General features: G+C 33.8%; 2 protein-coding genes across 2 annotated transcripts in view; one reads left to right on the top strand and one right to left on the bottom strand.

Annotated features, from left to right (window-relative positions):
- The window catches only part of LOC308501924 (GLIPR1-like protein 1), a gene marked incomplete at both ends in the record, with an annotated part of 19,744 nt that extends 6,484 nt beyond the window's left edge, over positions 1-13,260 (bottom strand). Inside the window, 3 exons of the mRNA XM_081058985.1 lie at positions 1,533-1,633; positions 3,606-3,851; positions 13,087-13,260. Coding sequence (XP_080915111.1) covers positions 1,533-1,633; positions 3,606-3,851; positions 13,087-13,260 — 521 coding nt within the window. The remainder of the gene's footprint in view (positions 1-1,532; positions 1,634-3,605; positions 3,852-13,086) is intronic.
- Positions 13,261-19,816: 6,556 nt separating this feature from the next.
- On the top strand, positions 19,817-62,661 carry CAPS2 (calcyphosine 2). Its single transcript, XM_081060230.1, has 17 exons — positions 19,817-19,869; positions 22,623-22,733; positions 25,559-25,608; positions 27,295-27,340; positions 28,865-29,041; positions 31,518-31,637; positions 34,190-34,257; positions 35,594-35,713; positions 42,692-42,766; positions 43,842-43,937; positions 44,027-44,120; positions 47,274-47,392; positions 48,368-48,444; positions 50,021-50,175; positions 52,195-52,314; positions 55,035-55,131; positions 60,533-62,661. The coding sequence occupies exons 2-17, from the start codon at positions 22,653-22,655 to the stop codon at positions 60,706-60,708; spliced, it is 1,671 nt and encodes a 556-aa protein (XP_080916356.1). The 5' UTR covers positions 19,817-19,869; positions 22,623-22,652; the 3' UTR covers positions 60,709-62,661.
- The last annotated feature ends 9,428 nt before the right edge of the window (positions 62,662-72,089 follow it).

The raw sequence follows: 72,089 nt of genomic DNA, 5'->3' as shown, positions 1-72,089 counted from the left end.
AGTATTGTCTGATACTTTACAAAAAAATTTTACTATTAGTTATAATGTTACATACAGGTTTTTCATAGATGCCTTTTATTAGATTTAAGCAGTTTCCTTCTATTTCTAGTTGGCAGAGAGCATTTATTGGAAATGAATTTTGTCTTTTTCTCAATCTATTGAGATGATCATATGATCTTCATTTTTAGGTTGAGTAAGATGGCGAATTACATTTTAGGATGTTAAACCAGCCCTACATTCCTGGAATAAACTTCATTTAGACAAAGTATATTGTGCTTTTACTGTATTGTTGCATTGCTAAATTTTGTTTAGAATTTTTGTACGGATGTTTGTCAGAGATTTTGCTCTGTAGTTATCTTTTCATTTTATTTCTCCTATATAATTTGTGTCTTTTGAGGAATTTCCCCCACTTTTTCTAAGTTGCCTCTTGATTAATTAATTAACCCCATTATCATTTTGTAATGGCCTTGTTTTTTAAATCACTGGTAACATTTTTTTGCTCTGAAGTCTATATTATCTGGTATTAATATAGACACTGCAGCTTTGTTTTGACTGTTAGCATTGTAAACCTTTTCCCATCCTTTTTCTTTTCATCTATTTGTGTCTTTATATTTAAAGCTTGCTTCTTGTAGGCAAGGTATAATTGGTTTTGGATTTCTTATCCAGTCTCATAATCTCTGCCTTTTCCTTTGGGTGTTTGTACTGCTTAGATTGGATGGGATTATTGATATAGGTAGGGATGAGGCTACCATTTTCTTATTTATTTTATTTGTTTCATCTGTCCTTTGTTTCCCTTCTTGTTAAGTTATGCATTTATCATTCTTGTTTCTGCATCTGAGAGGGAGTGGCCAAAAATATAGAAAGAGATAAACACGTTTGTACCTCTCCATAGTAATTTTAGCAAGGCTCAGCTTCTTTTTACCAATCCCCTACATGTATTCTGGCAAAGAATACATGTTTTTCATCTTTTCTACATTTTATTTAAAAGTTTTTGTTTTTTAAAGAGTGGATTATCAGTAGATTTTATTTTCTTTCTTGTATGATTCATTGCAATCAAAGTTCAAGTTTTGTTTTGGAGCCTTTCATTAGGCTTATGTTGTAGTGCTGTTTAGATGTGCAATTCTCAGCAAGGCAATGAAAAATCATGGTAGTTTTTCTTAGTAGATGTGCTTTTTACCATCATTCCCAATTATTTACTCATTCCAGTTATGCTATATAATATACCCATCTATTTTGTTTCCCAGAATTTAGATATTAGTGTGGCAATGTATTTTATATTATCTTTTTTTACTTAACAAACAATCTTCATCATTTCACTCTCAAGTTTAATATTTCATGACAGATATAATTCTGTACACAAGGTTATATTCTCTTACCACTTTCTATTTTCATCTGTTGCTTTTGTTCAGCATTATAGAGGGAGACTTCATTTACCAAAATATAGTTGTCTTTTTAATATAAGATTCTATTTTTGGAAACAATTAATAACATTTATTTCCGTATAAAATATTTTTAATAGCAAAATAACTTACGCAGGTCCGTAGTTACATACAAATATTGCAGTTTCAGCTTCCCCAAGGTGAGAACACATTGTAATTGCACAACCAACTTTATATGAATTGGCCCAAACTACCTGTAAGGAAAGGAATTTTTAAATAAAATATGCCAAACAACTCTATCCAAACAGTGCATTATGGGAATAGGTATAATCTTTGTCATGCTACAAAAAATGAATGTACCCAAGCACGTATTGGTTACTTTTCTGTTAATTTCTAATACTTAGTTTAAATTTTTAAAAACTGTTTTTGAAGACTACTAACTAAATCTTCATAAATCAAAAGAATATAATATATAGCCAAAATATTAATTACTTCTAGATGATGTATGAAATAGATTTTTATTTTCCCAATGGGTATATAACACAAACAGTATTAAAATCAATGAAATGATTTCATTTCACAATAAATGAAAACAATAATTACCTTTTATATTTTTCTCTGAAACATTCTACTTAGTTTATGATCACATTTTAAATTTTGCGGTCTTAACCATATTCTTACCTCTGTAAAATCATGAGACAGATAGGGATAGAGATTAGGTATACATTGAGTTTATTGCAAAAAAACAAAAAAAAAAACCCTAAAACAAACAAACAAAAAAACAGCCTGCCATGAGGATAGTGAACTTTATTTTTGTTTAGTTACAAAGAATAGCAGTTGTTCAAAAGAAAAATATTCCTCTGGAAAACAAGACAGTAGGAGAGAGATAAAAAGGTAAAAACATTAGCATTCCTTTGTGATAATGACAGTATGGAATTTTCCTCCATTTCCCCAATGAACAATGGGAAAAATACTTATTTATTCCATTTGTAAAACAAAATAATCCAAGAAAAATTAATGTAGATTTGACAACACAAATGAATTTTTTGAACTTATTTATTTCACAATTCAATTCACACAATGTATTGACATATTTTATAAAATGATGTATTAGTCACTGTTTCCCAGGGCCCGGGTGTAGCCATAATCAGCAGTTTTGCAAAACATATTTTAATGGCTCTTTGAGACGCAGCAGAGTGTAGTAAAAGCCCAGTGAACTGAGAAAAGATGAGTTTTGCTTTTAACCAGGTATGTAGTTTTAGAGAGTCAGATTGATTCTGAGCTAGTTTCCCACTTAATTAAATGACATGAAGCAAGATCCTTAAAATACCCACTCCTTAGAATATTTTAGGAATTTAATAAACTATAACAAAGAGGAAAAATCAGTTTATCTTAACTACACTAGAACTAACATAGATGCTAGTATTATCAGGGAAAACATTAATTAGTATTACTGTATCCCACATGGTTAAAAAGCTAGATGAAAGATTAAACACTCTAGATATAGTTACTGATGATATAAAAAAGGCAAAAATAAAACTTTTAGAGATATAAACTTTCACATCTAAGATGAAAAATAAACTAAAAGTAAATGTTATTAACAGTAGATTAAACATTACAGAAGAAAAGATTAATGAACTTAAATACACATCAGACTATATAAAGTTAATCACAGAGTGAAAAAAATTCAAGAAAAAAAGAGAAGAAAGCATTAATAAACTGTGGGAGCTCAAATGGCCTTCAGAGTAACTAGACTCTGAGAAGACAGAAGTGAGAGAGAGTGACAAATATTGCAAGAAACATTCGCCAGCATTTTTCCAAATTTGATTTAAATTATGGATCTACAGTTACAAGAAATCCAGTAAACTATAGCACAAAAACATGAAGAAAACTTCAGTACATTTTGAAATTGCTCCAGACTCATATTAGAGAAAACATTTTAGTCAATCATCAAACAAAGACACATTACATACACAGGAATAAAAAGAAAAGGATTATAATAGACTTGTAGTTGGAAATAAGGCAGGTAAGATGACAGTGGAATAATTTTAAAAGTTCAGAAAAAAACAAAACTCCGTAGAATTCTATATCCAATAAAAATATCTTTCAAATGACAGTGAGTTTCCTGGATACTCAAAAGAAGCTTAAAAGAAAATGCTAAAAACCTTGTCTTGTGATTAAAATGTGTATAAATAAGAGCTAATCTATAAAATGTTAAATATTTACCTGTGTATAATGGCCACAAACTGCGGTACATGATAAACTATTATAATCATAATATTCAGTTTCATTATACCAAGCAACAACAGCAAATTTCGGTGTAAATATGCTTAATCCTCCTAACCAGATATTTTCTCCAACATATTCAAAAATCGGATGGCATTCATATGATTTTCCTAAACAGGTGTTGTGTGCGAATTTGCACTTGTTTGCCCATGCTTTAGCAGCCTTTGCTAAACCTTCATCCCAAGTCTGAAAGATAAAAATAATTCAGAGTTAATTGTCCATATTTGTTTGGATTGAAGTTATTCTGATGACAGTGATCAAATTTTATTTAAATTTATTATTTTAATAAAATATAATTTCTATTTCATGTTCACCGTTAGTCTTTTTTTGTTTTTTAGTTCTGCTTCAGAAACATTCTATGACCCACTCTCTTGACAGTTCATCTTTGTATTTCCAGTACCTAGCAGATGGCCTCAACATATAATTGAATATGATTGAAGTAAGTCAGACTTCAGTCTAGTAATTCAGATGGTCATGCAAATATATCATAAGTAAAGGAGGAGTACCCATTTATAATTTAAAAGGGAAAAAAGCCTCTTAGAACACTAGGCATAGCATATCCTTAATTTGATCAAAAGTATCTGCAAAAGCCAAAAAGCATCAATATAAAATGGTGAAATATTAAAAACTTTCACACAAAATTGGGAATGAAACAAGATGTCTCATTAATTTCTATTTTAATGTACTGGACTGTATGTACGTAGTATAATAAAACATGTACACTATAAATATATAAGACAAAAGATATATAAAATGTATAAGGATTGGATTTATCATTATTTACGGATGACATGACTGGGTACACAGAAATTTCATATGAATGTACAAACAAAACTATAAAAAATAAGTGAAATTATCAAAGTTGCTAGATACCAGGAATATATACAAAATTGTGTTTTCATACATACTCCAGAAACAAATAGCATGAAAAATATCAAATATGTTTAAATAAATACAATAAATTACTGATATAAAAAGATCTCTACATTGAAAGGTAAAAGACATCATTAAGAGAAATTTTAAGACTTAAATAAATGGAAGAGTATATAATGCTCATGGACTGGAAGACTCAATATTGTAAAGAATGCTGATCTTGATATTTAATTCACTTTTAATGAAAATTCAAGTAGATTTTTCTTAGTGGAAATTTATTATAAAATTTATATGGCAGTTTAAAGAACCAACAGCAGCTAAGGCAATCTTTAAAAAGTAAAACAAAACTATGGAACTTGCTCTACCAGATATCAAGGCATCATAAAGCTGCATTAAAGACATTATGGTATTAGCACAAGGGGAAACAAATAGCCTAATGGAACAGAACAGAGTCCAGAAACAACTTTTGAGAAAAGTGACAATGTCTTAATGTAGCTGTTATTGAAAAGATGGTTTTTAAAAATATTTTTATTTTAAACTAATTGTAGGTTCACAAGAAGTTACAAAAGTAGTGCACAGAGGTCCTGTATAAACTTCATGTAGTTTCACCATTAGTAATTATTTATGTTATTTATGTTATTTATGTACAATATCAAAATCAAGATATTGACATTGATACAATCAACAGACCTTAAGATTTCAATAGCTGGGCATGCATTTATTGTGTTTGTGTAGTTAGTTGTATGCAATGTTATCGCATGGGTAAATTGAAGAAACCAGCCCCACAATGAAGATACAGAACTCTCCTATCACCGCAGGGATCCCTCATGCTAACCCTTTATGTTCATACTCACTCCACCACACTATGCCTAACCCATGACAGTCACTAATGTGTTCTCTATCTCTATAATTTTGTCATTTCAAGAATGTTATATAAGTAGAATTTCAGAGTATGTAACTATTTTGAAATTGGCTTTCTGTTAACTCAACATAATTCTCTCGAGATCCATCCACACTATTTCATGCATCATTAGTATGTTCCTTTTTATTGTTAAGAAGTATGCTATGGTATGGGTATACCATGGTTTGTTTAGCCTTCAATTATTGATGGAAATTTGGGTATTTACAAGTTTGGGCTATTACAAATAAAGCTGCAATGAATATGTATGATCAGGTTTTTGTGTAGCAATATGTTTTTCTCCTTCTAAGATAAAAGGAAAAGGAAAAAGTGTCCAGGATCCATCCATGTTGTCACAAATGGCACTATTTCATCTTTTCTTATGGCACAGTAGTATTCCATTGTGTATATGTACCACATCTTCTTTATCTAATCATCTGTTGAAGGACACTTTGGTTGTTTCTATGTTTTGGCCACCATAAATAAAGCTGTTGTGAACATCAGATCACATATATCTACTCAGATAAGTGTTTTCAGATTTTGGGGGGTATATACCCAGTAGAGGGCTTGCTGGGTCATATGGGACTTATCAAACTAAAAAGCTGCTGCACAGCAAAAGAAACCATCAAAAAAATAAAGAGGCAACCAACAAATGCAAAACTATTTTCAAGAGTGGCTGTACTATTTTATGTTTCCACCAGCAAAGTATGACAGATATAGTTTCTCCACATTTACTCCAGTATTTGATATTGGCACTATTTTTTATTTTTAGCTTTTGGTGGTGATATCACATTGTTTTTTTTTGTTTGTTTGTTTGTTTTTTCTTTTCCTTTTTCCTTGTGGCTAAGGATGCTGAACATATTTACATGTGCTTATTTTCATGTGTATATTCTAGTGATGAAATATCTGTTCAGTCTTCATATCCTAACTAAATTTTGTTTTTGTTTTTGTTTCTTACAGTTGAGTTTTTAGAGTTCTTTATATATTTTAGACAGTAGTTCTTTCTGAGATAAGTGGTTTTTATATATTTTGCCTAGTCTGTAGGTTGTCTTTTCATTTCTTAACAAGGTATTTTAAATAACATAAATTTTTAATTTTGATGAGGGTCAAGTTATTGACTTTTTCTTTTGTTGCTGTGATTTTGGTGTCATGTTTAATCAAAGTGATCCACTGTATTACAAAGCTTCATTGAGCTGTAGGTCCTGAGAACTTTCTCCACTTTTTCTCTTAAAAGTTTTATATTTTTAGGTTTTTCCATTTAAATATGTGTTTCCTTTTGTGTTAATTTTTGTATAAGGTGTAAAATTTAGATCAAAGTTCACTATCTTTTATCAAATGTGTGTAGAGTTGTCCATAGTATATGTGTGCAGGGTCTTAATGCTATCCGGATTCATTCCTGATATTGGTAATTTGTGCCATTGTATATATATTGATCTTTTTAAAGAATAAGACTTTTATTCCATTGATTTTTTTTTCTATTTGCAACGTCGTTGATTTCTTCTTTTCTTTATTATTTTTTTTTCCATCTGCGTGTATTTTACTTTTTCTCTTCTTTAGGTAGAATTTAGATTCTCCACTTAAGAGCTTTCCTCTTTTTTAATATAACCACTTAGTGCTACACATTTTCCTCTCAGCACTTCCTTTACTGCACTGAATAGGTTTTAATATATTGCGTTTTGTATATATATATATGTATATATATACACACACACATACATATATCAATATATATAATGCATGATATAATTATATATAATGTTATATATATTTAAATTTTCCTTGTGACTTCCTCTTTGACTCATATATTATTTACAAGTGTGTTTAATTTCTAAGTATTTAAAAAGGTTCTTGTTATCTTTTGCTGTAGATAACTGTTTTGATATCATTGTGTTCTGAGAATATAATCTGTATAGTTTCAATTCTCTTTAATTGGTGAGTTTTTATTTTATAGTTCAGGATATGGTCAGTCTTGGTTAATATTCCATAGGCACTTGATAAGAATGTGCCTATTTTCTATTTGTTGAGTGGAGTGTTCTATACGTGCTAATGAGATCTTTGTTGTTTAATATATTAAGTTGTTCTTATTCTTGCTGATTTTCTGTCTGATTGTTGAGAGAAGAGTATTGAAATCTCCAAATGTAGTTGAGAACTTTTCAATTTCTTTTTAGAGTTATATTGGCTTTCGTTCCTGTAAGTTAAACATGTGTTGTTTGGGGAATCTAAAATTTTATTGCAATTTCTTTGTGATGGATTGATCAGTTTATCATTATGTAATGCCATTCTCTAGTATTTTCTTTGCTCTGAAATCTATTTCACCTGATATTAATGAATCCACTTCTGCTTTCTTTTGATTAATGTTTGTGTGATGTGTCTTTCCACATCCTTTTACTTTCAAACTACCTCGTATTTTATTTGAAGTGAATTTCTTGGTTATAGCTTGTTGGTTTGTTTGGGTTTTTTATTTGTTTGAATTGATGCTGCCAATCTCTGTTTTTAAATTGATGTATTTATACTATTTTGATTTTATTAGTTTTTATTTAACCCCTCTAGTTTTCATTCCTGTTTCACTGTCCTGCCTTCCTGTGAGTTACTTGACCATTATTTAGAATTCCACTTTGATTTGTCCATAGAGTTTTTAAGTATATATTTTTATATAGATGTTTTAGTGGTTGCTTTGGTATTACATAATATATGTAACTAATCACAATCTAATGGTGCCAGCATTTTAAAGTTTGTCTGAAATGTAGAAATATTACAGTAGTCTCCCGTATTTGTGGTTTTGCTTTCCATTGTTTCAGTTACCTGTCGTCAAACAATATTAAATGGAGAATTCCAGAAATAAATAATTCATGTTTTAAATTGCATAACATTCTGAGCACTATGATGAAATGTTGTGTCATTCTCCTCTGTCCCATCAAGATGTGAATCATCCTTTTGTCTAGCGTATCCATATTAGGTACACTACCTGCCTATTAGTCATTCAGTACTCATCTTGGTTGATTGTGATGGTATCACAGTGCTTGTGTTCAAGTGACCCTATTTTACTTTATAATGGCACCAAAGTGCAAGAGTAGTGATGCTTGGAATTTGGATATGCCAAAGACAAGCCATAAAATGCTTCTTTTAAGTGAAAATATGAAAGTTCTTAATAAGGAAATAAAAAAAATTGTATGTTGAGGTTGGTAAGATCTGTGGTAAGAACGAATCTATCTTTGAAATTGTGAAGAAATTTGTGATAGTTGTGCTGCCACACTTCAAACTGCAAAAGTTATGGTCATAGTGTGTGATAAGTGCTTAGTCAAGATGGAAAAGGCATTAAATTTGTAGGTGAAAGACATGAACAGAAATCTTGTGTGTGTGTCCACACACACACACACACACACACACGAGTATATATGTATATATCTATATATGTATAGAGTTCAGTATTATGCAGTTTCAAGAATTCACTGAAGGTCTTGGAATGTGTCCCCCATGGATAAGGGGGGACTACTGTACTTCCATGTAGGTCCCTTTACTACTCTCTCCACCAATAATGTGATTATCTTGAATATTTACATACATTAAGAACCATATCAATGTTATAATTTTTGCTTCAACAGTCAAACATAATTTATAATACATAAGCGAGGAATAGTTTATTATATTTACTCATACTTTTACTCTTTGTCTTTTTGTTCCTTCTTTCCTGATGTTGCAGTAGTCCTTGTTTTACCATCTTACTGTTTGAAGATCTTTTCTTAGGTATCCTTTTAGAGTAGGTCTGCTGATAACAAATTGTCTTAATTCCTGAAGCTGCATATGTCTTAATTTTACCTTCATTTCTGAAGAACATTTTCTCTGGGTAGAATTCTTGGATGAATTTTTTTTTTGAAACTGACATTGAAATGGAAAATGTTGTGCCACTTCCTTCCGGCACCCATGAATTTGGATGAGAAATTTGATGACATTGAAATTATTATTGTCCAATAGACAATGTGTTGCTTCTCCCAGCTGTTTTTAAGATTTTTTTCTCTGTCTTAAGTTTTTTGGAGTATGATTATGATGTATCTTGGCATGAATTTCTTTGGGCTCATCATCACTCAGAGATATTATTTATGTCTTAACCCACATTTTGGAAGGTCTCATCCATTATTTCTCAATATATTTTTCTACTCCACTCCATCTTTCTCCATTCCTTCTGGGGCTCTAATGACAAGAATTTTAGATATATTATTATTGTCCCCTCATCCCTAAATTTCTGTTCATTTCCCCCCTTCCATTTATTTTCTCTCTGTTGGTCAGATTTGGTCATTTCCATTGTTCTATTTTCAAGTTCACAGTTTTTTTTCCATATTCATTCTTTATTGTATTCATTCTGCTATTCAAACCATCCCATGAGTTTTAAATTTTTACTATATTTTTCATTGTATAATTTCCATTTGAATCTTCTTTATAGCTTCCATTTCCATGCTGAGACTTTCCATTTCTTTGCTTGTTTTAAGCATTTTTGTAATGACTCTTCGAAGCACTTTTGTGACGCCCACTTTTAAATCCTTGTCAGGTACTTCTAGCATCAGTGTCCCCTGGTGTTAGCATCTGTTGTCTTTTTCTCACTCACGTTGATATTTCCTGGTTCTTGGTATGATGAGTGATTTTTTATTGTATCCTTAACATTTTCAGGTTTATATTATGAGACTCTAGACCTTATTTAATCCCCCTGCTTTCATAGGTCTTCCCTGACACTCACCCAATTGGGGGGAAAGCCCTGTATAACTGGTTGGCGGGTGAAAGTCCAGGCTCCCCACTCACTCTTATTTAACCTCACTGTGAGAAGGATACTGCTTACCACTGGAAGGAGATGGACATCCAGGCTCCCATTTGATTCTGCTGACTCTATCCCACAGGGAGAGGCAATGCCTTGTTCTCACCAGCTGGGGGTGAAAATCTAAGCTCCCTACTTGGCCTGTGTCGACACCACAATAGAGAAGGGCATACCCCATTACTTTGAGATGGGGCTGGAAGTCGTCACATGGCCTTCACTGACACCCTGGGGAATGAGCTGTTGTGAGGACCACCTTTATTACTGCTGGATGGTAGTGAAAGTCCAGGCTCCATGCTCTGACTCCACACTGTCAGGGCAGGCGGGGTACCTTGTTACTGCCTGGTGGGGGCTGGAAGCCTCTTCACTTAGCCTCCTCTGACAGAACACTGGTGGAGAGGAGGTGAGAGTGGTCCTTCATTAGTGTCAGGCCAGGCTGGTAGTCGAGGCTCTTCCCTTGGCCTTTGCTGAAAATGTTGGGAGGGTTGTTGTTTCTTCCTGTGTTTTTTATCCAGACTAGGATGGTGATTGTGAAAAATGGTGTCTGCCTTACTAGGTTGCCACTTTCCTGGTTCTCTGGCAAGAGAAAGCAGGCTTTTCTTGAGGCTTTTATTCTCTGCATTCGTTAACATTTCTGGATTCAGACTTGTTTAGTACCTAGTCCAGGATGTACAAGAGTCAAACAGGAAATCCGGAGAACTCACCTTGTATCATTCTTTGAACCTTGTTGATGCTAGTTGAACTGTCTGCTTCCTTCTCTCCCACTTTAAAAGTCTTTTTATATTTGCTTTAAAAAAAATACTATACAAGGTTTTTCGCTGTACTTAACAGGAAAGATAGGGCAAATGGATTTGCTTCATCTTCTTGGGCATCTGATTCTTTAAGGGTTTAGTCTTTGCATTTCCCATTCCTATCTCCACAACTCCAAAGAAGGCATTCCCAGCGGGTAGATAGACTCCCTATAATTCCTTGCCTCTAGAATTTGGCATAGTAGAAAGCTTAAGAAGCTAAACATAAAAGCTACTACCAGAATCAGAACCTTGAACATACAGCAAGATATCACAGGGCATGGAAGGACAGTGTTCTAGGAAGTTAGGATTTCTAACATGGTTTTCCCAGCCTCCAAGATTTCTGTGCCATGGGACCACCATGGGAGCAGTAGCATGTCCAGACCTGGACGGGCAGCACCTTTGGCATCCCGATCATGACTAGTTTGCAAAGATAATGATGATTATTGACTTGATTCCTAAAGATGCTTCCCCTGTATGTTTGTGTGTGTGTGTGTGTGTTTAATAATGGGGAAAGGAGTGTACCCCAACTGCTAAATATTACATTTTTATCCCCTGTCACTGTGAGAACTAAATATTACACTGAAATTCATTTCATGAAAATAAATACATGAGATTTCAAGGTTTATTTCATACCATAGCCCAGCCTGACCTCTTATAAAACTTATTGCTGGAAATGGGTTGCAGCCATAATAATAACTAAAACTCATACCACCCTGAGACCTCGGTAGGAAGGATTACATGCTCGGGGCACAGACTTTATAGGCTATTGCATACTACACACACACACACACACACACACTCACACACACACAATTTATTATAAAAAAAAGATTCCCCTCATTCTAACCTTAGCATGGGTTCAGTGTAACCCACAATACTGAATATCTGCATCTTTTGTCACATGGTTGTAAAACATGCGACATCTGTAAGTGGTAAATAGGTTTGTGAATATTGTTGCTGTTGACATTGGAGACGGACACTGGTTCAGACTCTAGGAAAGTTTTGAACTGTGGAAGCTCTGAGGCAAGAGAAGAGATCAACTTGTCAAATCTTTCCTTTCAGCAGGACAACAATGTTCTTACATTATATAATACAGTTTATCAATACTACTCAGGATCTGCTTCCTCACTTCTTTTTGTTCGCATTTTGGGGATTAGGGGAACACCATGCAATGATAAGAATTTCCATTACCATTAAGTAGGGATTAAAGTAGATCTGTGGGCTACCCTAGTGAAGCATGATATCTGTTCTTTACTTTGGCCACTGATGGGTATGAACACTACAATGATGAACAATTTCAATTTTATGAAAACATGTAAGAAGACTTAATTAGATTTTCTAAAAATTAAAAAAAAAATATTTAAAGTACAAAACATTGATATTCACCCATTATAAGTTTGCCTTTAATTTTAATTGGCAGCATTGATAATTTTCTAAAAGATTAAAATTTAGTTACTGATAACATGAATGAAAATGAACAAAATTATTCTGATCAAATCCAAATCCATCCTAACAAGTTAGATGAAATCCTTAAGCCACATATTCTTTACTTAATCAAGATTTAATTACTGAGCAAACAATGAGACTGTATGTGGGCTTCCATGTTTATTCTTCTTCTAAGCCACAAATGTTAGTGGCAAACTTGCCTGAACCACGTGTTTAACAGCTGGCAAGCAGTAAGGAAACTTATGTCAGAGGTAGAATGATGGCAATCCATCTGGTTCAGGGGCAAAACATCTGAAAAAACGTGATCTGTATCTTAGGAGGCAGACCATGATTGAACTTGAAGGTCAAAAACAGACATTGGAAAACTGAACATTAACAGTGTTTGTTGGTTGTTATATTTTATATATATATATATATATATAAAGTAACAGCTACAAGTTTTCCTTTCTCATTCTCTCCAGCACCACCCTGTAGGATACAGCCCAGCCCAGGTATGATTTTTAGCTCTTTGCAGAAAGTCTAGACTGAATTCACACTGTGCCCATGAAATTAATCGCCCAGATACCTTAGGGTAAACCTGAGAAATGAGATCCCAGCCAGGTTCTTTCTCACCATGTGTTTCATGTTGGCCGCGTGGGGCTGGACTTTGCCACGCATTTCGTTGTGAGCCTTGACACACTGGTCTATGAAACTCTGGTCTGTGATGGAGGGGATTTTGGGAGATTTACTGGCTACCAGACAGAGACCTAAGGTCCATAAGCAACTTAGTTTCTTCCCGAGAACCATGGCGGCACACAGAGGATGCCCTGACTGCGCAGACCGGTAACGGCTCAGCCAGCCTGCCTTCCCAGGCTCCTGGGGACCACGCTCTCCGCTGGCTCCATCCTCCCGCAGGAGCTCGAGCCCAGCGCGGGATGCGCTCGCTGCAGGCTGGGCCGCGGAGGGCAGGACCACAATAGCTAGTGGCCTGGCAGCAGGAGTAGCCTGCCAGGAAGCCTGGGCTGCAGGAGAAAGCCCTGAGTTGCCCTCTGCTGCAGAGTTTTAACCAGCACGTGATGCTCTCTGCAACCCAACCTGGAATCACTGGGAGGGGGCCTGGATTGTAATGTAGATTGCGACATGCAGGCAGCCCAGCATCATGTAAAAGGACAAACGGGTATTAGATACTGACAATGGACCAGGTCTGTGCAAAACCCTACATAATTAATTTCATAGACTCAGCTTCTGTGTATAGCTTTTTACTTGTTTTATATAAACCCCAGCATCATATTGTTTGTTTCCTCAGAGATTGGGGATAAAGAAATATACCCTATGACATAGTATGATGGTAAATTATTATTTATCAAAAATTTGCTTGTTTTCTTATCTGAAGAGACTAGAAAGATAAAAATAGGCACGAGGAAAATGTAGTCAAGTAGTTTCTCTCCACAAAATCTTCTCTTGTTGATACTAAGGTCTGTTTGGAAGAGATCTACCTTTTTGGTGACTAAGAAACTTCAGATAAAGCCCTGCTTCAGTTGATATGCTGAAGACTAGAACAGGAGGCATGTGATTGGTTATTTTACTTACACTGCAATATATGTCAACTTCATTTGGCTTAATAGTTTAAACCCATTTTATCAGTTCAATTGTTCAATAATAAACCAGCATTTTTTCTGTAACATTAAATGACATTTTTCAGTATTTCTCTGTTTCAAATAAATATTTTATGATTTGAGGTGTTTACAGTGCTATTTCTGCATTGACATATTTACATCTACTGAATATTCTAGTCAATTAAGCTTTTCACTGAAAAAAAAATCTTTGCTACAAGGAGTCAAATTTTCTTTCTTTTTTTTAAATTAAATTTATTGGGGTGACAATTGTTAGTAAATTTACATAGATTTCAGGTGTACAATTCTGTATTACATCATCTATAAATCCCATTGTGTGTTCACCACCCAGAGTCAGTTCTCCTTCCATCACCATATATTTGATCCCCCTTACCCTCATCTCCCTCCCCCACCCCTCTTACCCTCTGGTAATCACTAAACTATTGTCTGTGTCTATGAGTTTTTCTTTCTCATTTGTTTGTATTGGTCTTTTTTTGTTTTTGGTTTATATACCACATATCAGTGAAATTTTCGACTTCCAAATTTTCAATAGGAAGCAGAAAATTAAATTATAAAATGGGGAAAAATTCAAGGATCCTAAGGGAAATTCTTCTGAGCAATAGAGGAAATATTTCTACTTTACTATTTGCTAATGGAGAATTGTACTGCATGGGACTTTAGCATTGCATAAGTAGTCCAAACTGAGCTTCTGATATTCCACACCCCACTGATGATCCTCTGTCAATCTTCCCTATTTCAATTAATGGAAGTTCCATTGTTTAGATTGATTGCTTAGGCCCCAAACTTTGGAAGCTTTAGTCCCTTAGCAAATTCTGTTGGCTTTGCTTTTATGTTTTCAGACCTTGACTACTGATCACATTTGAAATGCCACCTCCTTGATCTCATAGATAATTACAATGGCTTTTTTGTGGGTCTTTCTGTTTACACTCTTAACTTCCTGTAGTCTAATCTCAAGACAGCAGTCAGAGTGATGGTATACTTTAGTATACTTAAATGTTTTGAGTGTCTACTATGTACCAAACATTCTTTTTTGTGCTTAGGATTACAAGCGTAAAAAAAGCAAAACAAAGTAATGTGCCTCTCTGGAATTCTAGTGAAGGGAGATAAATGATAAGCTAAATAAATAAATTGTGTAAATAATCGTACTATAAATGATAACATACATATGAAAAAAATAAATCCAGGCTAAGGAGTCTGGGAACACTGGGGGTGTGTGCGTAGAGGTGGGAGTGGCAGGTTGTAATTTCAAATAGGGTGATGAGTGTGGGTGTCTTTGAGAAGGTGACTTTCAAGTGAATCCTTGATCTGGATGCAAGAAGGAGTATGTGGATATAGGAGGAAGTGTGTTCAAGGAAGGAGATTAAACACAAGGTTGAATTATAATAGCAGGCAAAAATCATATGGACAATAGGAGAGCTTAGTAATTATAGCTGAGCTATTTTAAGGCTTTTCTATTTCTGAGAGGAGAGTAAATGTATTGAGTACCTTTTGACTTTAAGTGATACACACATGTTAAAATTTCAAGAATAACTATTAAAAGAAATAGGAATCCCAAGCCAGTAGAGGGAAAATAACAAACGAAGTATATTTGATCAGCCCAATAGAACCCAAGAAATCAGAAAGAGGTTTTTCTTTTTTTTTCTTTCTTCACATATGTTCTTAAGATTAATATTTCTTGAATTATGACATTAGCTGCAGTATATAAGGTTGAAGATAATACTGCTTTTATTGCTATTCAGTTATAAATATTGTATAATTTCCATTATGACTTTTCCTTTGCCCTATTAAGTATGTTGTTAAATTTCTCAAAATATGTTTTTTTAGTCTCTTGTTTTGGTTATTGATTAAATTTTATTGCATTTATGGTCAGAGAATGTGAACTAGGTGATATAAACCCTTTACTATTAGAACACATATGAAGAAATAAATACAATGAAGAGAATAAATAGTCAAAAAGTATCCACATGTACGTTCCAGACCTGGTATATAACATATGGCATTTCTGATGAGTTAGGCATCCTGGACTTTTTAAAGAATATTCTCAGATAATTACTTATCCCTATGGACAAATGTAAGATTTAATCCCTTCCTTTTTCTTACATCAACATAAATTCCAGATTAAGACTTAAATGTGAAAAAAAAATTTTTTTTAAGAGGAAAACAAGAGAGTTTTTCTAGCACCTTATATCTATTGCCTCTCTGTGTCTTTATTTTCATATTCAAATATTTAAATACTATTTTCCATAGAGAATACAGAATGGTTCTGTCAGATCAGGTTACTCCTCTAATCTTTCAGTGGATGGCTTCACATGACACTCGAAACAAAATCCGAAATCTTCCCAATAGCCTTCAATGCTCTAAACAACAGGGCCCTCTCTGATCTTATCTGCTATTTCTCTCCCCTTCCTTTTCAGACACTCTGGCCCCTTTACTGTTCTTTGAAAAAGCCAAGGTGCTCCAGTATCAGGGCTTTAGCTTTTGTTTCTTTTGGCTACAACTCTTTTTCCTCAAAGCTACCTCTTTCAAGTATTTGCTCTAAGCACATCTCTCAAAATACTTGACAGTGGTATTTTATATGACCCATCCTACAGTTATCACCTCCTACTGGACTTATTCAGTTTTGTATTTTTCCGTAACCCTTGTCCTCATATTTTATGAGGCAATTTATTTATGTCATTATCACCGTTCCCCTCAATCAAATCCGAGACCCATGAGGCAGGGATTCACTATTATTATTATTGTCGTTATAATTTTTACTATGTATATACAGCATCTCATCAGAGGAATTCAATATTTGATGAACAAATTAATAAATGAATCTTTTAAGACTCCAGTCAAATGTTAGTGCTTTTTCACTTCACTTCATGATCATTTCAATTCTCTTCATGTTTTTATATCTTATTACTTTATTTCTCTTTTACCCCTGTATTAGTCAGGATTATCCAGAAAAAGAGAAGCAATATAACTTATATCCCCATTGTCCCTTTATATACAGTAACACACACACACACACACACAGATATAGAGAGAGAGAGAGCGAGAGAGAGACAGAGAGACAGAGAGACAGAGAGACAGAGACAGACAGAGACAGACAGGCAGACGACAGTAATTTTGAAGAAATTGGCTCATACAATTGTTGGGTTGGCAAGCCCAAAATCTGTAGTGGAAGGTGAGAGGCTGAAAATTCAGGTAAGAGTTGATATTGCTGTATTGAGTCTGAAGTCTAGAAACTCAGACAGAATTTCTATGTTGCACTCTAGAGACGGATCCTGTCTTCTTTGGGAAATTTTAGTCTTTGCTCTTAAGGTCTTCAACTGATTGAATGAGGCCCACCCACACTATGGTGAGTAATCTGTCCTCAAAGTCTATTGATTTAAATGTTACTCATATCTAAAGTTATCCTCATGAAACATCTAGACTGGTATTTGAACAAACACCTGGACACCATTGTCTAGCCAAATTGACACATAAAATTAAGCATCATACCATCTTACCTCCAAACAATTCATGTGCCTATATTTTTACTTTATTTTTCTTTTTCCCTCATACACTACTATCAGTCAATTTATAAGTCCTGATGGCTCTACTTTTAAAATATATCCTGAATTCAAATACTGCTTCCTATCTTGCAGAGAGCCAACACCCTAGTTAGAGGTGCCATCATCTCTTGCTGGAACAAAGGCAGTAGTATCCTTTCACCTGGTTTCTCTGTATCCATTCATGCTTTATTACCACTTATCTCCTGTGGGACAGCCAGTTTATTCCTTTTAAAACATAAGCCCCCTTCTTCAAAACCCTCTAATGAGTTCCTGTCACACTTATAAAATCTGAAGTCTTGGGTATGGCCTGTGAGGTACCACATAACCAGACCGTGGCTCACCTTTGGCCCCTCTCCTACATTCTCCCCTGGGTCACTCTGCTTCAGCCATATTCATCAGCTTGACAAGGGTGCTCTCTCTTCAGGCCTTTTGGCCTTGCTGTTATCTTTGCCTGCAGAATTCCCCTCAGTGAAGCCATACCTGATCATACAACCTTTCCTACCTGTCAGTGTCTATCTCATTGCTACCTGATATATTATTTGTTTAATGTTTGTTGCCTCTACTAGATTATAATCTTCTGTACAGCTGTGGCTTTGTTTGCTTCACTGCTGTATGTAGAGCTCCTAGAGTAGCTACTAAACCCTTATGCCCTCAATACATATTTTTTAATGGATTAATGAAGAAATGAGCACTCTAACTTTCTAATAATGTTGCATGCAGTTGTAAGCTTCTTTAGAAACTACACCTTATTTTTCATGTATATACTAGCAGCTCAATAAATATTTTAGGTTCAATAATTTAAAAGGCAATACTGAGTAGGCTTACGTATTTTTACTTTTTCTAACATTGGATATATTTGCACATAGTAGTTGTTCAGTGGATGTTTGTTGAGCTTCAAATACATGTTATTTTGGTACTGCAAATATAGGTTAACATGGCTAATTTAATTTTATTTTATGTATTGAGAAATTAATTGGCTGTAATAACAGAACTTTTTTTTAGAGTAATGGATTGTTTTAAAAATTGGCAAAAAAGTACAATTTATATAATTAACACATAATCCAAGATTATTGCTTTTATCACAGCTGTTTTAACACAATGTCAGGATTAGATAAATGTGTTTTATTTAGACCATGTTCTTAATGGTTTAGAGAACCATATTAAGAAGTACTGAAGCAGTTTAGGTATACTAAGTCTAAAAGTACTAGGAATAGACAAGGATATTTTGTTTTCTTGAATATATATTTATGGAAAAGGCAAGGTTAGTTGGGCACTAGAATTTTTAAGGTCTTTGATAACTTTTGAAATTTAGTTTTTGCAATTCATTATTACTGTTTTTCAGTTTATTTTTTATTTTCTTTCTGTGTGGGAATAATAGGTAGATTAATTTTAGTGAGTATAGTGAAGAAATAGAGGAAGGAATACCTTATACCAATTGACTTCACTGTTTTTATACTTTAAAATGTATTTTTACTTCCCAAACTGGCTCCAACTGCAAATTTAAATACATATATTTTGAGGGGACCTAATTTCAAAAAGACACTGCAGATTAGATAAACAACTTGATTTTGTGGGAAGAGAACTGGATTAGGCTTCAGAACATCTTAGTTCAAAGTTTGGGTATCCGACACTCGGTTGTGCAATTCAGGAAAGTTACGCATATTAGAGTGGAGTATAACCTTGGAAATACCTTAAGCCAGACCTTTCCTTGTATTGGTGAAGAGGCGACACTCAAAGACATTGTGTGCAGAGCAAAGAATGAAATGGAGGTTTCCTGATTCCTAAGTCTGTTCCCATTATATGAATATTTTAATTTGTAATCAAATATATATATATATATATATATATATATATATATATATATATATATGATCATATATACGTATATGTGCACACATTGTAAAACAATATCTGCTTGTATGTATATTTCTATAATACTACACAGCAGTCTTGCCTTTTTAAATAATTGCAAGCTTCTTGAGAGTTTATGCTTAAAAAATTTTCCCCATCAAAACATCATTCTGGGAGCTGACACCTGATAGAGCTTTATAAAATATGTTGAATAGAATTCATATAAATGAAGAATTATACATCTGTCATAGATCCGGGTCGTGCTTTGGCGCTCTCCCTGCGCAGAAGCGCAGATGGGTGAGTCCCCTCCAGTTCCTCGCCAAGGTTTAGAGGCGCTGCGGAGCTAGTCCCGGGAGGGGTTCCGGAAGGAGGTCATCACCGAGGGTTTTTCCGTGAGTACCTCTGAGAGGGCGTCTGTGGCGTGGGTGGGGAATGAGGAGAAACTGTCTACACACCTGGTTGGAGGGAGGTGGCATAGATCGACCAAGGTGCTTGGGCCAACGAGATTCTTTTCTCTGGAAATGAGAGCAGGGTTAGAGGCCCAGCGTGGTGACGCCTGTTGCCAGGCAACCTGAAGACGCGGGCCTGAGTTGGTCTGAGGCTTTGCTGGGAACTGTCTCTTTCCAGCTCGTCCTGTCTGAAGTTGTCCCAAGAGGGTTCTCCGTGGAATCACCGCAGTTAATACCTATTCAGCCCTCCTGCCCTGGACCTGGACCCAGCTTATTGGTCAAGTCAGGTTGCCTGTTTCTTGTGTCCCATCCTAGTCCACGAATCCCTGATAGGAATTAGTTCTGGTACATTGCAGGTACCTTGCCTTGAAGTATAATCTCAATTTTGGGAGGACTGATGTAGGGCCAATTACTCTGCTTTGAAATGACCCCGGGTTCAACTCAGATACCTGGGTCTATTATCACCTGGTCTCCAAAATAGACTTGGTTCTCACCTACACGGAGCTTAAATTCTAAATAGTATTTACAGATCTCTTTCCTCTCTCCTTGATTATGGGCTGGATTTGATCATTTTATTCTTTGCTTTCCGTTATGTTCTGATTTGGTATAAGCAATATTATAGCCAACCAAGAGAGAAGTGATGATAATTGGAATTGGAAATAATTGTCTTTTAAAAATGAAAGAAGTGGGAGATGAGTTCAGTTCTTTCTGGTGGCATTAAAGATAATATGGTGAGATTTGGGTCTATTAGTCAGCAATATTCATTGCATGCTGGCAGTAACCTCTTATGAATTGCAGCAGTTTAGGTGGAGACAGAAGCCATTGAGGAGGACCTGGAAATTTGAGTATATAAATATTGTTGTTTTTATTACTGGTAAATCAATTATAGTGACTTAAAATGAACTATAGTGATCTGAAGTAGCTGTAGTAGTTACTAAGGTACAAATAGTTGTGTGGCTGATGTGTGGAGAAAAATCACCCAGCTGATCATTCAATATCCTTGTCTCAACGTGGGTTTGTTGGCCACTAAACATTGTGACAAATAAAACAGTTCTTGTGATGTGATCAAAAGCAAACAACAACTGCCCTACCCCAGCAAACCAATAACAACTTTATAGAGTTGATTTTTTGTGAAGTTATTTCTGCAAAGAAAGCCATTTGCTAGCGCTGTAGGAATATTTTCAAAACTGATGATTTGTGATGTTTTCAGAATATGTCTACTAAACTCAGTCTTCCTGAGTTTACTCTTGTGGTAGAATTACAGTCTTAGGGTATGGGATTTTTAGGGGAGAGGATTATGTCGTGGGGTGAAGGGGACTACATATATAAGTTAGTAAGGAACTGGTTAGTAAAGAACCACATATATAAGTTAGTAAGAATCCTCTTTCATGTAAGAGGATTTCACTGGATATGAAATAGAAAATAATTTAATAATAATGATGGCTACCATGCATTGAATGTTAACCATATTCCGCACAATACAGGAGGATGAAAGAGGTGCTCTTTCATTAAATTCATTTTACATATTAGAAACATTGGCTCAGAACGATTAAGTTCTTACCATGATTACATTATGGGAAAGTGTGAAAAATGATGATTTTGATGTTAGTCTAAATCTGACTCCAAGCACTATGCTATGCTATCTTTCCTTAAAAACAAAAAAACAACAAAAAAAATATTGTTAAAATAAATGCAAATCTAATAATAGAAAAAGAATGTATGAATGGATCATTAAACAAAAATGCATCCTTGGTGTTATAGGGTTGATGTTTAAAATAAAATATACAGAATTTGGATGACGGAGATATTCATCTGATTTTTTTTGTACATATTTGCAAGTTGATTAACATTCCTTTGCAAACATTTTAACCTATCACCTCATAATTACTAATTGGACCATCACTCCATTTTATCCTTTGTATTAGTTAAATAATGTGTTTGCTGAAAAATATTTTCATCAGCCTCCTGGGACAAAATCAAAACTCATAAAAATTTAGAAAGAGAGAAAATAAACATATCACATTGTGGTAGAGAAGAGGTCCATGCATTAGTTTCCTATTGCTTCTGTAAAAAAATACCACAAACTTAGTGTTTTCAAACAACATAAATTCATTATTTGACAGTTCTGGAGGTCAGAATTACAAGACGAGGCTTGCAGGGCTGAAATCAAGATGTCAGGGCTGGTTCCTTCTGGAGGCTCCAGGGAAGAATTCATTCCTTGCCTCTTCTCAAAGCCAGCAACCTAGCGCCTTAGCTCTTCTCTGACCTTTGGTCCCATTCTTACATCTTCTCTTTCTCACTCTGTCTCCTTTTATAAGATTTGATCATCCTGTCTCCTTTTATAAGAACCCTGGTGATCATATTAGACCCCCAGATTAAACCAGGACAATCTCCACATCTCAAAATCCTTAAGTTAATCACATCTGAAAATTCCTTTTTGTTGTAAGGTAACGTATTCATAGGGTCTGGTGATTAGGACATAGACATCTTTGGGGTGCCATTATTCGGACTAGTATTTGCCCCGCAAATATTGCCTCACATAATGTAATTGCTCCACAAATAGTTAATTTTGGTGAAAGAAGTAAAAGTGATTGACCACATGATTTCTTTCCATGTAGCATTATTATATAATTTGTATGGTTTATTTAAAATTAGTGTAAGAATTACCATCTTATGTATATTTTTCTTTTTAAAAGTATACTGCGTGAATAAACACGTGAACTTAAATGGATTTGGAGGTTAAAGGAGTTGCCGTTTCTCCTAGGAGTCAAGCTCAGTCATTCTCTGGAAGACAGACGCCACTACAAGTATGTGCACTGTATTTCCTCTTGTAGGATGATTCCTTAAATCATGCTGTGACTCCTTTTTTCATTTTTTTGTGACCAATTATAGTCACAAATATTTAGGATCAATATTTCCCTGATTTGAAAGAACTGAAGTAATTGAAGATAATCATTACTTAAAAATTGGTCACTGCTTGAATTGGATTTATTTTTAAAAATTAAAGTTATTGTTTTTATTTTTTATTGTTATTTTAAAAACAATCTGTGTATGTCTGCATGAAATATAAAAAAATAGAAATAGTAGAAAGAAGAAAAAATGTTCCTATACATTTTGTGTTAGCTAGGGAGGAAGAGAATCTGGGCCTTCTATTATTAAGACTTTTATTCTTCTCAACCTTCATAATTTCACGGTTGTATATATCATTGATTAAGTGAGTCACATTTAGAACTACTTTGTCCCTGCCTGTACCCACCACATACTTGGGTAAATATAAATTTTAGTTGAGAAATACATAAAAGGGATGTATATTTCTTGCTGTTGTTCCAAATATTAAATGCTTACTGCTTGTTAGCAACTATGATGAATCTTTCAATAACTTACATCACTTAATTGTAACAAACCTTTGAGGGAAGTGTTATTTGTAACCTTTTAGATAATGGAAGAACTGAGGCTCCAAGATTAAGTTACTTGACAGGATTTTGAACTCCAATTCAGACTTTAAGATCCGTCCTCTTGACTGTGTTCAACCGTCTTCCTCACATGAATGAGATGGTACTTTAGGAATTTTATGGTTCACAGTATTATTGGCTAACTCTGAATTATTTGATAATTGGAATCAAATCAGCCTTTCATATTAGTCAGAATAATATCACGTACAGTATTACAATATTTCCCACTGATTGATTATTATATTATGGAGGCTTAATCTTTTTTCCTAGTTACCAGGAAAAAGTCAAGGTTTCAGTTTTTAACAAAAATATTTTCATTGTTTTATTAAATTTATTGGGATCACAAACAAAATCAAAACAGTTTTTAAAACATAATTTCTGAAAGTAACTTTTTCTGCCCAAATAATATTTCCCTTTAAGTCTTAAAGCCTTTATCTCTCTACTAGGAAGGTCCAGCTAGTGGGAAATTAAGGGGACAAATTCACGTTTATCTTAGAACTCTTGTTCCTTAAGAAAAATAATCCCAGATATCCAGGTTATTGTTTCTTAGAGTTTACCAGCAAAGTTTCAATATCATAGTTACCAGCTACCATTTCTGGAGTGTTATAAAAGTTAGAATTAAAAGCAAGAAATAATACATAAACCCTTTTTAAAAAGTGGTACGTAATGCTTCAAATATCACTATAAACATCATCTGATATATACACATGGGAAGTAAGCATATAAAGTTGTTCAGCTGCACTGATAATCAAGGGAATGAAAATTAATGTAATGATATACCTTTATGCCTCTTAAATTAAAGGAAAAATGTAAATTGAGAATAGTCAGAACTAGAGTTGGTGCATTGTAAACTAGTACCACATTTTTAGAAGCAAGATTGGCAGTGTGTACTGAGCTACAAAAGGTTTCAAATTATCTGCTGCAAATAATGCCATTCCTGGTAATCTCTTCTAAGGAAAAATTCAAAATATTGAAAATTCCAAATGAAAAAAAGGTATTTTTTGAAGTGTTTTTTTTAAATTGTGAAAAAAATTGAAAAATATGTAGCAATTGAGAAATAGTAGATAAATTATGGTACAGCCTTTAGCTAGAATACTATATAGACATAAAAATGATAATTTTAAGTAGTAACATAGAAATAGCTTATAATAAAAGGTTGCAAAAACAGTATACATACCATTATTTAAAAAGTTGAAGCCAATTTGGTGCTAGCCAATCCACAATAACGATAAATTATATGATATAAATTCCTAGGCCCAGGGGTCAGCAAACTATGGCCCAGCTCTGTTTTTGTAAATAAAGTTTTATTGGAACATAGCTGTACTCATTTATTTACGAAATGTCTACATTTTCTCACTACAATAGCAGAGTTGAATGGTTGCAATACAGACTTCATGGCCCATGAAACCAAAAATATTTACTACCTGGACCTTTATTTAAGAGTTGGATTATTTGTATCCTGTCATTTTTATTTTCAATAGACTATGTTTTAGAGCATTTTTAGGTTCACAGCAAAATTGAATGGAAGGTATAGAGGTTTCCCATCTACCCCCTGACACCACACATGTGGAGCCTCCCTCATCAATAACATTCCCCACCAGAGTCGTACATTTGTTACAGCTGATGAACCTACATGACACACCATTATCACCCACAGCCCATAGATTACATTAAGGTTCACTTTTTGTGTTCTACATTTTATAGAATTAGACAAATTTATAATGATGTGTATACTGGTTCAGCACAATTTTTCCCTCTTGGCTGAAGCAATTTTCTCCCTTCTCTCCTCAAAGATCTGACCAACTCCTATTTATCTTTCAGAACTCCATTTGAAGGTTACTTTTCTGTTTTTATATAAGCTTCCTCCATTCCCTAGAGTAGGGTGGGTACACATACTACCTATGTGTAGCTGCTCTGTCACAGCACTTATTTTTTCACATTATTGTTTGTTTCAGTGAATGTCTTCCCCGGCAGACAGCACTATGCAGGCAGGAGTTATCTGTGTTGTTTACCATCCTGTCTTTGTCTCTAGCATAATAAGGGGCTTAATAAATATTTATCATATAAAGTTTACTGAGAAAAGTTGTAATTAACCTTATTGCATTGATTCGTTGTTTATCTTTTAAAGTATAAATAAAAGGTATATGCATACTGATTCTATTTTTTTTTTTTAATTAAAGCAAGGTTGGACTTCCAAATCATGGGCAATGCAGAATTCATGCCTACCTGTGTAAGTCACATTTCTACACACTTGAGCTGTTTAATGGGCAAATATTTATAATAGATTGACAAGTAAAAAAAAGAAGGCAAAATTATAAATACAAACACACACACACACAGAGCTATGATTGTGAACTACACAATCATATGTATGTACACAATTCATATTTATATGAATGTGGATGGCCTGAAAATTACTATGCCAAAATTAAAGTAGGTCTTGTGATAGGACTGAAAGATTAAGGGTAATACTTCTCTTGTTTTTTATTTTCTTTAACAATATATGTTTTCTTGAAAAAGCTAAATATTGCTTTATTTAGAAAATTTATCTAAGTGTGTTTATTAAAGAAACATATAAAATTTTGCATTTTATAATTAGGAGAGTCAAAGTGAATTTGATAGGAACTATTAATGTATTTTTATTTCGAAGTATATGAGTTTTGTTGATGTCATTAAAATAATTTTATTTTGGACTCGAATACAGTAATTTGTTTTATACTTTACCTTTTTCCCCTTTTAAAATTTGAAAAGATATTATTTTATATTCTTTCAAGTATTTTAGACTACAGGTCTTCTTGGAAATGGAACTTAATTAAGCTATATCACATGAAATTGACATTTTTATAGATTAAAAATTGGCAAATATCAGCAATTTATTGTGGTTCTACGTAGTACGTATCTTTATGCTCATCTAGACAAACAACAGAGTTAGATGGAATCACTAAATACAAGATACTGAATTTGTAATGACAGCCAATTGTGTGTTGGTAAATATTTTTAACAACTGTTTTTCTGAAAGTGTACTTTATTATAAATATAATTGTTCATTATAAATAGACTTAAAAATAGTTTAAGTTGATTATAAATTTTACTGATGTAAAGGATGTGTAGCGAGCAATTTACAAATACTAACAATATATAAACTCTATTATAAACTCCATATAGCCAATTGATTGTCACAGAAAGATTTCTTTTTTTTGCTGAGCTCTTGTATCTTTAGCTAAACTATGGTTGCAGTTGATGAACTAGTGTTGTTCCAACATGAATGTTGGTTAATATTTTCATTTATTGTAGTGTGAAGTGAGTAATCTTAGCTGAATCAAGTGATAGTTTTGAATATAGAACAGTATTTCCTCAGTTGTTTGTTATTCACAATGTGCAATTAAGACATGATACACTTTTAGATTGAATATGCACTATTAACATTTTCTCCACCACGTTTTTAAGTCTCAGAAATCAGCAAAGTAGTAAGTCAAGTACTGATTCATAGCATTTGCTAGTTTTTGTGTAAATAATCCCACTGTGGTTGATTTCAAGCTAGCTATGTAATATTATTTGAAAGACATACATGCCACTATATTACCACACAGGTACACCAGATGTAAATAACCTCTAAGACTCAGATAATAGTGAAGTATAGTAAAATCATTAAGAAGTGATGACTTTTGAGTATTTATTACCTTTGTCTTTAATATAACTTATCTAATTATAAGTTTGAATAATTTTAGTTTTTAATAATGTGTTAACAACCAGCTCAAAAATGACTGAACATTTAACAAAAGCTTATCACAGCTGGGAGATGCCAGTGTACCATTGGCTTCAGTGTATCTTTTTATATAAGATGCAGCATATATGATTTGCAACTATTAAATTCTCATTTTTAAAAGTTATGGGATGCATAGATTATTTCTTTCAGGGTCCCACGACTTGATTTGGGAAGCCTTGTTGACTCTGATGATGAGGTAATTTTTGCTTGGTATTTAATATAATAAATATTTGAGCATGGTATTACATATAGCATATAATAAGTGTAATTAATTTTATTTTTAGGATGAATTTTCATATATTCCACTTAGTACAGCTCATATTTATTTTGACCCACCAAATTCATCTTCTGCTTTTCATTGGGTCACACCATGTCAAATACCATATACTCAGCATCATTTAAAAGAACTGGTTAGTATTTATTTCTTATTACCAACATTCAGAATTATAGTGTGCAGTTTAGCCTTGTATTTACTCCAGAAATTTTATTATGTTCAGTCAATATTTTGTCCAGTTTACATATTTTATGTATTAACAACCAAAACAATGACGTTAGTGAAATAATTTTACTTTGTTTTACATTTTTGTCTCCCTAGTATTCCTAGTATTTTTAAATTCCTAGTATTTTAAGAATGCCTTTAAAATTGGTAAAGTACATTTATCCTAATAGAGAATCTAGGAATTTAAAAATTATGGCAGCATATTAGATCAGATCTTGCTACGTTAAAAATATAAGATTGATCTCTTGAAAATTGACTCATACTTTAGACTACTACTATACTCTGAAACAATTAAGTATCTATACTAATTCCAAGGTATCTTATCTCCTTGGGACATATTTATACTTCACACAATACTTTGTGTTTTATTTCACGTTATGAACACAGGTCTGACCAATATTGTATGAGTAGGGCTTGTGTTTCTGTCTTTATTGGTCTTCCTCATTTAACTGTTCTCTGCAATCTCATTTTGTATAAAATGCATCAATAGTACCCTAGTCTGTATCAGGCTACAGTTTTCACTTGAAGCTTTGCCTCATCCTTCTCCTCTGTATTAGACTTGGATACTATCAACAGTTTTTAAGGGTTGTACTGGCTTTGTACTCCTTTTGGAGTTGTTGTCCTTCTGGGCCAATGTGTATGGCATAATGTTTGCTAAATACTTCTTTTAGTGTTCTCTGATCTGCTGGGTCTGTAATCTCTCACGCTCATGGAAATGTGGCAGGGAACCAAAGAATGCTGCAAGGTATTATTAAAGAATGTCTTAATATTCTAGAAATGGCAACCAGTGCTTCTCAGTATTGGTGACATCCAATTCCTATGACTATTCTGGAAGAAATGCTTGACAATGGAGTTTTTTTCTGGGGCAGGAAGGAAAGACATATCTAAAACTCCTAAAAAAAAAAATAAGAGAGAAATTGTTTTCCCTCCTCTCAAACTATTTTAGAACCAAGACTGAAATTCCCTGGGAAGCAAAGTACAGGCTTAGCAGCATCGAAGGCCAGCACCCATTCTGAGCAGTTCTTTCTGCTCTGATTGCTCAGTGATGCTATACAGCTAAGTGATTTAAACATCACCTCTGTTTCCAGCATAGATATAACGGTTTGTTTCTTAGGCATAAATGTTAAGGTAAATGGTAAACCTGGTAATGTTAATAAGGAAAATTAATAATTATTTTGATTTTTCTCTAGTGAGTACCATACTTTTTCTTTTTACCTCTAGGAAGAGGACATAATACCTGAAAATTTACCAGCACCAACAGGCAAATATAAACTAAAGTATCAGCAATACGAGACTGAAATGAAAGAGGGATACAAGCAATACAGTCAGAGAAATGCAGAAAAGACAAAATCAAATATCACACATCAGCCTTCTCCAAGAAACAAGACAGATGACAAGGTAATCTATGAGGCTTTATAAAATTCTAATGAAATTTTTAAAAAGAACACGTATTATAGAAACATCTTTTTGTCTGATGTCTCGCTATTATATTAAAACTAATAGCTAACATTTATTTCTGTGTGCCAAAGACTATTTTAAGTATTTTACTTACATTAACTAGTTTATTCTTCACAATAACCCTAAGGGGTTATTATCACCATTTTCAGAGATATGAAAACTCTAACCGTATGACCTAGTTGTCTTTGTTGGCAACTTTTCACTTTCCTTGCATTGGAAATATCATACAGTATATCTCCATTGTTTTTGATGTAACTGTCTTGAACTCTGTTGATCTCACAGTCTAAATATTAAAGATGAAAAGTGGTTTCAGACTTTATAGTTTTATTCTAAAACTGTCATTACTTTGTGGTTGTCTTCTGTCTCATTTTGGGAGATGTTTTTTAGCATTATGAATAGCTAAAATTGTTATGCTTTCATTTAAGATTAATTAGGTATAAACTCACCATTCATGTATATGAGGAAAATCAGCATAATAAATGTTGACATTCATTATTGTTCAGCTTCAGGTGTACATTGCAGTGATTGATGTCAGAGGGATAGTGGATGCGGGGGTTCACACAGTGTGAGGGATATAAGTGATAAACGTCTAAGCATTACTTTGTTTGGTGCACCTGAAACTAATAAAAAAACCAAAAAGTCACAAATAAAAATACAGAAAAATATTAATAATATTTTATTATTAATAAAATCTTATTAATAAAAAACATAATAAATGTAATGGCTTTCCATAAGCATACAGGAAAGGTCAATCTTGAATTTTGGAGAGAAAAGTTTGGAAACACAGTTTATGATTCTACTGGTCGTAAGAGAGGAGAACAGTTAAATAGAATTCTTAAATTCAATTAATGATTTATAAGAATGATGTATTTTCAGGGAAATTTGATGGTAGTATTTGCTTAGCATTTTCCTATGGGCAGAAGAAAAAAAAGTTAATTTATAAGTAGGTGTGGTATATCAGCTACTTTTTCTAATGTATGTAAGAATTATCTGGAACTAACTAGATCACATGATGTTTAGCTGAAAGAATAACAAAAGTTACAGGATTATTAGGTCTTCTTTATCTTAAAACAAATTTTCCACATCCAAACAAAGTACACAAATATAACCATATAATGTCTAATAGTAGGCAGGATAATTTCACAACTCTTTCGCATCTGATGAGAGGCCAGATTTTGGACAGATTTTGAAGCTAGGGATGAGAATATTTGCTAATGAATCTGTTGTAGGTTTTAGAGAAAGGAAGATGAAGACTGACTCTAAGCCTTTTGGCCTGAGCAATTGGAAGGGTGGGGAAGACCATGAGGTAGTCTGGTTTGAGGAGGTTAAGTCTGACACACCAAGTGGAAATACAATACCACTGTGTCCCTTTTGTAAAATGTTAAAAACAAGCTGAAACAAAAAATGCTCTTGTTAGTTTCTTCCAACCTAAACACTATCCAGAGCTTTACGTTTGAAAGAAAATTTGGCAAATATATTAGCAGGTAAATAAATAGAAGTTTAACGTATCCTCTTAAATTTATTTCTCAATAATTAATACTTAGACAAGATTCATTATTCATTCATTGAATAAATATTTATGGAATGCTCACTCAATGTGGTCCTGTCCTGACACCAGGGGTACTGCAATAAAAATGGCAGACAAGGTTCCTGCCCTCATGAATTTATAGCAGTAGAAGCAGGCAACATAAAAACATAAACAGATGTATAATAAAATTTCAGGTAGTAACCAAAGGCCATGAAGACAGTAGAGTATGAACATGGACCTTTCAAGGAAGATGTAAAGTAAAAACAAACCCTGGGGGAAACTCTTTAAATCTTTAAGTTTTTGACAGTTACTATCCTATTGGGACACTTCTTTTGTTGTTGTTAAGAGAATATAAGCACATCTTATATTGAGAGAAAAAAATTAGTGTTTAATCTCTTTAGGATTCCAAAGAATCCTTTACTTCAAAGGATTCACCCTATATTTTAGTACTTTACTTCTGAATTTAATTGTGTAAAGGAGTAGGCACACCCACATTTATTAACTTTACAAAGACTCAATTAGAAAATAATAGTTATAATAGTTACTACCTTTTATTTAGTACTTACTGTATGTCAAGTACAGTAAGTGTTGGACATTTATAAATGTTGGACATGTACCATCTCATTTAATCTTTTTCTATGTGTGTTTGTGAAGTAGTTAGTATTATTGATTCCTATTTCCATGAGTAAACCAAGGCACAGAGAGGCCATCTAGCTGGAAAGTGGAAGAGCTGGATTCAAATAGGAAATCTGATCGTCAGAGCCTGTAGTGTTAATCCCTATGCATATAACCACTGACGTGTCCAGTGGTTATTTAATCCTTTATTTTGTTAAAAAACAAATATTCTAAGTATGTGTATGAGAGTTAATTTATTGCTTTCATGCATAGTGTGTACAAGGGGAAGAAGCAATCACTGATCTTACAACTCTGGATAGGAAAGCCCTCTTACAGCAGGGTTATGCAGACAATCCTTACGATGCACAGCGGAGTACAAGAAAATCTGATGCTGTAAGTTATTATTAATTTTACTTATTTGATACACCATTGAGATAATTTGCCCTCCAAGATTTTATAACTTACACTTGAATAAATAATTTCCAAACTTGAATTTAGACTGAAGTAAACATTCATTAATGTGCAAATTGAGCCCTCATTTTTACAAATGATTGATGTTTGGTTTATTTACTGTGGAGAAATTGTCTTGAATCTCTGAGAGTTTGTAAAAATTTTGTTTATGCTGGTCCAAATGTTAATTGGTTGTTATTTATATCAGTGGACTCATTTGTCATTGCTCCTCTCCCCAAAAGTAGTTTGGGTTATTGTTTTGAGAGTCGTCACCTAATAAAACTAGAGAAATTGAGGCCATTTAAAGACAGGAATAAAGTAAATTTTCTTTAGGAAAAGGGAAGCAAAACTCTAGACTCTCAATATTAACTATTAATTTTATCCTATACAAAAAACAATTGTTTTTTGATATTGTTTGATGAGTATTGCTTAGACGAGTTCCGGTACAAATCAATAATAACCCATTTCTATAGTGTCCTGGAGTAATCTGATCAAGTCGCTGGAAGTGGGAGTCTACTGGTCTCCTCAGATTCTCCCAGGTGATTAGTATCTTACGCGCACCTGTAATGGGTTGATGGAATACCAGTGTGTGTTGGCTCAAAAGTTGGGAAAACTCTGATTTGGATGGCTTAAATAATTATAAAGCAATATGCATTTAGCCAGTTACTTTATCATTTTTATTTGGATCACACTCATCCAGAATCACTGTCTCCTGAACTGACAGCAGTACGTAATCTATCTCGACGACGTGGACTGATTTTCTGTGGATGTCCTAAGTTCCTAATTTGTTACAGTTTTTTAAATAAAATCACATGCATATTATTTTTGGTGCCTATTAGTATTTAGATATTTATGCTTAATAGAATAAGGAAAATTAGAAGGATCATTCTGAAAGAAAAGAAACTACTTTATAAGGCAAAACAGTGTTTTAAAAAAGGCTTATTTTGATGTGTTCCTGAAGTTATGCTTGAAATGCATGTCACCAATCCTTAAGGCCAATTGCGTATTATTCTTGGCATAATCCAAAGCCCTCTGAGTGTTAATGGATTTCTCTTCCTTAAAATTATTTTGTTAGTGGAAATAAGATATCTAAATTTACCATCAAGTACATTTTAGTTGATTGTAGTAACCGTCATTTACCTGTGTTTTTTAAAGAAATGTTTATATGAGTACTCTTTGATTGCATCAAATATTAGTATAGATTTATTTTTAAAATGTCAGTTGAAAAGTTTTGGTATAATTTTTAACTTCTTAAGTGAACAACAGAAGCAGTAAGCCAAAAGTTTTTATGACCACATCTTCTAGTTTGCTTATCATTTTCCAATGGTGTCAGATTCTTTGAATCAGTGTGACTTCTGCCTCTAATCTGCTTTATGTTTATACAGACCTCTAAATCAATGTGCCTGAGGTTGGTTCTATCCTTTCCTACAAAGTATAAGCCACCATAGATGTCAGCACTCAAGGTGGGCTTTCTGCATGGGCTCTATACTCATTAATCTCACCTCTTTTGCTTACTTCTGGGTTTTACATCTGTGTCTGACTGATCTTTCCTATATGTAATTTTCATGTTTTAGTGAGTGCCCACTTTCCGAATCACCCTTTGATACACAATATATCTTGCTTTACCTGTAAATTACTCATTTTTTAACTTTTTAGTTGGCTGTTTTAAATTTGTTACTAAAACAAAATCATTATAAAGTATCATGAGCTTAAAGAACACAGATGCAATTATATATTAAATGATAAAAAAGTTAAATGGGGCATAGTTGGATGTGTAAGCATATATCTTACATTTCTACCAAACAAGAATCCAACTTCGATTATACACTAACATTTAAATGATTGTGCTCAACTTTTTCAGATTTATTAGGAGTTTCTACTTTTTGTTTCTGTAATATACCTTTAATTTTTTTTATTTGAATTTGTCAGATTCAAATAGAGCACTCTTTCTAAAGTTACAAAGCCTCTATATTAAGCAACATTGTCTTACTTGATTTCATTTATTAGGTTGATCAATGGGGAAGAAAGTAATTTACATTAAAAAAATAGAATAAGATTTATTTGACTTTTTAATATTTTAACCTCTTCTTTTTACCCTTCCAAAGAAACATTTTAGTGATTATAGTTATATGATAATCTAACTGGAATTGAATGATTGAAATCAATTTGATATGACCTAAAATGTGGTAAAAATACTTTCAGATGAGTTGGAATAGCAAAACATATGAGTATGAAGATAGGTTAGTCAAAATAGTCATTGAGGAAAGTAGGCAAAGTATTATTAATGGATTATATGCATAGAAAAAATAACTATTATCCTTTTAATGATGGCAGGCTTTTGTTGATTTGTTTAGATTTTTGATATAGGGTTCAATAATTCTAATTCATTTTCAGCTTCATGTATTGTGAGTGGTTTATATTTTTGGGCTCTTGTATTAATTATAGTATTATTCTGCTTTATGGACAATGAGATTTTCTTTATTTTCTCTTCTTAGGAAATGGTGGCCGCTGAGAAGAAGAAACAGACTGTTGCAGAGCAAGTGATGACAGACTACTTATCTAGGTGAGAGCTAGAAACTGGTAATAGAAATTCATTCAGAAAGTTCTATTAAATTTCTTTTTTATGCACAACAACCCATACCCTAGGTCAGGTTGCTGACTCAGAGGTTCCCAAATCTTCTGTGTTCAGCACACTCATAGTGTTAGTACGGTTTCCATAGCACTTCGATATCAATAGAAATACCCATCAGTTCTATTTATGAAATACTTTTGTCTAAACAATTTAATGAATATTTACTTCCTAACACCTTAATGGCCATTTGAAAAAAATTATACACATAAATCGAAAGAAAATGCATTTTTTTCATTCTTAAATGGCCATGATTACTTCCTAATGGGATATATACACCTTTGGTGCACTGCAGTCTCTCAAACCTTAGAATTGCTCAGGATGCTGCCACCCTCACTTTCTGTTCCACGTGGCACTTGTTTTTTAATTTTTTATTTTTTTATCATAGGACTGTAGAAAGCCCAGCTTTGCAAAGATGTGTCGTCATACTACAGGTGTATAATTCTGTAATACATCATCTATATGTCACATTGTGTGTTCACCATCCAGAGTCAGTTCTCTTTCCATCACTATATATATTTGATCCCCTTTACCCTTGTCTACTCCCCTCCCCCCCTTACCTTCTAGTAACCACTGACCTATTGTCTGTGTCTATGAGTTTTTGTTTTTTTCATTTGTTGTATTCTTTTGTTGTTTTCAGTTTTATATACGATTTCTTATTGAAACTGTGAATTACCTTGAGCTAATAGTTCATGTGGTATCTAGTTACTGTGTTTTACTGTGTTTTCCTCAAAAATTAAAAATATCCCACAGTGTCCCTGTGAGTTCGTTGGGGCACCCCAGATTGACTTGGTGACTAGTTTGGGAACTGTGGGACTAACTGTAAGAATGTAAGACTTAGTGTAAGTTTCATAGGCCTTACAAAACTATATAAACTTTTAGCATTTGCTGTGCTAAATTGAAGGAAAACATGTAAATATCGCAGGATTTCAGAAGAAACTGGAATAGGATGTCTTCAAGGAAGAAGTAAGATTAAGTTTAGCTTTAAAAAAATATTATTTTGCTTGGTACCAGTGAGAATGATAATTCTACATGCATACTTTTCAGCAAATTCTTGAAATAATTAAATATACTTGCAGTCTTCAATGCAGCTCCTTCCATTATCTCATGAAATTACCTTGTTAATGTTTTCACCCTCACCATGCCACTACAAGGTGATTATATTTAAATTTGCATTAGTATATGGGCTTTCTAACTGTTTATAAATATGTGAATGCAAGCACAATTCATTATACCATTTAATTGTCAAACTTTGTGTTTTGCTGTATAGGGCTGTAATCAGTGATCCAGAACAAAATTTAACCCCTGAGAAACAAGGAAGTGCTCTTATGCTTCCTGTTTCCAACATAGCACCTCTTCGATTTAGGAAAAGAACACTACATGAAACAAAGTAAGAAGGGTTTGCTTACATAAAATGGGGATGTAATATGTTATACGTGTATTTTTCTTTTTTATAAAGTTTATTAGGATGATAATTGTTTGTAAAGTAACATAGATTTCAGGTGTACAATTCTGTATTACATCATCTATAAATCCCATTGTGTGTTCACCATCCCATCAGTTCTCTTTCCATCACCATATACTTGATCCCCTTTACCCGTATCTACTCCCCTCCCCTCCCTTACCTTCTCTTAACCACTAACCTATTGTCTGTGTCTATGAGTTTTTGTTTCTTCATTTGTTTTGTTCTTTTGTTGTTTTCAGTTTTATATACCACATATCAGTGAAATCATACGGTTCTTGACTTTTTCTGTCTGACTACTTCACTCAGCATAATGATCTTAAGATCCATCCATGTTGTTGCAAATGGTACTATTTCATCTTTTCTTATGGCTGAATAGTGTTCCATTGTGTATATATACTACAACTTCTTTATCCATTCATCTATTGAAGGACATTTTGGTTGTTTCCATGTCTTGGTCACCGTAAACAAAGCTGCAATGAACATTGGAACACATATCTTTACAGATAAATGTTTTTAGATTTTTTGGGTAGATACCCAGGAGAGGGATTGCTGGGTCATATGGTAATTCTATTCGTAATTTTTTGAGGAAACTCTACACTGCCTTCCATAGCGGCTGCACAAATCTGCATTTCCACCAAGAGTGTATTAGGGTTCCTTTTTCTCCACAGCCTCTCCAACACTTATTATTTGTCTTGTTGATGATAGCCATTCTGACTGGTGTGAGGTGATATCTCGTAGTTTTTATTTGCATTTCTCTGATGATTAGTGATGTTGAACAGTTTTTCATATGTCTATTGGCCATTTGTATGACTTCTTTGGAGAAATGTCTAGTCAGATCCTCTGCCCATTTTTTAATTGGATTGTTTGATTTTATGTTGTTGTTGAGTTGTATAAGTTTCTTATATATTTTGGGTATTAGCCCTTATCGAAAGTGTTTGCAAAAATCTTTTCCCATTCAGTTGGTTGCCTCTTTATTTTGTCAATGGTTTCTTTTGCTGTGCAGACACTTTTTAGTTAGATATAGTCCCATTGATTTATTTTAGCTTTTACTTTCCTTGCTTTTGAGGTCAAATTCATAAAATGCTCTTTGAACCCAAGGTCCATAAGTTTCATAGCTATGTTTTCTTCTATATAGTTTATTGTTTCATGTCTTATGTTTAGGTCTTTGATCCATTTTGAGTTAATTTTGGCACATGGTGACAGATAGCAGTCAGGTTTCATTCTTTTGCACGTGGCTTTCCAGTTCCTCCAGCACCATTTATTGAAGAAGCTGTCTTTTCTCCATTGTATATTTTTGGCTTCTTTGTCAAAAATTATCTGTCCATATTATGTGTTCTCATTTCTATTCCATTGGCCTGTGTGTCTGTTTTCCTGTCAATACCATACTGTTTTCATTATTGTTGGCCTATAGTATAAGCTGAAGTCAGGGAGTGTGATAACTCCAGCATTGTTTTTTTTTTCTTAGGATTGCTTTGGCTGTTCGGGGTCTATTGTGGTTCCATAGAAATCTGATGAGTTTTTGTTCTATTTCTTTAAAAAATACCATTTGGATTTTAATGGGGATTGCATTAAATCTGTGTATTCCTTTGGGTAATATGGCCATTTTAACTGTGTTGATTCTTCCAATCCATGAACACGGAATGCCTTTCCTTTGTGCCTTCTACAATTTCTTTTAAAAATGTCTTATAGTTTTCAGTTTATAAGTCTTCCACATCCTTGGTTAAGTTATTCCTAGGTAATTTATTCTTTTTGCTGCAATTGGAAAAGGAATTGTTTTTATTTTATTTCTTTTTCTGAGATTTCATTGTTAGTGTATAGAAATGCAATGGATTTATGTACTTTACTGTATTTGTTTATTGTTTCTAATAGCTTTTTGGTGGAGTCTTTAGGGTTTTCTATATACATCATGTTATCTGCAAAAAGTGACAATTTAACTTCTTTATTCCCAATTTGGATAACTTTTATTTCTTTGTCTTGCCTGATTGCTCTGGCAAGGACTTCCAATATTATGTTGAAAAACAGAGGTGATAGGGAACAGTCCTGTCGGTTTCCTGAACGTAGAGCAAAGGGCTTCAGTGTTTCACTATTAATTTTGGTATTAGCCGAGGGTTTGTCACATCTGGCCTTTATTGTGTTGAGGTGTTTTCCTTCTATACCCATTTTATTAAGTGTTTTCATCATAAATGGATGTTGTATCTTGTTAAATCTTTTCTGCATCTGTTGATATAATCATATGATTTTTGTCCTTTATTTTGTTTATGTGATGTATCACATTGATGGATTTGCATACCTTGAACCATATAAATGTATTTTTCAGTTTAGTTTTATGTTCAACTGAAAAGGTTTATGCTTGTTTCTGCTGTTTTCAATATAAAAGGAAGGGGAGTTTTTGGAGTTTAGATCCAAGTATTGGCACTTTAAGATACTGGGGTAACCTTTGCCTTCCAGGTTTTCTATCTGTACTCTTGGAATAACAGCCACAACCATAGGAGATAATATACTCGCATATCTCTTCCTGTATAAAATAAAATGTGTAATATAGTAACTGAGACATTGGTATGTGCACAATATATAATTGATATAATACATTGATATAATTGATATATAATACATTGATATAATACATTTTAAGTAGTTTAAAAGTTATTATTATTATTTTGCAGTTTACCTTTTAGCTTATAAAATCTGTGGGCTGGTATGGATTTTCACAGTCCTCTGGTACATTCCACTTAAACTTTTCAACGACTTCACTGATGACATCTAGCCTCAGCTTCAATAGGCACAGAATACCTACCAGTTCCTGCAGTGGCTTTTTTATACAAACTGCTGTAATTGTCAGGCAATACTTTCCTATAACTTTCATCTTTTTTGTCTTATTCTTATTTTCTGGAAGGTTTTCGTACCTTTCAATATGTGAATGTATCATGTATTAATTAACTTTTGTTGCTGTAACACATTACCAGAAAGAGTATTTTTAAACAATACAAATTTTTTTCTTGTACAGTTCTAGAGGTCAAACATAAGGTGTTGATAGGGCCACATTACTTCAGGAAGCTTCAGGGAAGAATCTATTTTCTTGCCTTTTTCAGTTTCTAAAGGCCGCCTTTATTCCTTGGCTCACGGCCTTTTCTTCCATCTTCAAAGACAGCAATGGCTGGTCGAGTCTTGTGTTACGTCACTGTGCCACTCCTTTCTGTAGACAGAGATCCATATGTTTTCCTTTTAGAAAGACCCATGTGATTGCATTGAGCCTACCAGGATAATCCTGGATAATCTCAATCCAGATCCTTCATCACATCTGCAAAGTCCTTTTATTACATAATGTGAGTTCATGTATTTACATGTTCTGCGGATTAGTATAGGAACAACTTTTGGAAGGGGTGGGCGGCATCCTTCAGCCATCACATTATTTAAATCTTTTTTAAAGCAAACTTTTATTGATATAAAACATACATTCACCAGTGTACACATTTTAGGTTTACAGCACAGCAATTTTCACAACCTGAACAATACCAAGTTCCTATTAAGAAACAGAAGGTTGCCAGTACCTTAGAAACCCCCCTTGTGCTGTCGGCCAGTTACTGTCCACTTCCTCTGCCATAACAGGCTGACCTCTGTATCCTGATGTCATAGATTATAACTGTCTGGTTATAAACTTCCATGAAATCACAAAATTTGGACTCTGAACCCGGCCTCTTTTGCTCCACATTATGTTTGTGTGTTTTATCCATGTTATTTTTTGTAGTTGTCCTTTATTTTCATTGCCATACAGTATTTCATTGTATAAATACACCACCATTTGTTTATTCACAGATATGGATGGATATTTGTTTTTTTAGGAATAGTGTTCCCATGAACTTTTGTGCACACCTTTTGGTGAAAAAGATGTAGTCGTTTCTGTTCAGTACATACTCAGATGGAGAATCATGGTACCATTTAGTGTGCATGTGTTCAGCTTTAAAAAATATTGCCAAAGAGTTTTCCAAAATGGTTGTTGCAATGAACACTCCCACCAGTAACAGGTAGAGGCTGTTGGTTGCACCATATCTTTAGCCTGTGCTTGGCATTGTCTGTATTTTTCATTTTAATTCTTATGGGTGTGTATTGGTCATTTTAATTTATACTTCACTGGAGATTAAGAAAGTGTAGCACTTTTGCATAGGTATATTGATCATCTAGCTATCCGCTTATATGAAATTTCCCTTCAAGTCTGTTGGGTTATCTTTTTCATATGAATGTGGAACTTATTATATAATCTAACTACAAGTCCTTTTTCAGTTATATTTGTTGGACATTTATTTTTCTACTCTGTGGTCACCTTTTTGAATCTCTTCATATGATGAACCAGAGTTCTTAATTTTAATATAGACCAGTTTGCCAATTTTTCCATTGATTGTCAGTGTCCTTTGTATCTTCTTTAGGAAATCTCTGAAATCTCTGCCTACCACAAACTCACTATCCCTTGGACTTGTAGTCCCACATGTGTCATATATCAAGTAGTTATAAATGCATACTAGGATTCTAGGCTTTTTATTTAGTCTCATCTACCTGTAATATGTCCCTGTACCAATATTCTGTTTTAATTAGTATTGCTTTATATCAAATACCTGCAGCTTTATATCTTCAATGTTGTCTTGGCTTGCTAGGCCCTTTCCTCTTCAATAGAAATTTTAAGTTTACCTAGTCTAGTTCTATGAAAAATTCTATGGGGGACATTGATAAGAATTACTGAATTTTGGATTTTACCCCCCCACCCCCTTATTTATTACTCCTAGAAGAAGAGGAGACAATTGTGCTTCATAGAGTTGGAAACAGAAATTGGCATGTGTAGTGTAGCCCTCCCTCTTGTCTTCTCCTTGGGAATCAGCTGCCTGCATAGTACAGATTCTGTCCTGAGCATTAAGTTTTACAGGGTCCCTCCCCAATGGGAAAGAGTTGGTTAGTCTGTTTCAGTGTCAAGGACTTAGCTTTCTGTTGTTGCATTTGTAAGTTATGCTTTCCACTGGGTTTATCTATGATAAAACTCAAATTTTGGTCTTCATCTGTCTGAATCTTATTTCTGTATTCTTTAAGAACTTAGGTAGAGAGATTATTGGTGCTACTTATTGGATACCTAAAGCCCCAATATGGAACTTTCCATTTATAGTATAAATGCCTATTTATTTATTTCATTTTTTTTCAAGGAGACTCTAGACTCTTTGAAGATATTACTTGAACCTATCACTGTTAAACTGAGTTCTGTCCACCGTGGAAGCAATTTAATGTAATGGTTATGACCAACGTTTTTTTCTGGCTCGGCCATGTACTAACTGTATGAGTCTGTAAAATTTATTTGTGAAATGGGACTAGTACTTACTTCATGGAGTTATTGCAAGCATTAAATGAACCAACACACATGAAATTGAGTTTAATAATAACTAGTGTCTAGGATGTTCTCAATAAAAGGTAGCCGTTATTATTGCTGTTATTTTCTCAGCATTTAGAACTGTTTCAGGCACATAGTGGGCATTCGATAAACACATTAATACTAATCGATTAAATTGAATTGGGATGACCTAGCTTTCATGGCTCCCCTCTGTCTTCCCAAACTCATTTAAGTCCAAAGGCTCTTATTTGTTGTATCCTACTTACTCTCACAGAGACATAGATTTTATAACATTTCAAGATCTCAATGCCCCATATACTTACTTACTATTTACATTATTGCAATGTTATTGCACCTGCATTTTATGGGAATATTATCAGACTATTTAAGAAGGGGAGTAAAGATGATACATCACTGAATCTTCAGATTTCTTAGCATAAAGGGAAATTGTTAGTAGTAGAGTGCCAAAGTGTATGCCTTTGTGTTTTGCTTCATATTACTAAACAGAATTTTAGGACTACCACTTTTTGAGAGATCGTGCAGTGCTGTCTGAAGGCTGTAAGGATTAAATAACTGATCTGAGGTCTCACAGCTAGCCTGATTCCAAGGCTGGAACCTCATCTAACACTCTCTTCCACTCTTCTGTTATTTTGGTAAGGAATGTTTTCAGCTACTGCAAACTTGACTGATAGCGGCTTAACCAAGTCAGAATTTATTTTTCTTATATGACCAGCTGCCTGGAGATAGGCAGTTGTTGGTTTTAGTCCAGTGGCTCTCCAATGGTACAAGCCTGGGCTGGCTCCTTGGGATTTTATTGGCCTTTCTGCCCTGGTTGCTTATTCGGCTCCAGCGACTCTTCACATCATATCCTTGCCATGATCAAAAGCAGCAAATTCCCAAGCCACCCTCTTATCAGGATAAAAGTCTTTCTTGGAAGTTTATTGGCAGAACTAGGTCCCTTAGTCACTTAAGATGGAAGTAAATTCTGTGGTGGAAAGGAGGCAATGAGAAGAGGGATAGAAATGCCTGTTGGGTTAGCACTGCAGCAGTGCCAGTCACATATGTGTTACTCTGTTCAGTATTTAGTTTTATAGCACTTTAATACTCAGGCGTGTCCAAACTTTTTTAAATGGTTTTCAGCAACAGCCATATGCAGTAAAACACACAAACAGCCGGGTCACGCACTCGAGGTGAAGTACGTATTGCCTCACCGGGTTTATTTAAGTAAACTAAATATATTTTTGGAATTTGCTGCGGGCCAATTAACAATGGGTCACCGGCCTCAGTTGGCCCGCGGGCTGCTGTTTGGACACCCCTGCTCTACATTCTAACATAGACGTCCTTCATGTATTACGTACTATAGCTTACGGTTATTTCTTATGTGTCTGCTACAATAGCAATCTGAAAAAAAGATTTATACCTTCGTCTTAGTTCAATTTGTGCATTTCAAATTATTAATGTAACTTATTTTGTACTTTTATTGTTGTATGAAATGTAGTAATTTTAAAATAATTAATGACAAATTTATTTCTTCACAGGATAAAAACACATTCTACCTTAACTGAAAATATGCTTTCTAATAAAGTACAATTTGATGGTAGGATCATATCAAGGTAATTGTGATTTTATTAAAGTTTTTAATCTTATGATTAGAAAATGTATTCTCTTTTCAAATAGAAATAACAATAATGAGATTAGTTAAATTTGTCCCAAAGAAGTGAAATGTGAATTTAGAATAAACATTTTAGATTATATATTAATTAATCTGTTACGAAAATTGTAGGAAACATGAACATATAAGAAAAACATTTTAATTAGAAGTTATTTTAAAAGTGATTTTAAAATGTGTTTCAAAAAGAAATGTAGAAGTGAATTTTAAAAAGATACACTGTGGGAGCCAAACAAATGTACACATTTAAGATATGTTATCTATGTTTTACATTTCGAAGTTGAATTACTGTAGCAATGTGTAGTATGACTTTCGCTCAAAGGATGGCATTAATCAAATGAATGCTAATGCCATTCGTTGTATTACAATTTTAATACAGTTTTTTCCTTTCTTAAAATGTGTACACATTTTTTTGGCACCCCCGTATATTGCTACTAGAAGATCCCAAACCATTTAAAAATTAAACTTTATGTAAGCTGCTTTATGTAATTTCATTTGAATGGCTTAACAATACAATATTGATAGATGCAATAGGGTGGCAAGGTAGATAATTTTTAAATCTCTTCTCTGAGTCTATAATCTTCCAGTAAAGCATAATGCTACTTGGTATTCTTTGTGTACACTAATGGTAGTTTGTTTTTTTTAAGATATTAAGTTTGTTCAATGATTTTAAATTTTCTATAACAAAGGAAAATAAATGTATATCTTCGAGTGGCTTCTTGAAAGCCCAACATTTTTTAAAGATCTTTTACTTTATTTTAAAAGTCTGTATCACATTAGTTATTCACATTGTAATATATCCATATTCATATCAGTGTAAGATAAAGCTTTTCTCCATCCAAATCTTACTTAAATTGATGTGTGAGTAAGCCATGGCATTTTTCCCTATGGTGTCCCATAACCCTTGGTCATTGCCACACATTTGATGCTATCCCTCTTTGACGTGCGTAATTTTAGCTTGTTATTTAATTTGAAATTTATCCCATTTGAAAATCTTTCATATTATTCTCTTTTTCTAGAAATGGACGTGATGCTTGCAGAGAGCTGATTGGGTTCTTTTTTACTCATGATCAGTCCCTTACAGTTTACGAATATCGGCAATTTGGGAAAAATAGGTGGGCCATGAAACATTGTTAACACCTGTCAAGATGATTTCTTCTGAGAGAAGCTGAATAACGTCATATTTTTGTCATTTAACTTCTAGAACAAATGTGCTACCTTTTATTCAAAAAAACATTTATAGTCATCAGCGTGGACGAAGGAAAGGAAAACAATACCAACTTGGTGATTTTTATGTTGTAAGTTAAGTGTGCCTGCAAACGTTTTAGTCTCAGATGTTGGATTATGGGACCCTGTGGGGATAGGGGCGCAGGGTTTCTCATCTTTAGTCAATTTTCTCTCCTTCCTGAGCAGGGGCTGATAGTTGATGTTTTCCTGCAGGTTCTGCCTCTCAGGCTCAGAAACCAGTGGTCTGAATCTAAACATAGCATTTATTCCCTGTAACACTACTTTCTACTCCCACCCAAATCCACAGTATAAACCCAGGAGAGCTTGTCTCTTGGTACTTCTAAAGGCTCCGCAGGGCTGTACCATTGGGTAAGAGGCTACTTCTATAACACCAGGAATAATGTTCCAGCTAAAAAACAGGCTTATCTTCTGAGTGTACAGTTTTCTCTATCCAGGGGGTAGTTGGCTTCTGGAACTGTCCTATATCTGAGAGTTGGTTTATCCTTCTTGTGATTTTTCCCACCTCATGCAGCTCTTGGCATATGGTGTACCACAAGGATTTCCTAGGACAGGTCCATCATAGGTGATGTTATGGTGTCTATCATGCTCTTACATTTTAAATCATTATATTCACATGTTTTCTCATGATTAAAATGCAGCACTGTTCTCAGTGATCATTTGTGTGACAAATATATATTCATAAGCTAAGCATTGGAGGGAGAACAATGGATAAGTTAGACCTATTCCCTGCTTTTGTAGAGCTTACAGTCTCATGGGAAACACGGTCAGATAGGAAGGGTAATGATTTAGTTTTGTGGGGTCAAAGGAGTCATCCTGAAGGAAGTGCCTTCTAACCCTGATCTAGAGAAGGAGTTAGCTAGGCTGGGATAAGTGAGATAGGAGAGGTTAGGGAAAGTCTGTCCAGAGTGTGGAGTTCAGGGTAGGTACTGTCAAGAATGAATTTAAATATTACGGAAACCACTTCATGGACTGTGTAGGTATCTTCCTGACCACTGCGCTGTACACCTGAAGCTGAATAATATTGAATGTTGACTATAATTAAATGTATATGTATTTATTTATTCACAGGATGTGGAGTATAGCATAGGGAATAGAGTCAATGGAATTGTAACAGCTATACACGATGTCGAATGGGCAGTAGATTGGGGGAGGCAGGTTATCACTTTGTGAGGGGTGTAAACGTCTAACTATTACATTATTTTGTGCACCTGAAACTAAATAATTAAAAAAAGAATGATTTTTAAGAGCAGCCTCTATTAAGGAGTTAATCTAAAACGTATTTTGGGGAGTCATTGAAAGACAAGATGTGGACAGAATGGAGAGAGGTGACATTAGGTTTGCGATTTAGAAAGATCACTCTGGTTACAATGTGGGGAATGAATTGAATGAAGACTAGATACAAAGAACCAGATTGGATTGAATTATATAAATCTAGGAAGGAGGTAATGGCAACCTGAATTAGGCAGGTGTCTGTGACTGTGAAGGCAATTGAAAAATAAAATAAATCTTTAGGAAATAGAATCAATAAGATGCAGTAACGACTTAGGTGGAGAATTGGGGGGTAAGAAAAACTTTGTATCTTAAAGCTGGATTAAATAATCCAAGTTTCCATATATACATGTGTCACTCAAGTCTGCCTCTTGAGATCTAGAGAAAATCAGCTCTGACTCCCATTTCATAACCTGCAAAAAGGATGTTTAATGCCTATCCCACAATTAAAGTTACCTATAGTTCTGAGTGCTGTCTCCAGTAATGTAGTATATAGTTTATGACTTATTCTCGCTATTCCTGTTCCAGTTCACTTGAAGCAGATGTTGAATTCTGCTCCCTTTTATGAAAGAAAGAAAAGAAGGAAGGAAAATGGCTGGGAAGGAGGGAGGGAGGGAGGAAAAGCCACACACAAACTATATATACGGTGCTTTGTGTGTGTGGCAGACATTTTGAAAGAGATATGGAGGGAGGTTAATATAAGAATTTAGAATTATTTATTAGACATTCTTATTCTTAAAAATATGTCCTTTGACTATTTCCCATAGGAAAGCCCTTCTTCTTCATTTTTCGACTCCTTCCACGTTTTGCTCCTTCTCACAATCTTCGATTTCTTTATGCAGAAATATTCTACTTTACCCTTTGGGGGGAGCGTGTCTTCTGCTTTCCATGTGTTACTCTGGAGCTTATCATTTCATTTCTATATGCCCCATCAAGGTCTTTTCCTAAACACTTCCTAAAAGAAATGTTAGTGCCATCTATTAATATGATACTCAAACAAGCATGCATATTTGCCAATAGACACACATGCATGAAAGTGCACCCACATATGTTCATTCATTTGCATATAGCTTCGGATGCACTGACACAGACCGTACAGAAGTATTCTTATGCACACATGTATGTATACACACGTTAGCTTTTATGTATACACTTACATGTATAATCCTGCTACGCAATTCACAGTGCTTAATATTGTAATTACAAAAGAATTTACATACATTTCAATAAAAGGAGAAAGTCTTATAGTTACAAGTTTTCTAAAGTAAATGCTCCAGGAAAAAGGAGAGGAGATAAATCTCTTCCATTATTTTCAAGAAAGAAAATTAAACTTCTTATTTTAAATTTGTGGTTGTCCTTATTTGAACATGTTTATTTGAGCAACTCAAAAATGAAAATAATGACAATTTTCTAAGTGTGGATTAAGGACTTTTGATAGAAATATTTTTACTCAAGTCTTTATTCTCTAATTAGTTTAAAATTAGGTTTTACAGTTATGTGATGTTTGTTACCGAAAGACCAAGTGAAAAAGTGTGATTGATCTATACAGTTCATCAATTTGTCATACAGCTTTCTGTGGATCGACAACTCTATTTCTGTATTTAGGAATGTCATAATTTTGATTTGAATAACTTACCCTTTCTTCCTGTGATTCTTACAAAAAATTGGCATTCTTACATTATTTTTTCACATAGATTATTAAAAAGAAAATTTTTCTAATTCAGAGATTGATTAGCAGATTAATTCCTTTATTTTCCTGTATTAGTAGCTGAAGCCTGTGTGGTTCCTAAATGGTCTCTGAAATATGCTTTTTTTTTTTAAATCATAAAAGTATACTATGTCATAAAATTGAATAATTTAAATCAGTATTAGTTATATTTTACTTCTTATCGACTTTCTGAGTTTTAAATAATTCATCTGTTAAATATTTTTAGGGCGCAAACTTGACATTTTTGAATTCTGATCATCTCAGACTTCCAGAAAGCATAAAAGAAAACACATTACTTATACTTCGAATCACAAATATTGATCGGAGAGCTTTGGATTCTCTCAGGTAAGTCAAACGTGCATTTTTTTCTTGTGAGCATAAGTGAAAACTATTATTTATTCTCTTAAAATGAGTATCTATCCCAAAATATTTTGACTTTAGTTAGGTTTATATTTTTTAAAACAAAGCATAGCTATATGTGTCTATTTTATGTGCTATCTTGTGCTCCATGTGTAAGAACAATTACCATCAAGTAAAGAACAAAAATGTCCCATTTTATCTTAAAGGTATTTGATTAATTTGCCTTTGCTATAACACTTTTGTTTTACAAAATGCTACCAAAGCTATAAAATTTAAAAGATTGGTACAATATTAATAATTATGCCCATATTTTTAGTGGGTATTTTTAGCACTAAAAAATGTCTTGGGTGTTACATGTGTATAATGTTTTCTGATTAGTAAAATGAATAGTGAAAAAATACTGCCATGAATCAAAAACCCTCTTAAATGAATTTTAGTTGTTTTAATTATATATATGCTATTATTCTTGCTGAGTGTTTCTTGGTGATAAATATAATTCAACATGGCAATAATTGGTGTACTATGTGTGCATTAGAGGCCATATCCCACAAATTGGTTTCAAGGAAGTTTGTTTCACTTTGTCATTTACTGTATTGCTCAAAATGAATGCAATCTTTTTGGTTTTTTCAAAATCACATTTTTACATTTTGTACTTTACAACGTAAAACTGCCTTTAAATTTAATAGTTTTAATTATTTTGTAAGAACACGGAAATAGCTGCAAAAATAAATATAATGTTAAGAGTCATCTGGGAAGGTTTTAAGGATTTTAGCCCTTTTCTTGGCATATTTAATCCTCCTGGGATTAAATCAGCAGTTGAAAGTAAGACTCGATTAATCTCTAGGCACTCTTCCAACTTTGGTGAGAGTTTCATGGCGTCTAGAACAGCGAAGAGCTTAGAGTTTCCGTATTTATGGTTATAAAACTATATTTTTATCACTGCAAACATGTTAATTGCAGAACTGATTCTGTGGAACATGAGAATGGTATAAACAGGCAGGAAGCCAATGATAGGTGGGTCTTCAAGGCCATTCAAGGTATGTATCATTTTACTATACTTTCAAGTATTTTTAATTTTTAACTATTTTCTTTGTAAGTAGTAAAGTAGTATTTTCCAGATACTTTTTAGTGTTATGGCATTTGATTTACATTTCCTATTTGCTTTGTTTTGTAAGTTAATTATATGTCTGTGTGTGTGTGTGTGTATGTGTGTGTGTATATACCAATATGTTTTTAGGATTTCTCCTACTTTAATGATTCTAACTGAATAACTAGTATTCTATGAATTACCATGTTTCCTGGAAAATAATACTATAGGTCTTATTTTCAGGGAAACACGGTATGAATTTTACAATTTTAGAAAAAAAACTATATTCAGTTATTTATGAACTGAATAAAGTGTAGCCAATTTTGTAATATAATATTTGTCTTATGCATTAGGTTATATCCTAAAGAGATTTGTGGCAGCCCTAGCATAAAAGCAAAGATGCTGGACTTTTCATGTTTGGACTCTGTCATTCAGTAGACATATGACTTTGTGTAAATCTTTCGCACTTCTTTCTTCATCTCTAAAATGAGGAAAATAACCTGTTTTATTAGCTTTCTAGAGTTGTAGGTAATAGATGAAATATATGTAGGCTTTGGATTCTTGTAACCACTATAATACACTAGGCTCAACTAATCAATTCTTTGTTGAATTTCATAGTCTGGAAGGGAGAAAGTCATGAAACAAGTAACCACAAAAATCAACATATAATTCATGAATTTTGATAAAACCTGGTTTATTAAAGATCATAAGAGGGCTAGAAGCATTGAAAAGTTATCTGGAATTGATATTTGAACTCTCAAATATTCTTGATGTCACTGTTAATAAATCGTTTATTCTATCATGGTCAATATAGTATTTTTCACTATTGTATCTAGTGACATTTACTTCCTCTAACAAATTGTATTTAGTAACTACTTTAGTAAAATTCTCTGTGTATTCTCAAGATGGCCCAAACTGTATTAAGTGAAATCACTGCCTCACAAAGAGAATGCTAGGCGCCAGAGAATATAACCTCTGATGAATTCCTAGAAGAAAGAGTTACTTTACATGTGTAAGTGTAGGACAGCACTTCAAAGCCGTGATGCTATTTAACATATAAGTTATAATTTGAAGATGAAAACTTTTTCAGAAATTTTGAACTGATAATTATTGAGTGACTGGCCAGGCGTCAATTTTGTAATTCAGTTGGTAACAGCAAAGACAGAGGAAAGAGGTGGGATTATTGGATGAGGAGGATGCCTAGAAAATAACATTTTATTTGTAGCATTTAGGTCACTTTCATGCTGATAAAGTGTAACATCATTTTTCTGTATAAAATATATAACTCTTTCACCACACAGTGGTGCTATAGTTCTGCTGTATTTACATGTAGTTTTATATATAACCCTCTTTATTAAAAGCATTCCATTTTCCAAAAATGTTTTGTCAGTCATACATATGATTTGATTGATATTTCTTATATCAGTTACATCAACTTTAATTTTCTAACAAGAAAGACATTTGCGATTTGATACATTTGTGAATAAGAACTATTATTAGTTTCCATCTTTCTTCTTCCTAAACAGAAGAGTTAAAAGAACAGCTACATAAAAGAGGAGTCCGTATTTTCACTGGATTGGGAAAATACTTTCGACAATTGGACAAGGAAGGAAGTGGACTTTTAGATAAGGCAGATTTTAAGCAAGCTCTAAATGTGTTTCACTTAGAGGTGTCTGAAAAGGTATGTACTACAGATACTTCACTGCAGTGGATGATGTATTATTTTTAGGTGATACTTTTCACTTTCTCTACTGAAATTTTAGTAGTTCACTGGTCTCCTTTTTCTTCTTTATGCCTTATTATTAGTGTTAAGCCATTAGGTAACAAGTCCTGTTGATTTTTAAAGTTTCAACATTCATTCCTCCATCATGCATACATTAAGAGTATATTAACCAGCCATCGTTCTCAGTTTGAAGAAGATATATTCCGTACTCTAAAGTCTTCATGATCAAAGCAAAGAAATATGTGATTACAAAATAATATGATATCTGTTACATAGAGAATGCTTACAGAATTCGTGGGATAAATTCCAAGCCAGGTGATGGGGAAAGAGAGGGAGGATGATAGAATAATTCCTGGAAGAGGATATATCCAAGCTAAATTTTAAAGGATGAAGAAATAAGCAGAGAAGAGGGGAGGAGGAGTGTGGATCAGATAATGGATAGTTCATGAAGGGGAGGAGCACATATGAAGGCACGGAGAGGACTAGGAGTGAGGCCTGCCCAGGAATTGTGAATGGCTCATCCCCTCATTCCCCCACACCCAGAGCCTTCACACATACTGTTCCCTCTGTGAATAATTCCCGCTAGACTTTTGCATGGCTCAGTTTTCTCATCATTCAGGCTGCGGCTTTCTCTACTAAGAATACCGCCCTGTATCTCTGTCTAAAGGAGCACCCCATCTGATCCCTGGTCCTCTCTCTATTATTTACCCATTTTATTTTCCTTGCACCACTTTGTAAATATCATCTGGCTATTCCTGCAAGTAGAACGTAAGTCCCATGAGGACAGAACCCAGGGTGCTTCTAGTTTTCTGCTCTCTTTCTAATACCTCGAATGAAACCTGGCGTACAGCAGGTGTTGAGCAAATACACGATGTATTCGTTTAAATAGATAGAGAAATGGAAGGAAGGAAAAAAGAACAATGGAGAGAAACAAGCCTAGCAGGGGCTGATACATTAAAGCCTTGCATGCCATGCTAAGAAGTTTGGATTTTATTCTACAAGTATACGAATTGGAAACCCGTGTACCTCAAGAGTTTCAGATTAAGAATCCTCTTGCATTCTTCTCTTTTGCTTCAAACTGTCTCGTCGCAAGATATAGTGTATTTTGTGGAAGTAACACCAGAAATTGAATTTATGAGATATAGGTTAAAGTCCAACTTTACTATGAACTAACTATATGACCTTGAAGAGGTCTATTCACTTTTCGAATTGATAGGCTCTGCATGGGCAATCCAGAGAGAATACCTATAGTCAGAGTTGCTTTGAAGCTCAAATAAGAAAATTACATGGGAATACACCTTAGCAACTATAAAATCTGTTATTGTTGTGACGTACCTGTCTTTTGTGTTTTTTGCAACATGTAACATTATGGCCCACTTGATGACACATATTATGGGTTATCTAACTTGACTTCTTCCTTTCATACAACAAAACAAAAGAAAACAAAACAAAAATAGCAACAGACATTTAGAAACCTTGGTGTCTTTATCTACATCACACAGATAATTAATAACTGAGATAAAACTAGAACGCAGATAATCTGTGCCAGTCTAGTCCTCTTTCCGCATCATCATAACACTTCATTTTTCGGTTGATTTGTTAAATTTTTGTGATTAGATTCAAGAATAAAAACTAAACGATATTACCTAATGCATCTAACATAGGGAGAACATATATTATAAAAATATGAGTAAACTTCCCTTTTTGCTCATATATTTAAAATAATATTCCCTGTTTTTGTTTTCCCGCATGATATCACAGGAGACTGCCCATGCAAGGGTAAGCAAAATTAAGTCATTATAAAATAAGAATATAAGTATCACCAACCTGGGTCTAATTAAGGAAGTATGTGACTTTTTGAACTTTCTTAAGTTCTCTACCTTGTCTAGGACTGCAAAAGGTGTTAACAAATACTATTACGTTTTGGCCATATGCAGCTTAAAGGTGTTAACAGTGGTTCTGTGTGATTATCTCTAGAATTTTGAGTCTTCATGGCTAATTCTGAATGACAGTGGCAATGGCAAGGTTGACTATGGAGAATTCAAACGTGCCGTTATTGGTGAAATGAATGAATACAGGAAATCATTTGTTCGAAAGGTAACTTTGTGAAATAATTTTTCAAATATTTACTTTTAATAGATTATTAGGTTCATTATTTTAAAACTTTAATGAATTACCATTGAAAATGTTTTAAATCCCTTTGCCTGTAATGTATTTTGATTTTAGTCAAACACAAACAAGCATATACACATACACCTCATTCAGGATAAAGCTAAATAATTTATGCATATGTTTTAGGAAAATATTATGAAAGGAAAATAAAATCTGAAATTAAATTTTGGTTTACAAATTACTAGTTTCATAAATTGCTGGCTCCATATATGACTGTGTGATATAGCTGTGTGACTATATGTATTTTTAAATATCACTGAGCCTCAGTTCCTTATCTGATAGAGCTGGTATAAGGATTGAATGCGATAATACACGTAAAATTCTTAGTTTGTGGCTTTCCCAAGGTCAAGGCTCAATACATGTTTTCTTAGGAAGACTAAGATAGTTTCTCGGTTTTTGTAATATGCATGTTAAGTGTTAAAATGAAGGTTAAAATGATCATATTAAATTAGAATTAAAAATAGGAACCCTGATTTTTATAGGAAACTACTCTGGTTCTGGTAGCAATTTTTAGAGCATATTTTGAGCAATGTAGTTTTCTTTTTCTTTTGTTTATGTACCTAATATACAACATACGTGTATCTAGTACTGTGTATAGAGTAGTACTGACAATTATATCAAGTATAAATCTTAAACAGAAAATGTCAAAAAAATTCTCCTAATAGTATTTATAAATTTGAATTTATTCGTACTTTACGTATCCTGGTGATAGGTTTGAGTATCAGAAATAGAAACTGAAACTGAAGGCTTGTCTCTTTCATAAATCTTGGTACTGGGAATAGAGGACAAAAGAGTTACAAAGTATCCTATTAGTTTGCTAGGGCTGCCATAACAAGTACCACAGACTGGGTGGCTTAAACAACAGAAATGTATTGTCTCAAAATTCTGGAAGCTAGAAGTCCAAGATCAAGGTGTCAGCAGATTTGGTTTCTTCTGAGGCTTCTCTCTTTGGCATGTAATGGTCTTCTCCCTGTGTGTTCACCTGGTCATCCCTCAGTGTGTGTTGTCTGTGTCCTAATTTCTGCTTCTTCTAAGGACACCAGTCATATTGGATTAAGGCCCACCCTAATGATTCCATTTTAACTTAATTACCTCTGTAAAGGCTCTATCTCCAAATACAGTTACATTGTGAGGTACTGGGGCTTTCACACACGAATTGTAGGGGACACAGCTCAGCCCTTAGCAAGTACCATATTTCTGTGAACACACTGTGGATAAACAAACTTGATTCCAGTTTTGACTCTTCTGAAAATGTGGGATGTTGCTTTGAATCATTTTCGTGTTTCTATGTACCCACTCCCATTTCTAATTAAATATTTTATGGTATTATACTCAGAGCTGCATTGAATTAGACGAACAATAAAACAACTAGCATTTCAAAGGTTACCTTAAATTTCAGGAAATACAGTAACAAAATCCATTTAAAAAGTTATTTCACTTTCTCATTGATTTTAGTGATGGAATATTTGGAAGTTCACTTTGGAAACAAAATAGCCCTGGCCATTTACCAGTTTTATGTGAATCCTAGAGCTGGAAGTTACCTGAGAAGTTTTTTTACTCAACCCTTTAGTGTGCAGAGGAGGAAAGCCAGGATAACAGAGGTTAGGTTACTTTACCAAGGTCAGGGTGCTAGAAAGTGGTAGAACTAATAATACTTGAGTGCAAGTTACCTATGTCGACCCCCCAAAAAGAAGATACCCACTAAGAAGGGCTCCTAATGGCTAACTGTGCTCAAATTTAAAAACAGAGACCAGCAGCCATTTCTAACAGGGGCTTCTCATGCAAACCACACTTCAGGGAGAAACCTGCACTGTATTGACTGCTTGCACTGTATTCCTGCTTTCTGAGCCAGCCCTTATAAAGAAGTTCTTGGAATTGTATTTCAACCAATAGGACTGAGACTTTCCCTGCCCAGATGGAGCTGCACAGCTATGTACTCATTAGCATATTCACTGACCAATCAGAGCAGCTCCATTCTGACCAATCAGGCACAGCAGTGTTTTTTCGATCAATCAAACTGTAAACATTTGGAGTCCTCATTTGCATGAGGATGAACCAATCAGTGACCAGCAGTGGGGACTTGTCTCTCTAAAAGTTAGCTCCCCTCTGGCTCAGGGAGCGCACTTTCCTTTTCCACCAAAGACTAAAGACTGCATTTCCCCAGCTGGCCTGAAACGCTAAAGACATCTCCCAGGACCAGAGCAGAGCGGACTGGGACAGAACTGAGCGAGTTGCCTCACTGGCGACAAACCTCACCCAAGGGCTGCCTCACCTGAGGGCCACCTTGCAGCTGTGCTGTTCCACAGCCCGCTGTTTCATAACTGAGCTGTAATGGTATTGAGTTGTTCCACAGCCATGCTGTATCACAACTGAGCTGTTGGTACTGGGTAAAGTTTCCTTCTTCACCACACCCCAAATTGGGGATTTCTGTTGGACTAGAATCACTGCCAACTACCATCGGTTGACACCTAATATTTTGCTCCAATATCATTCTTCTTTGTATTTATAATGTTCCCTACGCATACACCAGTGTAGTATTTTTAAGCTGTCTTGTTTAGAGCCTATAAATAACCTACTGCAGAAAATAAAATTAGGATCTCATGTCTAATGATTTCGTAGAAAAAAACGTTTCTTTCTTTTTTTAGGCCTTTATGAAACTGGATTTCAACAAAATGGGCAGTGTACCTATTATAGACATAAGAAAATGTTATTGTGCAAAGAAACATCCTCAAGTAATTTCAGGTAATTATGAATCAAAATACATTAGATTTCTAAAATGTTAGCTAATAAAATAAATATCTTCAAATAATATTAATTGATATTGTGGACCTTAACCCATTAAGGGAGGAATAAACATTTTTTTTTTTTAAATCAGAAAAGTGATAGCTATTTGACCTTCTGCATTTAAAAATTCTTAGGTCTATTGTCTGTACTTATTTTTTCTTTGATGTTTATAATCGAGATTGAACTTTTATTTCCTATTGAGGAAATAGTGAGGAATTTGAGTTAGAAAGAACAGAATAGAGAACCGATAATTACATGTGCAAGTTCTCAAAATTAGTTTTACTGAATGTGCTAACTATACTCGAAGATTTAAAGCAGAATGAAGGAATGAATGTATTTCTCTAGGACTGGAGCTATACATATAATGGAAATACATATGTCTATGAAAATTTGAGGATATAGAAAATATCTCAGTGTAATTCTACAGATTCATTACCTACTATATTTCTTCTGACTTTAATTTTTACATAATTGATTTATAAATAAATTCTAATTATAAAGAAAGCATTTGGCCCCAGTAACTATCCTCTTTTCATTACATTTCTCTCTACAGAGGTAACAGTTAAATATTATTATTATTTAATATATATTTCAGTCTTTATGGATTTTCATAGCTGTGTATGTACTATAAATATGTAATACTTTTTTGAAGACTTTTTTCATGAAAGTTTTGCTAAACATATGTTAGTTTGCTTTTTACACTCAAACTATGTTTTGGAGCTCTTTTTATGTTAATTCACATTGTGCCATCTTATTTTATCTACTGCATATTATTCTTTTTAAAAATCAGTATACCATAATTTACTTAGTCTCCTATTAGAAGACTTTTTTAAAAAATTAGTTACAGGTACACAAAACAATGTAATAGTTAGACATTTATCATTTATGTCCCTCATACAGTGTCAACCCCCACATCCCCCCATCAACTATCCCTCTGACATTGCACACAGCCATTACATTTTCACTGTCTCTATTCCTAATGCTGTACTCTGATATAGTTACAAAATTTATAACTGTAGTTCCAAAATTTATAAATGGCTGCTGGATTTTGTCGAATGCTTCTTCTGCATCTATTGATACGATCATATGATTTTTATTTTTCATTTTGTTAATGTGGTGTATCACATTGATTGATTTGCGGATGTTGAACTACCCTTGCATACCAGAAATGAATCCCACTTGATCATGGTATATGATCTTTTTAATATATTGCTGAATTCTGTTCGCTAATATTTTGTTGAGGACTTTTGCATATGTGCATTAGAGACATCTAGTTTTCTTTTTTTTGTAGGGTTTTTGTCTGATTTTGGGATCAGGGTGATAGTGGCATAGTAAAAAGTGTTTGGGAGCTTTCCCTCCTTCTGGATTTTTGGGAAGAACTTGAGGAGAATAGGTGATAATACTTTTTTGAATGTTTTGTAAAATTCACCTGTAAAGCCATCTGGTCCAGGGCTTTTGTTTATTGGGAGATTGTTGGTGACTGATTCAATTTCCCTGGTGGTAATCAGTCTATTCAGGTTTTCCGTTTCTTCTTGAGTTAGCCTTGGAAGGCCGTATGCTTCTAGAAAATTGTCCATTTCTTCCAGATTGTCAAATTTGTTGGCATATAGTTGCTCATAGTAATTTCTTAATTATTTTTGTATTTCTGTGGTGTCTGTTGTCACTTCTATTGGAAGACTTTTAATTTCTAATTATTGATGTTCAACCAGTGAAGCAATGAGAATGCTTATTTGTGATTCCTTAGACCCATTTTCTGCTGTTTCCTTGGGGTAACATCAAGACCTAGAATATCTGTATTTCCAGTTTTGATTAATTCTTCCAAATTGCTGTGTAAGATGGGTATACCAGATTATACTGCCATTTGTTAGAGAATTAATTTCACCTCAGATTTTTGCCAATAGAATATGTTAAAAAATTTTTTTAATTTGCATTTTCCTCATTATCAGGGAGTTTAAACATATTTTTGTATATTTATTGACCATTTATTATTTATATTTAATGAATAGTTTCTAATTCATAATTTTAATTGCTATATTAAATACTATAGAATACTATTATTCTAGAATTTTCCTTTTTAAATATTAAAATAAGATATACTGTAATTATTTTGGTTTATTATTGTTATTAACCCTTGTAAATGGTTTATTTATTACTTTTAACTGTGAAGTGAAAAAAATAGAATTTGTATGTAAATTAATGCTAATCATCACTGTCTTCCCAATTTTTAATAATCTGTTTCAGGTCAAAATAGTTTAATTTGCTTATTAATGATATTAAATGAACTACAGTTGCTGTAGAGAATTTCTAGTATTATTTAGTTATATTTAGTATATCTTTTTCTTAAAATCCGTTTCATTCTCTGCTTTTATTCTGTAATTAGTGATACTAAATATAAGAACAAGATGATTTACTTATTTCAAAATTAGGTGATTTTATTACCTTGTATTTTATTCTGTCTTCTCCTCTCTAATCTTAATTAAGTTGTTTAAGGAGCTTCAATTTTTTGTGTGTCATTGAATTGGTGAGGGTTTTATTTTTGTTGTTGGATAATCCTTTGTTTAAGAAATTACGTATCTTGTCTTTGCATTCACGTTAAGGAAGATAAGCTAGCAAGCTCAACAATCTTAAGAGGAAACCCTATTACTGTTTCTCTTAAAAAACACACAAAAAAACCAGAAACCCTTTTTTGTTATCTATGATTACAAATTATAATTTATTCACATGGCTATCGAATTAAATTCATATTAAGACTTTTATATCACATGTAATTTAACTAAAGAAAATATTTTCTTTTTACTTTGTTTGAATAATTTATTTTAAAAAGTATTTTCAGCCTTAATGGAAATGAGATTTATCAAATGTTTTTCTGTTTAATGGTATTAAAAATCTAATGTTTAATTAAAATACTTTGCTCTCTAAGAGGAGCAAAAGAAAGATGATTAGTTACAAATGATAGTAGGTAGGTATTTACTGGGTGGAGGAGGCAAAAGAAGTATAAAATTCTTGAATATTTGAAACATAAATTTAAATTAAAAATGTTTTTCTTATAAAAAGTAGTGTTAAAATTTATTCAAAACTATGGGGAACTCTCTTTTGCCTGCAGGTATATATTTTTATATAGATTAGATCTTGATTAACGTTTATCCTTGACTAACATTCAATTACAAATTCACTTGTTTTTTATTACCAATTCTGTGTAACATAATTATTCAGTCCTTGTTTATTCAACCTGCTTTTTAAAAAAATGATCGCCTCTTCTCTATTTCTCACATATGTTTTAAAAGACAGCAAACATTTTGCTATTCAAAGCAGAGTTTTCCTTTACTTCGATAGGCACTTTAAAATGAATCATTATCTAAGATCATTAGAGAACTTCTGGTGTTTGAAAAAGATCCAACTCTTACCCTAATTTTGCCAACCCTGTTAGACAATTAAGGTGGTATCCCCATTTAAGTTTGTTATTTTTAAATGCAACATGACTTTAAAATGATTTATAGAATTCCATAGATTTTTCTGACCCCTTTTCTGCCTTTATATGTGAGCCTCTGTTTCTTTTCTTTGAGTATTATCTGACCATCTTTTCTATAGCTTCCTTTTATCTCTTAATTTTCTTTTCTTATTAAAAAATTAATGAATGTCTTTTTTCCTGTTCTATTCTAGGATCCTGGGAATAAATCAGTGCACAGACAGTGAGGATGGGGGGGAGGGGTGAAGGGAGTGGCAGATTAGTGAGATGAGTTCTGTGATGGAGTACCTACATTTAGGGTGGTCAATGAAAGCTTCCCCAAAAAATGGTATTTAAGAGGTCATTCCTTCTCTCTAACTAACCATAATGTGATTAAAGCTACTTATTTAAATACTTTATTATTTTATTTCTGAATTAAAAAATAAAAAAAAAATTTAAAAGGATGAATCAGATATTTTATGTTCTCTCTTTAAATAAAAAACTAAAGATTATTTTATGTTCTCTTTTTAAATAACAGACTAAACATACTAAAAATTTATAAGTTTAAATAACAAACTTACAATTTTTTAATATACATTATTCTCAATAGCATTTTCCTATAGAATAAAATCATATTTAACATGACCCAGTGGAAATAGCCTACTTAATATCAGAGATTAAAATATAATGATTTAATCTAGTGTAAGGTCTTCCAGCAAAAATTTTCAGAAGTCTCTGAATCCTGTGTTTGCAGTAATATCTTCTAGCTGCAATAATGAGTAACTGATTCATAAAATAACCAATGCCTGAAAGTAGAGACACCTTTCACACATTGTATTACTGTGTTAACAGGCTGTAAATCTTTGAAATCATTTACTTTTTTTGTTCTTTCTTTATTTCTAATGGAAATGAAACCAAGTCCTCTAAAATATTAAGAAATATAAAAATATCTACAGTAGTAACTATTATTTTTCCTATACATATAGGACACACCTTATCAGAAGTTTAAAACATAAGAACTGAGGGTTGCTAGATGGGAGGGGGGGTGCGTATAAGGGGGAAGGTGAGGGGATTAGAAAACAGTCAGTAACCACAAGATGGCCACGGGGTTCTGAAAATTAATTTGGGGAATGTAATCAATAATGTTGTAAAGATTTTGTAGGGTATGCGATGGACACTTGTCTCATTAGGGAGACCACCTCAAGGATGATGTAGATGCCTGATCACTGCACTGTACACCTGAAGCTGAAGCTGAACAATAATGAATGTCAACTACAAGTTTGTATGTATATGTATGTGTATATATACACATACATATACATACGTATACATATGTATATGTATGTACTTACAAGAAGCGGAATACAGCATTAGGAATAGAGACAGTGGAAATGTAATGGCTCTGTGCAATGTCAGAGGGTTAGTGGATGGGGGGAGGGGGGTTCACACAATGTGAGGGATATAAAAGATAAATGTCTAAGTAAAAAAAAAATTCTATGTTCCTACTGGGGGGAAAATTGATTATATATTTATAGGAGGAATTGGAAAATTAAAGTTCACTTTTCATGGTTTATATTAAAAGAAAATCCCCAAATTGCTATCTGCTCAAGTTTTGAGGAAGAGTTAACTCTATATGCCTATCATTCTTCAATATATCCAATGACATCACTTAATAAATAGATCGTGGGATTTTTTTTAATTAAAAAAAAAGAAACCATACCTCAAATGTGTACTAAAGTCACCACCATGATAGTAGTTCATCATGAAAATGTCTAAATAAATTAGATGGTAGTTTGACATAAGATTTCAAATTGTTGAAAAGATTTTATAAGATAATTAAGTATTTCTTTACCATCATCAGTCGTTTTCCTGTACTTTTAAGGAGATTGTTACATAGTCAGTACTATTTTACAGGCCATTTCACAGAGGAACAAATCAAATCATCATTTCTAGAAACATTAAAAGATGCCTGCAACAAGTCTGATGAAGTGTCATATGGTGAATTTGAAGATTACTATGAAGGTCTAAGTGTAGGAATAGTAAATGATGAAGATTTTGTTAATATCTTACGTATTCCATGGGGGATTTAGTTTTTTTAAATGAGTATGTCATTAGCACTAAACATTTTAAAGGAGAGATGAATTCATTGTAAAGTATGATCAAACACTGGAACATGTTTTTCTAGGGCTCTCTTTATTGTTATTATTTTTTCCTTACAAAGGTTGAATCCGGAAAGAGAAATATTCAGAAAGTTAGATGTAGGGGTATATGAACATTTATGCACAGGTACGAGTGCTCATTGTCTATAAGTTTGAAAAGATCTGTCTTTTTGATTTATTACTCATCTTGACTGTATTTCAGAGGTCTTTATTAGCCTTCATAGGAAAGTAACATCCATATCAAAAAATATGAGATCATCTATGTAGTAACCAAGTTTCATGGCCATTTTTTTTCTATCTGTTTCCCCAAATAAAATATACTTCCATTTGTTAGAGAATTAATAGCCACCATTCTCAATTTGATGAATTGGAATTGGGCTCAAAGCTTATGAAACTGAAATAGTTCAGTTTGTTTCAGACATATGAAAATGTTATAGGAATTAAAAGATATGTAAGAGAAATTTTCCATTTTGTGTGATTATGGATGTTTTCTGTAACAAACATTTTGAATGATAGAGGCTTACCCCTAAAATGCTTATATAAACATTGACTTGTCTTGTGAATTCTTGTCTTCTAAATTATGTGCTGTTGTTTGTTCAAGAGAGCACAAGGTACTTCTTCTAGTGACCAGTTCTGTTCATTCTTTTATTCTATTTTTAACTGCAATCCTTATAATCTACACAGAATTATTTAGCTAAAAACAATACAAAATGGGAGGCGAGATGTTTTCTTCCATTAATGCATTATCACATATGTGGACTATGAGATAATTTAGCAATTCTTAATCAAATGTAAAAAAGTGTTTTGTATCCAAAATATTTGATGAATGTAAGTTATATTCTAAAGATAAATACAGGTTGTTCTCAACATCTTTTTCTTTTTTTTGGTATACTAAACAACAGAAAAATGTCTTTTAAATAGACATTCAACTGTTAGATGTGATGTAATCAATCATTCTTTCTAAATTCTTATAGATTCCTCATTTCTCTTTGGAAATACAAAGAAGAGAGAATTTTATAGAGCTGTTGTTTCCAAGCTCATAATTTAAAATTTTATGTTAATATAAAGTAGAAAAAAATAGTGTTGAGCAAAATAAGTGGTTAAAAGATGAAAATATATACTTTGTAGAATATGACTTTTGGCATATAACTTTATTCATGCATATCCTTGGCAACATCAGAAATGTCATGTGTGTGAACCCAATATATTCAAAGTAGTGCTTTTTCAAGATTTGTGGAGGTTCTAAAACTTACTACTAAAATATCAGAAAGAAAAAATATATAAACATTTTAGTGCTGTTTTCACTAGCTAAATTCTTTATTCCTTGGAATTTTGTTCGATTAAGTTATTATAATTAAAACAATGTGCTGGAAGATATTTTAGCAGATAAACATCTTTAACACTGTTTCTGGGTCACATTCTTTTTATCGGAAAAATTTATCCAGTTATAGTCATTTTAATACAAACTGCTCTCATATTAAAATGACTAATACTGTGGATGCTCAGTATGCATGTAGTATTTTTCACTGATAAAATTATGTTTAGTTCTTTTAAATCTATTCTGAATATTGTTGTGTCATAGTTTCATGTGAATACTATCAGAAAATGTACAGGCTGTCATATTGTAACAAAAAAAGGGGGATTGTTCTGGGCTTTAACATATTAATATGACAGCATACTCTTAAATGAACCTCCACCCTCTAATTATAAATATTCATATGTGGTTATTTGTAAGAAATTTCTCTATTTAGGAGATGTAACTTATTTTGTAGTTAATTTTTTATTTTACACTGTTATTGCCATATAGTTAGAAAATACATGTTTGTTAGTTGATGTATTTTGTTGAATTATAATTGACACAATAAATCATTCTGCTTTTGGCTCACTGTCTGCATTCTTCTTTTATATAGTAAAATCTGTTTAGTATTCAATTCAATAGAAGAGCATTTAATAGAAGTTATATTTTCAAACATCCACAACATAATAATTGACTTTTGAAATGCTATTCTTAGTAAACTTTGAGATTCTAAAATATCTCTTGGTTAACTTTAAAATATTAAATTATATGCTGTAATGATGGTACATGAATTTTATAGTTAATTATATTTCATCATTCTCTAGATCTTTAAAAGTAGTTACTTGTTTTGGTATAGAATTGCTTTTCCAGTTAACAATGTTGTTTATTGAATTCACAATATTGATTTATTTTACTGTTTCTGTTCTTATAAAGTGTTAAAGAATTTTCAGGAAAAATTGACATTTTATTAGAAAACAAATGCTATTCTTTAGGAATTTTATATTTTAGTTAGGAAAGAATATATATTTGCATGATGGAATACCTATAGTATAGATAAAGGTGTATGTTCCTGTTTTAAATTTTATAATATATAAACATATGTACTTAATGAACCAGTGACTTAGGGAGAGTCACTTAGAATAATTCATAATTTTAATACCTCTATGTACATTTTATTAATTACTTTGGATTTCTATTCAATCTAAGTTGTCACCTGCTTCAGGAGAGAATTATGTGCAGTAAACTGCTTACTGCAGGTTAACATGCATTCGTGGGCTTATAGCTTATAGTGCTTGCATAAATAAAATACGTACTGTGATAAACTGTAATTACTATTAGGTTGACCAATAAGGACAAACATCTGTAGTGAAAGTGCTTAACGAAATACAAAGAATTGAGTCCACATAATACAAGCCAAGCAAGAGAAAAGAGAATCAGTGTTTTGACAGAGATGTATTAGTAGCTGGTAATAAGAAGCTCCTGTTGCAGCCTTCCATTTTTATTTTATTGTGATACAAACTTCTAAGAGAAATTCATTGGATGGCTTCATATAATAAAAAATAAATGCCCCATATTGCAGCTACTGTTCATTTGATCATTACTTCATTTATTGTCAATCATTTATACTTATTGGGTAGTACTATCCACACAGTTGCCCAAGGCTCTGAAATATTCTAGATTTTTCTCACACTCTCACATAGCCGACTCATTCTCATGGTTTTTGATTTCTTTCTTTTCAGCCTGTTTCCTTCACTGTTCTCAATGCATAGGCATTTGCTCAAGCTCGTGTGTATTAGCCCCTCATCAACTCTGCCTCCTCTCCAATCTTAGTTCAACCCATCTTACATATTGCGGTTGGAGTGGGCTTTCTAAGATGTATATTAGTTACTTCCGTGATTAAAATTCTCCCAGGATTTTCATGTCTTTCAGAAAAGCTCAAATTCCTTACCTTAACACATAAAACGTATTTGATCTCTCCTCCCTAAGTTCATCTCCCTCTACTCAGTTCATTCTCCATGTTCCTCCTGCTGTTCTGAACTACTTATGGTTTTTAAAACGGATTGTGAGGTTTCAAACCTCTGGGCCCTCAGAACTGGTCAGCTGCTTTTGTCTAAAATTACTTCCTCTACTTGGTGCATCTCAATTAACTCATACTGGTCTTCTACCGCTACCGCTACCGCAAGAACCATTTCTTCTAAAAGCTGAAGCAGACAAACTCCTGAGTCTGATATAGCTGCCCTTCCCAGAGATCCCACTGGCACCCAGGGTGTGCCCTGAATTCAGCACTTCTCACCTTATGCTACAATGAGGACTCTGCTTATGTTTCTCCCACTAGGTGGTAAGTGACTTGAGGACAGGGGCCATATCTCACTTAATTGTCTGACCTTGACGTCTGGTGCAGTGTATTCGTTGACTGGATAAATGTGTGATTTGTTGCATTTGAACACTTTTGCATTAAAACACGTTAGCATAGGCCATGTAAATAGTATGAATAGTATGAAAGTGCTATTTAGTGTAAGTTTCAACTGTAGGGACGTTAGGTATCCCTAATAAAGACGTCACAGACTGGAGGTGGTTCACTTAGCACTTTATCAACAAGGGCCCACTGCTCAGTGGCTATGCAGCACTTCAGTTATCTGGAGCTCAGTCCACATCTGATGCCTAGCTAATTAGCCCCCTAAGCATAATGGGTTTTGTCCATGAAAATAGTGTCTCATCGGAGCCCTAAATGGTCTTGGATACCCCAAGAGAGATGAGAATGACTTCTGGTTGTCCAACGGTGAAAATCCGGTAACTAGATTCTGGCTCTGGAATGGTGCTGCTGCTCACTCTGGTGAGTCTTTCACGCACCATGGCAGTTGGCACTCCCAGGGCCAAACTGCTGGGATTTCACTGAGGTTACAGAATAAGTTGTGTAAGCTCTCTGTGCCTCCTTGCTAAGATATACTTGGTTGATAAATATCTGTGTGTGTGGTAGAATTGGGTCTGAAATTGATTTCATTATAACTGGTAGTGAGATTAGGAGAAGCAGCTAATTCTTACCTATCCCAAATGTTTTAGGGGAGGGTCACAGTTAATCACCATAAAGAGCCTAATACTTTTCTACTACTAGTTAAATTAGTTGTTGGTTCACAACTGCATTTCTCTGCCAGATTCTACATCAGGCATTACAGCCCCAAAGATGGAATGGCGCAGTGCCTAAAGCAGTAGATTTAAAAATGCAAACACCCCTAGTCCATGATTGGTATAACACAGGCATAAACCAGGCACAGTAGAACATGGAAGGACTGTTTGTGTCATCCCTGGGGAGTAATAATTCACTGCTCTGAAAACAGACGGTTTATTAAAGTATTGTGGAGATGGCAACAAAAGTGTTCTACATACAAACTGAAATAGCAAAGATCTGGGATATTCGATTGTCTAGATTGTAGAAATATATTAATGGATACATGTTTACAGATTTATCTCTTTAATAACATATGTAAGCTGATTTGTATAGTTTTTGGGTATCCAAGCAAGGTAAAGTTATTTGGAAGAAGTTGAATTATAAAATTGCCTATCTGGTGACAAACTTTATTCACAGAGAGAACAAAGTCTGTTAAGTTTTTGTTTGTTTGTTTATCTGTTTGTTTTTTTTAAATCAAGTTAGAATGGGATTTCTAAGCCATGGTTGAATGAGTGTAGATATAAATGAAAAGACTCTCACCTCTGCTACTGTATGTTGAGTTTTCTGGGATTTTCAGTGATGAGAAAACCAATATGAAACAAGCGACTGCAATTCAAGGACATCATTGCGTGTCACTTATGAAAGCTGCATACTTATCCGTAGTTGAAGAGACTCTTATTGAAGAAATTTTGAGAAAATATATGTTGTCAAGGAAAAGTAATTTTGAAGTATTCAGATGACCACTCCATCAATAAAAAATATGCACTTATATGGTTATATTTTAATAGAAATGATGTTGTGGAGACAGCACATGCTTTAAATTCACTGAATACTGATTTCAAACTTGAATTCTGTTACAAATTAGTTAAATGACTTTGGGAAACTACTTACTGTCACTGAGTCTGAAGTGACAGACTTCATCTGAAGGTTGATATGAGGATTGACTATACGTATGGAGATGGAGATGGAGATACATATCTAGATATCGGATTTAGCACAGTCTAGCAGACAAATGTAACTAAGTATACATTTATCTCCTTTGTGTTCTGGCTCAAAATAAAGAACTTCATAAAAAGTTTTCCTATTTTTTCCTGATTAATCATAAATGGCAAACACAAGAGCCATTCTTTTAAAGAGACATAGCTTAGTGGGTAGGAATAATTTGTACGTCACTATTTCCTCCTGTTTCTAATAAACTCATTATTATCCATTCTCTTCCTTCATCAGAGCCCATGAAGGAAAATAAAAATCTTGTATTAAGACTGGCAACTCTTTTCCTTTGAAGCATGTATCAAAGTGACAGGTTAAAAAGGTGATTAGTAACAAAATTTTTTGTTATTAAAATTAATTGGAAGATGATACTTATGGAAGACTTATTTTATACCTGTGGAGACTTTAGGCAACATTTCTAATATTTTTGGTGCCTACGCTAAAACAACAGAGGGGCTTGAGTCCTGTAAGGTACTGTGTTTCCCAAAGATGTCTGCAACAGTATCTCTTAGCCCATATAATGTTCGTACCTAGTGAACTTGACTTCACATCAAGAGGTGGGTCTATGTTCCCGCTGATTTGATCTGGGTTACTTGTCACTTGTTTGTAACAATAAACTGTGGCTGCAGTGACGTTACATCTCAGAGTAGGCAAGAAAAAGCCTGTTAGTTTCTGCCTTGTTAGTTGGGATATTGAACCACCAAGTAAGAAATCAGACTTTGAGGGACTGCCAAAGTGGAGAAGCTACGTGCTGGGGCTCTGGTCAATAGCAGATGATGAGCTCCTGGCTGATAGCGATATCAGTTGTCTACCATGTGAGGGAGTCATTTTGGGTTGATGGCCATCCCAGCCAACATCTCACTGTGGTCACATGACCAGTGAGGGCCACCCTGCTGAGCCCTTTCAGATATCTCTAAATTTCAGATTTATTAAGGAATAATTGACTCATAACTTTGCGAGCAAAATAAAATGGTCGCTTTAAGCTGCTATGTTTGGGGGTGATCTTTTTTATATAAAAAGAGTAAGTAGAACAAACCCTTAATTAGAATTTTAATAAAGCAAGGATATTAAAAAAATATTTTGTTAAATATTCAGGGGATTAAATTAATATGGCCCATGTTTATAAATTTTTTTTTGACATTATAAGAGAAAATAGGCACGATAAGTCTGTATGATATCAGTTGTGTGGAGGAAAGTGATCTGGTGGAATGTGTGATACACGGAATCTAAAAGGTCATACTTTATTAAAGATAAATTGAATTAAACCATAATATAAAGTTGAAGTTTTGCAGAACATATATTTTACCAGTGCAACACTTGCTCATTATATTGTATTAGTTCTGGCAATTAGTGAGTTTATTTATTACTATGTTAGATTAAGTATCATAATTTTCTTGCTGAAAAATTTGCCCAGTCCCTCTAACAGCTTCACCAATAACTCTAATAAATATGACAAGACAATTTGTAGAGATAATTTATGTTTGGTTCTTATTGCTCTAACACACAAAAAAGAACAAAAGAGATTCCTCCAGACCCATTCCAAACACACAGGCAAGCTTGTGTTTTTAATGTTCTAGGGTTGGAAGCAGAAATGCCAAGAATTTATTTCAAGATGTGAATATCACCTGTCTTTAGGAGGTGTGTGTGTGTGTGTGTGTGTGTGTGTGTGTGTGTGTGTGCAGTTTATTTAAATAGATTATAATGGATATAGGCCCATCTGAAGTGGAAGAGGGAACTTTTGAGAGTTCCTACTGAGAAAGAGAAGGAAGGATTTTCCTTTGCTAGACCCTGGTGGTGCAAAGTACAGTACGCATACTTTCTGTCCTCAAGCTTTAAGGGTCCTGGGGACTGCAGCTCAAGAAATCAGCAACTATAATGAGTGAGATAAGTAATGGATATTATGAGTAGATAACACAATCATACTCTAGGTGAGTGAGTGTGTGTGTGTGTGTACGTGTGTGTGTGTGTGTGTGTGTATGTATCTGTACATGTGTCATGAAGATGAGGGAAGAGACAGGGAAGATGAGTAAGTTTGGAGTTTCCTAAGACAATGAAGGCTGGAAGGCAGAGCATGATTTAGAATATAAGCATTGTATTTCTGAAATTTCTTGTAAAACGATTTGAAACGTACTTTCAGGTCTCATTTGTAATGCCAGAAATATTAGGACTCCTTCTTATACCCTCCATAGCCGCTATGAAGCTTTGCCACTAACGTTTCTTTGTATCCATTATTGTCTTCCTTGAGAGGCAGTTGGCATTTATTTTATTTTATTTTTAGTGTTCATCACTCTATTCTCATTATCTAGTGCAGTTCCTGGCTTTGTGTCTTGCTCATAAATACACAATGAATAGTTGTTGACTGATATAATACATACATAGTATCTGCCTCAGCAATCCCAATACTTTGGGATATTGTTTATATCAGATATTTTATGCTCTTTTATCTTTTCTGTTTCTATCCTGTCACATTCCTTATGATTTTTCTATGAAGAACTGACACTTTCTAAAGTATGATTTTGTTCCAAAAATTTATTAGAGTAATTTTTTAAAATCCACACCAAAGTCTCCTTCTAGGGTGTTGGTATTTTGTGCTTTTTAATGATTGTTCTGTTATCTTCTCATTATTATTTATGTCTGACTAAAGTGAGTAGTTAGTTTCCAAGACATTTGAAGATTTTATTTTGAGTTTCCCTGTAATCCTTTAGTTATTGGTGTTCTAAGTACTATACTCCACTGTTCTCTGAAGAAAGACACATGACTGGAAACTGTTGGAATTTGTTGGCGTATCTTAGAATTACTCCTGTGGCTTCCATGCACTGGAGACGACATGAGAGCACAGCAGTCTTGGATCACATGCTTTCTCTCTAAGGTTTTTGAAGATGTTACTCCACTGTCTTTGGCAGACTGAAGCTCTCTGAAATTTGGTTTTCTGGTAGTAATCTGTTTTCTTCTACTTTTGAAGTTTGGAGAATTCTTTTTTTGTTCTTGAATTTTAAAACTATTATTACAACCTATCACAGCATTGATTTCAGCTTGTTCATTTAATATCAAACATCTTTTTCCATTTCTTATCTTTATTATTTTCAATTTCAGAATTTTTCTAATAAATGTGGATCATCAGTTTGGGTCTATTAATCAGATGTTTTCTTCATACATTTTATGGTTATATTTCAATGGTGTAATATCTGTATCTGTGTTCTCTTATATTAAATATAAGTCTATATTAAATATAAATCTTTTTGCTGTTCTCCATATTTTCTTGAATCTCTATTTTCTGTTTTATAGATGGCGTGTTTATGTGTCATTATATTTTTTCCTCATATTAAATATCTTCCTTTTTCATTGGAGTCAGATTAATGTTTCCTTTGGCCCCTCTCACAGCTTCAAGTTAGGACCTAACAATTGCATCTCCTGAGCCAGCTTTTCCTCAGAACTCAGTATGAAGAAGCTATCATTTAGAAAAATGGAACAGAAGAATATGGTCAACAGGAACGTTTATTTTGTATAGTCCCTGTTTTGGCATTATTTTCCAATTAAATTATTGAATTTTAGTTTCTTCATTAAGAGTCTCCCTGGTATGCCTTATAGTTGGATACTTCTGAAGCTACACATAAACACTAATCTTAATTGAAAGTATTTAGGCTAATTGCTTTTTACCCTTAAACAAGCCCATGGTTCTTCTCTTTTGTTCTTTCCTTCAATAAGTCTATACTGAGTAATTACTATATGTCAGGCACTGAGAGTCTACAAACATGAACCAGATTGTCACTACACTCATGGCTATTTGTCTCATGTGGGAAACAGCCACGTTATAAAAATATAAGCCAAATGATAAAATACAAGGAACTATTCAAGCCCCAGCAATGTGACAGTGGTGGTTGATCAGAGAAAAATGCTTATAGGAATTGAAGCCAGAGGTGCTTCTTAAAGGATGAGGAGGTGTTAGGTAGTGAATCTTAGGGATGGAGATGGGAGAAGTATGGAGGCGAAAGCCATTCTAGACAGGCCCAGATGAGCAAATGCACAACATCGTATGTGTTATGGTGTGTGTGTGTATGTGTGTGTGCATGTATGCTTGTGTACAGTTCAGTTTTTGCTGGATGTTGACTCATCTGATAAGGAATGGCAGAAGCCTAGAGGGATTGGTAAGAGCAGGTCCTGGCAAGCCTTGAATGCCACATAAAGCAAGCTGGATTTCATGCTGAAGGTGAGTGGTTCTTAATCTATTGATAATATTCCCCTTTGAGAATCTGTTGACAGCACTGGGGAGAGATAATGGGGAGAAAGTTGAACAACTTCGTAGTTTCAAGGGCTTCAACTCGAGAAGGTTCGTATCATTTGCTCCAAATGCAAACAAATGACAAAACATTACATTAACTACTGACAGTAAAATATTAATTTCTGTATGCATTTAAAATAAAATATAAAATAAGAACTTTAAACAACAATAACATTGTGTGGGAAGGGATTATAAAAGATGGTGTGATTGGTTGGGGGTAGAGGTATAAATATTGTTAAATTTAGTAAAAAAATTATAGTTAAGTATCCATGTCAAAATTTTAGTGGACATCACCAAAAAAAGAGAAATATTCAGTCTACAGCTTTGAAATCATCATAAAGAAAAAGAAAGCATAAAACTATTTTTCAAACAAAAGATAGGTAGGGAAAGAACCTAAGAAAAACATTGGTTAAACAGAAACTACAAAACAGGGTTGTAGTAAAATTCTATTATAATGTATCAGTAACTGTAATCGATAAAATTGGGCTCATTTCATCAGGCAGGTTTTATCATACTGGGTAAAAATAATAAAAATTTTAGCCACATGCTACTTATACTGGACACTCAAATTAAATAATTAATTACCTAAATTAAAACCACACAAAAGTGGCTGAGGAGGTATATACCATCTTAAAAATGACCAAAAGAAAGTTGACCCAGTTAAATTTCTGACAAAACAGAATGAAAGGGACAAAAGCATTAATGAGGATATAGCAAGGGTACTACTTAAAAATAAGGTAAAAGGGAAGGATGTTTTAAAAATAGGAGGTACTGATGGAGCAGTTGGTAGTTTGAGACAAGGTGGGGTCAGGAGTACATGTGGATGAACTTTAAGATTCTTTGGAAAAAGAGTGGCGATGCTTGAGAACGGTATAACCTAATTGTTGTCAGGCCTCTCCCTGCTGTGGTTAGAGAAATGGGGTTACAAATGGGGGGAGGGGCGTTTTCACTTATGTCCAGTCACTATTAACCACCACCTATACAAAAAGCATTAATCTCACTTTAAAACTTCTCTAGGTTATTCCCGGAGTCTTGAAAGTGGGACTTCACAGGGTCTTCAAACCCATTTTGCCAGCTGCATTAACGTGCTTGTGGTCAGGGGGCTGGTACCAAGGATAGGGTCCGAATCCAGCAGGAGGGGTGGGCATGAGCCGTGGCATGAAGCTGGGCTCTGAGGCTCGGGAGGAGATGGCAGTGGCAGTGGAGAGTTGGATGCCTGTTGGGAGCACTGCTGAGCTGGCGGGTGCCTGAGCCACTAAAGCGTCTATTATGTTCCTCTGTGCTCAGCTCTCTCTAGGCCAGATGCTGCATCTCCCACATATGAAAGGTCTGGCATCTTAGGTATTGCCAGTCTGGAAAGAGTGCAGCTATCTGAGCTGTTGAGACTCTACCAGGAATATGAACAGAAATTCCAACCTCAAGACAAAAGGGCTGAGCTTGATGAAGGCTATTCTTGAGAAAAATAACATTTTGTGTTGAAGATAGAAAAATGTCAAGATTGAAGGGATCTAACCAGAGTGTTTTGGAGGGGAGGGATCTTGCTCATAAACTTTTATCGTGGCTACCAATATTTAAGACAG

This window comes from Rhinolophus hipposideros, assembly GCF_964194185.1.
Source record: "Rhinolophus hipposideros genome assembly, chromosome: 9".
NCBI classification, from domain to species: Eukaryota; Metazoa; Chordata; class Mammalia; order Chiroptera; family Rhinolophidae; genus Rhinolophus; species Rhinolophus hipposideros.
This window is presented reverse-complemented; position numbering and strand designations above follow the sequence as displayed.

Bases quoted from the DNA above. Each gene is read 5' to 3' on its own strand.
- CAPS2 (XM_081060230.1), top strand. From the start codon at position 22,653: ATGGATTTGGAGGTTAAAGGAGTTGCCGTTTCTCCTAGGAGTCAAGCT. The intron at 34,258-35,593 runs GTGAGAGCTAGA...TTTGCTGTATAG, and splicing joins ATGACAGACTACTTATCTAG to GGCTGTAATCAGTGATCCAG. The intron at 35,714-42,691 runs GTAAGAAGGGTT...ATTTCTTCACAG, and splicing joins AGAACACTACATGAAACAAA to GATAAAAACACATTCTACCT.